Source organism: Haemaphysalis longicornis, unplaced genomic scaffold, assembly GCF_048455015.1.
Source record: "Haemaphysalis longicornis isolate Haplotype H1 unplaced genomic scaffold, Haemaphysalis longicornis Haplotype H1 scaffold_5, whole genome shotgun sequence".
NCBI classification, from domain to species: domain Eukaryota; kingdom Metazoa; phylum Arthropoda; class Arachnida; order Ixodida; family Ixodidae; genus Haemaphysalis; species Haemaphysalis longicornis.
The window spans coordinates 150,958,953-151,031,041 of record NW_027526385.1 but is presented as its reverse complement, the minus strand read 5'-3'; the positions used below and the strand labels follow the sequence as shown (position 1 = coordinate 151,031,041).

Here is a 72,089-nt window from a genome sequence, read left to right as displayed (position 1 = left end):
TTCGTAACATCCATAAACTCTTACACTGACTGTCGCTAAGTCTGGACACGAATACGCAAACTAAAAGGACAACAGACACACAGCCTGCCCTTGGTTAGTACAACAGGGGACACACTGGAAGAACAGGCTAACACACTTGCACAACACTTCCAATACGTGTCCAGTTCAGCACACTACACAAGCACTTTCATGAAACACAAAACATCTGCGGAGAAGAAGTCACTGCGTGATAGCAACAAGTCGCACATTTCTTACAATTCTCCTTTTTCAATTCATGAGCTGAAGGCAGCCTTGACAACATGTAAGCCTTCAGCGCCAGGTGCAGACAAAATTACATACACCATGATACAACACCTACACTCAGACACCCTTGAAACACTTCTACATCTATACAATAACATATGGCTTTCGGGGCACATTCCTCGCTCTTGGAGGGAGGCCATAGTAGTGGCTTTCCTGAAAGAAGGGAAGGACCCTTCCTCTCCTTCCAGTTACTGGCCTATTGCTTTGACAAGCTTCCTGTGCAAGCTCCTCGAGAAGATGATAAACCGTAGGCTCGTGTACTTTCTTGAGTACAATGGTCTTCTCGAGAGCTGCCAGGCAGGCTTCCGGGCAGGGCGATCCACAAACGATCAATTAGTTGCACTGGAATCTTACATTAAGGATGCCTTTATACACAAACAGTACTGCATGACTGTATTTTTTGATATCGAGAAAGCTTATGATACGGCATGGCGTTATGGCATTCTTGCAGACCTAAAATCCTATGGTGTAACAGGTAACATGCTGAACACGCTTTCCAGTTACCTGTTTGAACGAACATTTCGTGTCAGAGTCGGTTCGGCACTTTCAAACGTTCATGTGCAGGAGAATGGCGTGCCTCAAGGTGGCGTATTGAGCTGCACCTTGTTTATAGTTAAGATGAACTCACTCCGAAAGGCACTGCCGCCAACCATATTCTGCTTGATGTATGTAGATGACGTTCAAATATCCTTCAAATCATGTAACATATCCATTTGTGAACGTCAGGTCCAGCTTGGGGTAAACAAACTTTCCCGCTGGGCAGATGAAAATGCATTCAAACTTAATCCTTCTAAAAGTACCTGCGTTGTGTTCTCAAAAAGGTGGGGCATCCTGCCCGATCCCGACGTAAAACTCTTTGGTGACTCGATTCCAGTAAAAAGAGAACACAAGTTTTTGGGTGTAATGTTTGACGAGAAACTCACATTCATCCCTCACATAAAACGACTCAAATAAAAATGCCTCAAAACAATGAATATTCTAAAAGTCTTATCTCACCAATCATACGGTGCAGACAAACAACTTTTCCTTCGACTTTATGCCGCGTTGGTGGGGTCACGGTTGGACTACGGAAGCGTTGTGTATGGGTCAGCCACAAAAACAGCACTTAAAATGCTAGACCCTGTTAAAACGCTAAAATGCTAGACCCAAAATGCTTCACTTGGGGCTTCGCCTGTCTTGTGGGGCATTCCGTACCAGTCCGGTCCACAGTCTTTATGCTTAGTGCGACAAATGGTGCTTAGCGTACCAGCGAACTTATGTTGATCTTCTATATGCTTCCAAAATCTGATCAATGAGTAACCATCCCTTTAAACCGGTTTTTAATGATACGTCCACAACTAAACTCTTTTCAAACCGCCCATCAATTTCTGTTCCCTTCTCGCAGAGAGTGAGGGACGAGGTGAGTATGCATGAGGTCTCCTTCTTAGACACATTCAAATCATCTCACACTGATCTTGTAGCACCATGGCATCTCCGTCCTGTGTCGTGTGATATGTCTTTCATACGATACAATAAGAACAACCCAAGCAGCAGAAATTGCCAAGCCCAAGCATGGCAAAACATCAGTGGCCAATGTATCCGAGCTTGGCAATACCTCGGCCGCCAATATTGGCTGGTGTTTGGGAAAGGTGACAAGCCAACAATTGGCCAAGCCCTGGAAGGCCAATATTGGACAACGCTTGGCAAAGTACCTTGCCATGATAATGCCAATGGGTGGACCCCACGCTGTTTTCATGCACATTTTTGGCTTTGTGGCCAGTCCTTATGACCAATGCTTATTTTACGAGTTGCCTCGCGGCCCGATTTCTGCTTTATACATGCCATTATACAGGAAATTATTAAACGGGTGCGCATTATTTATTTAATGCGCACTCGTTAAATAATTTCCTGTACAATGGCATGTATAAAACAGAAATGGGACCGCGAGGCACAATAAGCAAACTGCATCAACTTTGCGAAGCAATTATACATACGTGACTTGCCAAAAACAATGGATCAACACAACACACCGGGTCTCTCTGTGTAGCTTTTTTTATTATGCACATCAAATATACGAGAAACTTCGCTTAACAGTGGCAAGAATACGAACACAAACATAAAAGCAAACACAAATAACAGTCGAGAAAAAATTTTAAAAAGCGCTGCTCATGAAGCGCGAACCGATTATCATTCGTTTAACTGCTTGAGATGCCTACAAAACAGAAGCATTCAGGTAAATGAAAACAGGACCCTCATTCCCAGTAATTCGCCGACCTGCCAAGACCACAATATGTTTTTGAACAGCACTATTGTAGAATAGCCCAGCTTGGAAAGCTTGTCACTGCTGCATCCGCCACTTGTCCACGGGAAACACTTGTGCGTCGTAGCGCCTGTAATAAGTAAAAAAAATAGTTCACTATAATGCTAAATTCACGCTGCTTACTAAATACAGTACCTATACAAGCCTTACCACATATCCGTGTGAAAATATTCAGCCTAAAGTTCTAGCTTGTTAACACTCGCTATGAAACATAAAACGTACTGCACTATTCATTTTTCAATACTTCGTTTTACGGTAGCAGTTACTTGGCTTGTTCTTGAGAAAACAGTCCGGAATTTCACCGAAAATGGGCTTCACTCTTATTGCAGTAGCGCAAAGTAATATAAAAAGTCCAATGGACAAAGCGACACGCCAGCGGTTCCGTGAAATTTTGTTGTGCCTTCGCTCACTTCTGCCCCGTCAGACGCGGAATTCAGACGCGAACGGAACCGACGGAGAAGCCCAGCGGTAGTGTAATTACTTTGTCGCTCGACATTACCTTTACGTTGCTCAAGAAAATAATGAAACGAAAGCTTCATTAATAGGTAGAGTTTAATTGAGCCAGCTTAATACATCCGCAACTCTTATACTGCACACGAGTCTTGCTTCAACGCATGCTGAACGTCGTGAACCTGCAGTGGGAGCACGGCTGCTTGTTCGGAAAACACAAAGCCGGAAAAAGGATAGCTAGAACTGGCGTCACACAGTTGGAAGCACATGTATGTGACCACTTTTTTCTTCGCAAGAACCCACAACACTAAGCAGCACTCGCGAGCGCCAGTTATAAACGACAGCTGAAGTTTTGGCGGGAACGAGCGCGAGCACTCCCGCACCGCGAAAAAATGAAATGGTGACTTACGTTTTCAGCGGCGGCCGTAGCAGGCAAACGATGTTATTACACCAGTCAGGTATACTTCACACAGTCACCGACACCAAAACGCACCTCACAGACACGTACAGGAGTACTACCGCAGTTTCAATGCCACAAAAGAGACGGAGCCGTCGGTGCAACGCGCACGTCCACCGGCCCGGCGCGGGTTCAAAGAACGCGCAAAGGCACAACGCTGAAGTAGTTCGACGTTCAGCGTTGCGTTAGGACACACAAATGACCAATTCCTACTGAACGTTTAACACTCTCTCTCACGCTGTTTTGAATAAGCTGCACTTTAGTTTAAGTACACTTTGTTTCGTGGCACGGTGCTGTGGCTCTTTAGGTAACTACTTTTTGCTGCGTTTTGGCCTGTTCACCGCGCTCTAACCGTCGTAATCCGTCATGTTGGGGAACCGCCGCGGGCAACGACCGCAGTGCTGCCCTCGAGTGGTGCTGCTTGCGCGCCGGGTGCGCATGTACACACGCAAAATAACGCACACGAGTGCTCTACAGTGAGACGTCATGCAACAATATGCAACAACAGGCAAGGCTGTCGGCATTTACACCTGCCAATACTTTTTATTTAAATGTGCTACTTGACACAAGCTTGAAAATGATTTGGAACTACTTTTTTTGTTGTGCGCTGCGCGTGAAAACAAATTCAAAAACACGCAAACTTCAGTAATATTTTGAGTGAACTTGAGTGGTCATTCAACTAACAAGAACATGCCAAGACGTGCGTAAAGGCACTCATAAATACCTGCGTCACATATAGGCTACTACTCTTCATAACATTTTATGATCAAAAATTACGTCGGAATGAGCGCGCTGTCCAGTGTGATTTTTTGCGCACCGGCCAATGCGGGTCCTCAAGGCCGGTCGTATAGCGCTCGTTGTCCACGAATGGCTTTTGCGTACAGGCCAGCGTCTGGCCAAGCTATCGGCTGTCCAGTGTGATTTTTTGCCCACCGGCCAATGCGTGTCCTCAAGGCCGGTCGTATAGCGCTCGTTGTCCACGAATGGCTTTTGCGTACAGGCCGGCGTCTGGCCAAGCTATCGGAAGCCAAAGGGAAGCCAAGGGGCGTCCAATGATTGGCTATCGGCCAATGCTGCTTGGGAAGACACCAAGAAGTGGTATTTTGCAGCATTTCATGTATCTGCAGGATAAATACAGGGCTGCAGAGTTTTTCAGCGATGCTTCTAAAACGTCCACTGCGGTGTCTTGTGCTGCGCATGGGCCCAATTTTGAAGCATGTAGAACAATGAATGTTAATACAAGTATTTTTACGGCAGAAGGTTATGGCATATTTCTGGTTGTAAGTCACATAGTTGAACATCGTATTCCTACATCCATCATTAATACAGATTCGTTGAGCGTCGTCCGTGCATTATCATCCGGAAAGTCATCAAAAAACCATGTCATTAATCTTGTCTTCAAAACAATTATGGTAGCTTATTCCTCAAACGTTGGGGTGACTGTGTGTTGGGTGCCAGGCCACTCTGGCATTGGCGGTAATGAAGTGGCGGATGAAATGGCCGCCAATGCTGCACTCCGAAACACAGTAGACATGGCAACACTACCTTACACAGACCTCAAGCCACACATTAGACAACAACTCCGTAAAACGTGGCAAGCAGACTGGAGCGAACAGACAGACAACAAACTACACGCAATAAAACCACACTTGTGACAATATACTACTGACTCACACAACAGGCACATTGAAGTTACCTTAGCTAGATTATGGATAGGCCATACACATGTGACGCACCCGCACCTGCTCATGGGATCTCCAAGACCCCTGTGTAGCAGGTGTGGGGAGGGCCTATCCGTAGTCCACATACTCATACATTGCAAGGCACTTGACACAACACGACACAAACACTTCAAAGAACTCTACAGACAACATATTCCCCTACACCCATCCCTGTTTCTAGGTGACGATGCCATGGTTTCTGTGAAACGCGTTTTTAAATATTTGTCAGATGGTAAGTTTTTAAACCTCATTTCCTATCATGCATAATCAAATCTGGCCGTATACACCAGCCATCACCATTATCTTTATTGATCTTACTATGTCCAGTTTACACATTTTATACCTAATTTTTGTGGTAATCACTTCTTTTCATTAAATAACTTCTCTGGCGCTCTTTGCCCTCGTCGGCCTTGCGCCATTAAACACCAACTATCATCATAAAGCCACACTTGGGACGGTACACATCTGACTCACACAACAGACACACGGAAGTCGCCTTGTGTAGGCTGCGGATAGGGCACACCCATGCAACGCACTCGTATCTGCTGACGGGATCTTCTAGACCCCAGTGCAGCAGGTGCGGAGAGGCCCTATCCGTGGTGCACATACTAATCACATGTAAGGCAGTTCACACGACACGACACAAACACTTCCGAGAACTCTACAGACAACATATCCCACTACATCCATCGCTGTTTCTAGGTGACGGTGCCATAGTTCCCATGAAACGTGTGTTTGAGTATTTGTCAGACATTAAGTTTTTAAACCTCATTTCCTATCATGCATAATCAAATCTAGCCCTATACACCAGCCATCACCATTGCCGTTAATTGATTTTATTGTTGTTCTGGCTTTAGTAGCCACTATTTTCTTTTAGATACTTTTGTTTGGCGCTCTTTGCCCCAGCTGGCATTGCGCCAAAAAACTCCAATCATCCTCATCATTATCATGTCCGTGTATGCACAAAAGCATGAGCTGGTCCTCTGCTGGGTCCCAGGACACGCAGGGATCGTTTGGAACGAGTTGGCAGACGAGAGGGCCGCTGCTGCTGCACTCAAGAACACTGTAGACATTATAACAATACCCTACACAGACCTCAAGCCACACACAAGACAACACCTGCGCAGAGCATGGCAAACACACTGGGACGAACAGACAGAAACAAAACTACATGTAATAAAGCCACACTTGGGACGGTACACAGCTGACTCACACAACAGACACACGGAAGTCGCCTTGGGTAGGCTGCGGATAGGGCACACCCATGCGACGCACTCGTATCTGCTGACGGGATCTTCTAGACCCCAGTGCAGCAGGTGCGGAGAGGCCCTATCCGTAGTGCACATACTAATCACATGCAAGGCACTTCACACAACACGACACAAACACTTCATAGAACTCTACAGACAACATATCCCACTACATCCATCGCTGTTTCTAGGTGACGATGCCATAGTTCCCATGAAACGTGTGTTTGAGTATTTGTCAGACATTTATTTTTTAAACCTCATTTCCTACCACGCATAATCAAATCTGGCCCTATACACCAGCCATCACCATTATCTTTAACTGATTTTACTATGTTCGGTTGACACTTTTTTTTGGTAACCACTTCACTTCATTAAATAAACTTTTCTCTGGCGCTCTTTGCCCTTAGTCGGCCTTGCGCCATAAAAACCCAACCATCCTCATCATCATCATTCAAGATGCAAGATTGATAAAGCCACACTCCCACACATAATCTGGGCTTGCCCGAAGACACCACCGACATTCATTAAGAGTCATCACGACTGGGAGACAGCTCTGCGCAGTAACGACCCGGAGATCGAACTGCGGCTGGTCCGCCTGGCTCTGAACGCGCCGGCACCGGTGGCCCGCCCTCACGAGGGCACCGGGGTGTTGGGGCGTGCGGGACCCGGGGGTCTTGGCCGTTCTCACACGGGTCGCTGAGGTGAGGGAGCTTGAAAACATAGGCACCGGCTGAGGCCCACCGCTGAGACTCCAACGCCTTGGCTGCTGGGCCTCCCGCAAGGGGCTCAACAGAATAAAAGTTTTTTTCTCTCTCTCTCTCTGTACGTTTCACTTGTCACTTAGGAATCGGCTTTCATATGAAAGAAAAAAAATGGCGCGTGTCCGTGTGGTTATGTCTCTGGCCTCAGAAGTAAAACAGCGCGGGTTACAACGTGGAAACTTCCATTAAGGCAAAAGCAATGTGTTTTTCAAATTCGTTCGTCGCGGCACAGCTGCTGACACGTGGCCGTGAACCCACGTAACCCACACAGGGCGATCGACACGTGCTAAAGAGGGACGCAGCCAAAAAGAAAAAAACAAACAATTGGAGGCCCAATCGTACCGCCAGCAACACAAATGTTCCAATTACTGTGCGTGTGCTGTGTGCGGGATCCTGCTTCTGTCAGTTTCTGTGTGCGTACTTGCGATTGTAATGTCTTTGTGAGCTATTGTGTGTTAGCTTCCTTTCACTTTCGCACCGGTCGGCTTCATGGGGAGTAGCAAACCAAGCTCGCTGCGAGGCTGACTTCTCATCATTAAAGGCATTTCTGTATCTCCTGCACCCCGCACGGGGCACCTTGAGTATTCATGGTGACGGTGAGCAGCGACACCGCGGACCCTGAGCTCCCAACATAAGCCGTGTCCAACCGTGGCGAGGTGTTTAAAGGTGAAGGGTAGAAGCCGTAAACGGTGGCCGTCGGAGCCTTGGTCAAGCTCCGGCCAATGGGCTCCCTGCCTGTCTACCATGCAGGGAGCTCCGGGACCTCTTTGACTACCAGGGTAAGGTCAAAGGAGAAAGTACCCCCGTCTCCCTGCTTTCCAATGTATCACATGGCATTTTCCAAACCCCCCTCCAAACGTGATCGGCCCCCGAAAAGGGGCCGCACCGAAGCTACATTCCCACCCTTGCCAACACTTGCACACCAAAAGCCAGATAACTATCCGCGATTTTTGATTGTTGAATCTCTTAACAAGTCGAAACCTATCTCCTCCCAGTCAGTGTTCCTTACCACCAAATTCCTTGAAGGCATCCTGGGCAAGTCTTTCAAAGTCAAGAAACTGAGAACCGGCGAAGTCCTGGTCGAGGTGAACACTCACCAGCAAGCCACAAGCCTCCTTACCCAGAATCGCATGGCAGATCTGGACATCAGAGTCACATCCCACCGTAGCCTCAATAGCTCTCAGGGTGTGATCTCTGAGCCAGATCTGATAAATGAGACAGAAGCCGATCTGCTCGAAGGTCTGAAAGGCGAGGGCGTGACGGCAGTGAGGCGCATCACCATGCGGCGAGATGATAAGCAAGTCATGACAAAGCATATAATCTTAACATTTGACCGTTCCTCACTCCCCGAATCCATCAAATCAGGTTTCATTCATTGTTCTGTCCGGCCGTACATCCCGAACCCGCGGCGCTGTTTCAAGTGCCAACGGTTCGGGCATGGCACCACCTCCTGTCGTGGAAAAACAACGTGTGCGAAATGTTCATCGCAAGATCATGAGACAGATAACTGCCAGGCTGAACAATTAATGTGCAGCAACTGTCATGGACCTCATGCTGCGTACTCCCGCACGTGTGAAATGTTCCAGAGAGAAAAAAAGATAATCAACATCAAGGTAACGAAAAACATCACTTTCCCAGAGGCGCGGAAGAGGTTCGCCTCTTTCCCTGAGGGGAGGTACGCCGACGCAGCTCGCCGGGGGGCGGAGCGGCGTCTGGTTTCTGCGGGGACCCAGTACCGCGAGTCGGACTTGGTCCCGCCCCCGCCCCCCCCTGGGTTGCCTCAGGCAGCCCAACCCGCCTCCGCACCGCTCGCTGAGCCAGCAGCGGCTGTGGGGGCAACCACGTCTGGTGGAAGCGATGCTGCATCCTCCACTTCCACTCCAGCGTCCCAAGCCACAGGTGAGGGCGCAGAGGAGATGGACTTGGGGGAGCCAGCGGCAGCTCCCACCCCCACCGCACCGCCTGCGCCATCCGAGGCGTTCCTGAATCCCTCGGTGGTTGCGGGCAAGGAAAAGCGCGCCCCAAAGGGTTCGCGGTCCAAGGAGCCTTATCCCTCAGGCGCTCCGAGGACATCCGAGGGTGAAATGGACGTCGGTCCGTTCTTGTCTGCGGTGCACCGCAAGGAACGCGTCCCGACGCCAAAGCCTCCCGACAAGCCAAAAAAGACGAGAGTCAGAGCCCCGAAAGACGACACATAAACAACACAGTCCAGTAGCTCCGAACACTTCATAATGGGAAGAGAGATTAGTACAATGGAACTGCAGAGGCCTTGTGAATAATCTTGACGACGTGTATGAGATTCTGCATAGCAATCAGCCAAGTGTAATGTGTGTTCAGGAAACACATTTGAATTCCAAGCACACAAATTTCTTGAATAGTTACCTGGTCTTCAGAAAGGACAGGGATGGCTGCACACACTGTTCTGGCGGTGTGGCCATAATTGCCCGGAAATCCTTAGCCTGCCACCCTGTCACTCTGAACACTATCCTTGAGGCTGTAGCAATACGCTTGATAATATTTAATAGGTTGATAACGGTATGCTCCATATACATTCCTCCTGATGTTTCACTTTTAAGCTCTGACTTCGAGGCGCTGGTTGACCAGCTGCTGGAACCATACATCCTGACAGGCGACCTTAATGCTCACAACACTCTTTGGGGCGCTTCTCGCACGGATGCCCGAGGTCGCCTTATAGCGAAATTCCTTACATCTTCAGGAGCATGCCTTTTCAACAATAAACAGCCTACATACCATAGCATAGGACACAACACATACTCATGTCTTGACTTGGCGATTGGCTCCGCAGTTCTCTTTCCTCTCCTCGAGTGGGCTGTGGGCACTGACCCATACGGTAGTGACCACTTCCCCACATCACTCACATACATAGGTAAAGGCCTATGCAGTCCATCTTCCCATAATAGGTTCAATAAAGCACGAGCTAACTGGAATACATTTACAGAGACATCCAAACTACACCACACATCCATAGGACACCTACACGTCGAAGAAGCTACCCAACTCCTCACGGCGCACATCCTCGACGAAGCCGAAAAGTCTATTCCCCACGCCTCTGGTGCTCCGCGCAACCAGAGGAGGCCGTGGTGGAAAGAGGACTGTAGGCTGGCGCGAGAGGCCCAGAACAAGGCGTGGGGTATCCTGCGCCGGTACCCCACGTCGGGAAACCTTTTATTGTTCAAAAGGGCTAAGGCGATGGGAAAACGTGTGCGCCGTGATGCAAAACGAGAGAGTTGGTGCTCATTCGTAACATCTATAAACTCTTACACTGACTCTCGCAAAGTCTGGACACGAATACGCAAACTAAAAGGACAACAGACACACAGCCTGCCCCTGGTTAGTACAACAGGGGACAAACTGGAAGACCAGGCTAACACACTCGCACAACACTTCCAACACGTGTCCAGTTCAGCACACTACACTAGCACTTTCATTAAACACAAACAATTGGCTGAAAAGAAGTCTTTACTTGATAATGATAAGTCAACCTCCTCTTATAACTCGGAGGTTTCACTTCATGAGCTGAGGACCGCTTTGAGCACTTGTAAACCCTCAGCTCCAGGCCCAGACAACATCACATATACAATGATACAGCACCTACACTCAGACACTCTTCTAACACTCCTCCACCTATATAACAAGATTTGGCTTTCGGGGCACATTCCTCGCTCTTGGAGGGAGGCCATAGTAGTGGCTTTCCTAAAAGAAGGGAAGCACTCTTCCTCTCCTTCCAGTTACCGGCCCATTGCTTTGACAAGCTGCCTGTGCAAGCTCCTCGAGAAGATGATAAACCGTAGGCTCGTGTACTTTCTTGAGTACAATGGTCTTCTCGAGAGCTGCCAGGCAGGCTTCCGGGCGGGGCGATGCACAAATGATCAACTGGTTTCTCTAGAGGCCTACATAAAGGATGCATTCATTCATAAGCAATACTGTATGACAGTATTATTTGACATTGAAAAGGCATATGATACAGCATGGCGCTACGGCATTCTTAGAGACCTAAAAGCTTTTGGTATCTCGGGTAACATGCTGAACAATCTTTGTAGTTACATGTCTTCACAAACATTTCGTGTCAGGGTCGGTTCGGCACTTTCAAATGTTCACGTTCAGGAGAATGGCGTGCCTCAAGGTGGCGTATTGAGCTGCACCTTGTTTATAGCTAAGATGAACTCTCTCCGAAAGGCACTGCCGCCAACCATATCCTGCTTGATGTATGTAGATGACGTTCAAATATCTTTCAAATCATCCCCGCACGGGGCACCTTGAGTAATCTTGGTGACGGTACTGGCGATACCGCGGACCCCGAGCGCCCAAACATAAGCTGGATCCAACCGTGGCGATGTGTTTATAGGTGGAGGGTTAGAAACCACGAACGGTGGCCGTCGGAGCCCAGGTCAAGCTGCGGCGGATGGGCTCCCTGTCTGTTCACCAGGCAGGGAGCTCCGGGACCTCTTTGGCTACCAGGGTAAGGTCAAAGAAGAAAGTACCCCCGTCTCCCTGCTTTTATACTATGCTTTATGGTATTGTCTAAAACCCCCCCCAACCGTGATCGGTCCCTGAAAAGGGGTCGCACTGAAGTATCCTTTCCTCCGTTGCCGTCGTTAACCTTTCCTGAACCGTACCATTTTTCTCGGTTTCTTGTGATGGAATCCCTCAATCCAACCCACCCTCTTGCATCTCAGTCAGTCTTCTTGATCGCCAAGTATCTTGAAGCCATAATAGGAAAATCATATAAGTGCAAAAAACAAAGGTCTGGTGAACTACTAATCGAGGTAAATGACAAGCAGCAGTCTGCAAAGCTTCTAGCTCAGACTAGACTGGCTGATCTTGACATCCGGGTCACACCCCATCGGAGCCTCAACAGCTCGCAGGGTGTGATATCCGAGACAGACCTCCTGAACGAAACTGATGCGGATCTCCTTGCCGGCTTGAAGGATCAGGGCGTCACTGCCGTGAGACGCATCACTATCCGTAGAGACGACAAGGAGATTCCCACCAAGCACATCATCTTAACCTTTGACCGTGCAGTTCTCCCACAACACATCATTGCAGGTTTTATCCGGTGCTCAATACGTCCGTACATCCCGAACCCGCGGCGCTGTTTTAAGTGCCAGCGGTTCGGGCATGGTACGAACTCTTGCCGTGGCCGAACGACGTGTGCAAAGTGCGCGGCGCACGATCATCCGAGCGAGAACTGCTCAGCCGAAACTCTCACTTGTGTAAACTGCGGGGGGCCGCATGCGGCATACTCCCGCAAGTGCGAAAAATTTCAACTAGAAAAGAAAATCATCAACATCAAAGTCACTGAAAACATCACCTTCCCAGAGGCGCGAAAGAGGTTCGCCTCTTTCCCCCTGGGGAGGTACGCCGACGCGGCTCGCCGGGGGGCGGAGCGGCGTCTCGTTTCCACAGGGACCCAGTTCAGCGAGTCTGACCTGGTCCCTCGCCCGCCCCCCCCTGGGTTGCCTCTGGCAGCCCAAACCGCCACCACGCCGCTTGCTGAGGCAGCAGCGGTTGTGGTGGCAACCTCTTCCGTCGGGACCGGTGCCGCTCCCGCCTCTGTCTCCCCGCCCTCCAGTGCGTTGGAGGGTACAGAGGTGATGGACACCACGGGCCCCGCACCGGTTCCCACCGCCACCGCACCGCCTGTGGCACCTCTGGCGCCCCGGACGCCCTCGGCGGTGGCGGCTCAAACGAAGGGCTCCCGAGGGGGGGCCAAGTCCAGGGGGCCCGGTCCGTCGGGCACTCCTCGGACATCCGACGACGAGATGGATGTCGGGCCGTTCCTGCCGGCAACGCAGCGCAAGGAACGCGTCCCAACGCCAAAGCCTCCCGACAAGCCAAAAAAGGCGAGAGTCACAGCCCCGAAAGACGACACATAAACAAACACACACACTCCAGTAGCTCTCACACTAAATAATGGGAAGAGAAAACATAATTCAATGGAACTGTAGAGGCCTTCTTAAAAATCTTGACGATGTATACGATATACTGCATGCTAATCAGCCAAGTGTGATGTGTCTTCAGGAGACGCATTTGAATTCCAAGCACACAAATTTCTTAAATAGGTACATGGTCTTCAGAAAGGACAGGGATGGCTGCACACACTCTTCGGGCGGTGTAGCCATAATAGCCCGGAAATCCCTAGCATGCCACCCTGTCGCTCTCAACACCGTCCTTGAGGCTGTAGCAATACGCACAATAATTTTTAATAGGTTGATAACGGTATGCTCCATATACATTCCTCCTGATGTCACACTTTTGAGCTCAGACTTCGAGGCGCTGGTCGACCAGCTGCCCGAACCGTACATCCTAACAGGCGACCTTATTGCACACAACTCTCTTTGGGGCTCCTGCAGAACGGATGCCCGAGGTCGCCTGATAGAGAAATTTCTTACATCTTCAGGAGCATGCCTTTTCAACCAAAAACAGCCTACATACCATAACTTAGGACATAATACGTACTCACATCTCGACTTGGCTATTGGTTCTGCAATTCTCTTTCCATGTCTTGAGTGGGGCGTGGGCACGGACCCATATGGTAGTGACCACTTCCCCACATCCCTAACATACATAGGTAAAGGCCCATGCAGTCCATCTTCCCATAACAGGTTTAATGAATCAAAAGCAAACTGGAGTACATTCACAGAAACATCTAAACTACACCACACAACCATAAAACACCTACACGTTGAGGAAGCAGCCCAAATCGTCACGGCGCACATAGTCGACGCCGCCGAAAAGTCCATGCCCCAGGCCTCCAGTGCGTCCCGCAACCCAAGGAGGCCCTGGTGGAACGAGGACTGCAGGCGGGCGCGAGAGTCCCAGAACAAGGCGTGGGGTGTCCTTCGCCGGTACCCCACGTCAGATAACCTCATTTCGTTTAAACGGGCAAAGGCTCTTGGGAAGCGAGTGCGTCGTGAGGCGAAAAGGGAGAGTTGGCGCACCTTCCTCACTTCCATCAACTCATACACCGACACACACAAAGTCTGGACACGAATACGAAAACTAAAAGGACAACAGACACACAGCCTGCCCCTTGTTAGTACAACAGGGGACACACTGGAAGACCAGGCTAACACACTTGCACAACACTTCGAACACGTGTCCAGTTCAGCACACTACACAAAAACGTTCATGAAACACAAGACATCTGTAGAAAAGAAGTCCCTGCGTGATAACAACAAGTCGCACACTTCTTACAATTCTCCTTTTTCAATTCATGAGCTGAAGGTTGCTCTGAACGCATGTAAGCCTTCAGCTCCAGGTGCAGACAAAATCACATACACCATGATACAACACCTACACCCAGACACTCTTGAAACACTCCTACATCTATACAACAACATATGGCTTTCGGGGCACATTCCTCGCTCTTGGAGAGAGGCCATAGTAGTGGCTTTCCTGAAGGAAGGAAAGGACCCTTCCTCTCCCGCTAGCTATCGGCCCATCGCCCTCACAAGCTGCCTGTGCAAGCTCCTCGAGAAGATGATAAACAGGAGACTCATGTACTTTCTTGAGTACAATGGTCTTCTCGAGAGCTGCCAGGCAGGCTTCAGGGCGGGGCGGTCCACCAACGACCAACTCGTCGCGCTCGAGTCCTATATAAAGGACGCCTTCATTCACAAGCAGTTTTGCACAACGTTATTTTTTGACCTTGAGAAGGCCTATGACACCGCTTGGCGTTACGGGATCCTCTGTGACCTAAAGTCTTTCGGTGTTTCGGGCCATATGCTCAACACCCTTGCTAGTTATTTGTCCGAAAGAACGTTTCGCGTGAGAGTAGGTAGCACACTCTCAAGAGTTCATGTGCAAGAAAACGGCGTTCCGCAAGGTGGAGTGCTAAGCTGCACTCTGTTCATAGTTAAGATGAACTCCCTTGGGAAGGCACTGCCACCTACAATTTCTTATTCAATGTATGTAGACGACATCCAGGTATCTTTTAAATCATGTAATATGTCCATCTGTGAGCGTCAAGTCCAGCTCGGTGTCAAAAAACTTGCCAGCTGGGCAGACAAGAACGGTTTTAAACTTAACCCAGAAAAAAGCACCTGTGTTGTCTTCTCCAGGAGGCGTGGGATCCATCCGGACCCAGACATTATCCTTAATGGCGTATCGATTCCTGTGAGGAAGGAACACAAGTTTTTAGGTGTGGTGTTGGATGAAAGGCTTACGTTCATTCCTCACATTAAACAATTGAAACATAAATGTGTAAAGGCTCTCAACATTCTTAAAATCTTGTCCCACCAGTCGTATGGAACGGATAAGCAACTCCTGTTACGTATTTTCAGAAGCCTAGTGGGGTCTAGATTGGACTATGGGAGTGTTGTGTATGGGTCAGCCACTAAAACAGCACTTAAAATGCTCGACCCAGTGCTTCACTTGGGGCTTCGCCTCTCTTGTGGCGCATTCCGTACGAGCCCTGTACAGAGTCTTTACGCAGAGTGTGACAAATGGTGCTTATCACACCAGCGAACCTATGTTGACTTGTTATATGCCTCTAAAATTTCATCAATGGACAACCATCCTTTTAAACCGGTTTTTAATGATACATCCACATCAAAGCTCTTTTTAAATCGCCCATCCATTCCTGTTCCCTTCTCGCTCAGAGTAAGGGACGAGGTCACTATTCATGAGGTCTCCTTTGTAGACACATTCAAGTCATCTATCAGCGATCTTGTAGCACCATGGCATCTTCGTCCTGTTGCATGTGACTTGTCTTTCTTAAAATACAATAAGAACAGGACACCAAAAAGTGGGATTTTGCAGCATTTCATGTATATACAGGATAAATACAAGGCTGCAGAGTTTTTTAGCGATGCATCTAAAACGTCCACTGCGGTGTCTTGTGCTGCGCATGGGCCCAATTTTGAAGCATGTAGAACAATGAATGTTAATACAAGTATTTTTACGGCAGAAGGATATGGCATATTTCTGGTTGTAAGTCACATAGTTGAACATCGTATTCCTACATCCGTCATTTATACAGATTCGTTGAGCGTCGTCCGTGCATTATCATCCGGAAAGTCATCAAAAAACCATGTCATTAATCTTGTCTTCAAAACAATTATGGTAGCTTATTCCTCAAACCTTGGGGTGACTGTGTGTTGGGTGCCAGGCCATTCTGGCATTGGCGGTAATGAAGTGGCGGATGAAATGGCTGCCAATGCTGCACTCCGAAACACAGTAGACATGGCAACACTACCGTACACAGACCTCAAGCCACACATTAGACAACAACTCCGTAAAACTTGGCAAGCAGACTGGAGCGAACAGACAGACAACAAACTACACGTAATAAAACCACACTTGGGACAATACACAACTGACTCACACAACAGGCACATTGAAGTTACCTTAGCTAGATTACGGATAGGCCATACACATGTGACGCACTCGCACCTGCTCACGGGATCTCCAAGACCCCTGTGTAGCAGGTGTGGGGAGGGCCTATCCGTAGTCCACATACTCATACAATGCAAGGCACTTGACACAACACGACACAAACACTTCAGACAACTGTACAGACAACATATTCCCCTACACCCATCCCTGTTTCTAGGTGACGATGCCATGGTTTCTGTGAAACGCGTTTTTAAATATTTGTCAGACGTCAAGTTTTTAAACCTCATTTCCTATCACGCATCATGAAATCTGGCCCTATACACCAGCCATCACCATCATCCTTATTGATCTTACTATGTCCAGTTTACACGTTTTATACCTACCTTTTGTGGTAATCACTTCTTTTCATTAAATAACTTCTCTGGCGCTCTTTGCCCTCGTCGGCCTTGCGCCATTAAACAAAAAACCATCATCATCATCATCTTTCAAATCATGTAACATATCCATTTGTGAACGTCAGGTCCAGCTTGGGGTAAATAAACTTTCTCGTTGGGCAGTTGAAAATGGATTTAAACTTAATCCTTCTAAAAGTACCTGCGTTGTATTCTCAAAAAGGCGGGGCATCCTGCCCGATCCCGACGTAAAACTCTTTGGTGACTCGATTCCAGTAAAAAGAGAACACAAGTTTTTAGGTGTGGTGTTTGACGAGAAACCCTCATTCATACCCCACATAAAACGACTTAAACAAAAATGCCTAAAAACAATGAATATTCTAAAAGTCTTGTCTCACCAATCGTACGGTGCAGACAAACAACTCCTGCTTCGACTTTATGCCGCGTTGGTAGGGTCACGGTTGGACTACGGAAGCGTTGTGTATGGTTCAGCCACAAAAACAGCACTTAAAATGCTCGACCCAGTGCTTCACTTAGGGCTTCGCCTGTCTTGTGGGGCGTTCCGTACCAGTCCTGTCCACAGTCTTTATGCAGAGTGCGACAAATGGTGCTTAGCGTACCAGCGAACTTATGTTGACCTCCTATATGCCTCCAAAATCTCATCAATGAATAACCATCCCTTTAAACCGGTTTTTAATGATACGTTCACAACTAAACTCTTTTTAAACCGCCCATCCATTGCTGTTCCTTTCTCGCAGAGAGTGAGGGACGAGGTGACTTTTCATGACGTCTCCATCTTAGACACATTCAAATCATCTCACACTGATCTTGTAGCACCGTGGCATCTTCGTCCTGTGGCATGTGACTTGTCTTTCGTACAATACAATAAGAACAGGACACCAAGAAGTGGGATTTTGCAGCATTTCATGCATCAGCAGAATAAATACAGGGCTGCAGAGTTTTTCAGCGATGCATCTAAAACGTCCACTGCGGTGTCTTGTGCTGCGCATGGGCCCAATTTTGAAGCATGTAGAACAATGAATGTTAATACAAGTATTTTTACGGCAGAGGCATATGGCATATTTCTGGTTGTGAGTCACATAGTTGAACATCATATTCCTACATCCGTCATTTATACAGATTCGTTGAGCGTCGTCCGTGCATTATCATCCGGAAAGTCATCAAAAAATCATGTCAATAATCTTGTCTTCAAAACGATTATGGTAGCTTATTCTTCAAACCTTGGGGTGACTGTGTGTTGGGTGCCAGGCCACTCTGGCATCGGCGGAAATGAACTGGCGGATGAAATGGCCGCCAATACTGCACTCCGAAACACAGTCGACATGGCAACACTACCTTACACAGACCTCAAGCCACACATTAGACAACAACTCCGTAAAACTTGGCAAGCAGACTGGAGCGAACAGACAGACAACAAACTACACGTAATAAAACCACACTTGGGACAATACACTACTGACTCACACAACAGGCACATTGAAGTTACCTTAGCTAGGTTACGGATAGGCCATACGCATGTAACGCACTCGCACCTGCTCACGGATCTCCAAGACCCCTGTGTAGCAGGTGTGGGGAGGGCCTATCCGTAGTCCACATACTCATACAATGCAAGGCACTTGACACAACACGACACAAACACTTCAGAGAACTCTACAGACAACATATTCCCCTACACCCATCGCTGTTTCTTTCTAGGTGACGATGCCATGGTTTCTGTGAAACGCGTTTTTAAATATTTGTCAGACGTTAAGTTTTTAAACCTCATTTCCTATCATGCGTAATCACATCTGGCCCTATACACCAGCCATCACCATTATCTTTTTTTTGATCTTACAATGTCCAGTTTACATGTTTGATACCTACCTTTTGTGGTAATCACTTCTTTTCATTAAATGACTTCTATGGCGCTCTTTGCCCTCGTCGGCCTTGCGCCATTAAACACAAACCATCATCATCATTCTGTATCTCCTGCACAAATTGGAACCATTTGCATTTCCAAATGATTCCTGGAACCAATTGTGTTTTCGCAGGTCCAAATGGACTTACAGTTGTTTTTTTTTCTGCTGGGAACGCACACACACGCTTTTATATTCGAAGTGTAGCAGATTATTTCAGTTCTATTGAACATTTAACACGCTGTTTATTTCTGTCGTTGTGTTCACGGATCACGCGTTACATACAGTGCTTTACACTCGTTTTTGTTCGTATACGCCGCACGAAGGCAATAAATTGGGGGCACGTCAAAAGAAAAGAGCATAATTTAGTCAGATAAAGGTAGCCTCGCAGATACATTGCTGGCACATAGAAACAGCCAGAAATGATATAGCCGTCGCTTTACATAAACGTGCAGTGGGCAATATTATAGTGCGGAAGGTTGCACGACACATTAAAGATTTCTACATATCGGAAGTGGAAAATTTCGCTGCATTTGCATGCCTTTTACTGCGCGTATGGGGTTTGGGTGATGAACTGGGCCATCCCTATCCTTTATGAATACCATAGAACTATTTAAGAACTTTGTGTGATTTTATATTCAAATGTGTTTCTTGAACACACATTACACTTGGCTAATTACCATACAGGATCTCATACACATCGCCAAGATTATTAGGAAGGCCTCTGTAGCTCCATTGAACAATATTTTCTCTACCCCTTGTGACTATTGTGACTATTTATGTAAGGTCTTTCGGGGCTTGGACTGTTCTGTTAGAAGAGTTTTTTTTTACCTTCTCTGGAGGTATGGATGAAGGGACGCGCTCGTTCGGGTGCGAAGCAGAGAGAAAGATTGCACGTCCATCTCGTCATCAGATTTGTGGGGAGTACCCGGCGGACTGGACCCCCTGGACTTGGCACGCTTTCAGGTGCCCTTCTTTCAAGCCGCGACGGCCGAAAACGTCAGCAGCGCACCTGATTGCACAGGCGGTGCGGCGGGGGTGGGAACGGCCGTGGGGTCTTCTGTCTCCATCTCCTCCATGCCCTCGCGTGTGCCCTCCGTGCCCTCGGGGAATGTTGGAGTCCTAGGAAACACTGTATGCAGTGGCATGCCCAACGAACGTGGTTGCCACCACAGCCGCTGCTGGCTGAGGAGGCCGTGTGGTGACGGGTGGGGTTGCCTCAGGCCAACCCGAGGGGGGGGGGGTGCTGGTGGAACCATATCCGACTCGCGGTACTGGGTCCCGGCTGAAACCAGATGCCACTAAGCCCCCGGGCGAGCTGCGTCGGTGTACTTCCCCAGAGGGAAAGAAGTGATCCTCTTCCGCGCCTCTGGGAAGGCGATGTTCACAGTGATCTTAGCATTGATTATCTGCTTCTCCTGCATAAACCTTTCACATTTTCACGAGTAGAGGGCATGGGGTACCTGGAGGTTGGCACAGGTGAAGGTTTCGAATTCGCAGTTTTTAGGAGGACGGTCATGCTGGCCGCACTTAGCGCAGGTAAGTCGGTGACGGCAAGAGTTTATACCATGCCCAAACCATTGGCACTTGATGCAGGGCCGCAGGTTCGGGATGTACGGGCGGACAGAACATTGTATGAAGCTTGCATTGATTAGTTCTGGCATGGTGTATTCGGTCTAAAGTCAGGATAATGTGTTCAGTTGCTGTTTGTTTTCATCGCGGCGTATTAATGACATTTACAGCCATGGCACCCTGACCCCTTTGGCCTTCCAAAAGGTGGGCATTGGTTTCGTGAATCAGACCTGCCTCTGAGTTCACACCGTGAGAGGTGTTGATGCTGCGCTAGGGTGTGACCCTTATCTCCAGATCTTCCATGCGGGTTTATTTTTACTTCAACTAGAACTTCACGAGTTCTGAGCTTTTTGGCATTGTATGTTCTGCCGATAATACCTGCAAGGAATTTAGAAACAACAAATTCGGATTGAGACGTCACCAGCATAAGAAAAAAGCAGGGGATTGGGTTATTTTCTTCGTCAGTTTTACCCTGATACCTAAAGAGGTCCCGGAGCTCCTTGCCGGGAAACAGGCAGGGAGCCCATCCGCCCGAGCTTCGCCTGGGCTCTAACGGCCACCGTTAGTGGTTTCTAACCCTTCACCTATAAACACATCGCCACGGTTGGCTACATCTTATGTTTGGGGGCTCGGGGTTCGCGGTGTCGCCAATACGTTCACCAAGATAACACAAGGTGCCCAGTGCGTGGTGCAGCTCAGAGTATACAATACCTTCACCAAGATAACACAAGGTGCCCAGTGCGTGGTGCAGCTCAGAGTGATACACCAGATTGGCTGCATCTTTTGGACGCACGCGTAATATTTTAATAATAGTGCCTGTTTGAATAATGCCGATGTTTGTTAGACTGATGTGATTACTCTTCTCGGTCGGTTAGTTTGTACATTGTGTATTGGGTTAATTGTCATATCAAAATATGACGATATTATCGGTGAATTAAAAAAAAATTGCAATTCTCGCTAAATCAGATAGAAACCGGTTTCAGAACGTGAGGTGCCCAATTTTGATTCCGACCATGGGAAGAGTTCTTTTTAACAGCGGCACGTTTGTTACTGACGGTAAGTTTGCCGTTGCTTGATATAATGCGGACTGCTCGTAAGCGCGGGCCTCGCGAAGACCACCGAGTCTCCAGCTGGTGCAGTGGCTTTTGCAAAACAAAATCTGCGCTTTTATCAAGCGCTATCACGCATGCAAAAAATAAAACGAACTCCACCGCTTTTGCTAAGGTCCAAAGGACACTCTGCTGGGGAAAGGTAACCTAGGTCGCCGCAGGCTCTAGAAGCCATGATGGATAATTGGTGGCATGGCTACGAGCCGGCCAATCCTTTCCCAGACAACTTGCAGATCCCGGCGCCGCTACCTCGAGTCGATGACAAAGAGCTGGCGGAAGTCTGCAATGCTGCGGACGAATTTGCATCTACCACTCCCCTCGAAGAAGATGTCGACCTTTTCGATGCATATGACGACGATTATTAGCACCGTAACTATGCAAAATAACAATGACAGTGAAACTGGACTATGTGTCCCGCAGTGCTCATACCTACAACAGCTGCCCCACGCAAGTCTTGCACGTGAGTGCAAGCTTCCCTGCATTTTTTCCCAGTTGGCCGCCCATGTTATTGCTCCCCCCGCTGATAACACGTACCCCTCGCGCCGTTGTTGTGGCCCAGAGGGAAATCGCCCGGCCCTGACGGACTGACCGCGGCCTTCTACAAGCTTTTTAAAGGGGAGGATTTACCGGTTCTGACGGCAATGTTCAGTGAGGAATTCGGCTTAAAAACGTTTCCACCGTCGTATTCAGCGTCGCACAAGCTTTCGATACCAAAAACAGAGGAAACCGAAAGATTAGTCTATCACGTCGTTAAGACGAATAGCGTTGACGAACGTAGACTATGAAGGCGATCACGCAAAGGCTTGAAACAGTTATTACACTCCTTGTTGGACCGCATCAGACGTGCTGCGTCAAATGTCGGGCCATCATCACGAACATTCAGCGAAGTGTGTACTTGAATTTTGTGACGCCTCTGGAGAGGCCGTCGCAACCCCAGCTGGACCTGCAAAAGGCATTACGATATTTTGTCCGCTATATTGGCCTATGTCAATGTGGGATCCGTAATTAAAAAGTGAGTGGCCTCGGCGTACCAAAGGTGTACCACGTGGGTAATCATAAACAAGTCACTGGGAGTGCCTATTAACGTACAACGTTCGGTGCGCCAGGGTTGCCCCCTACGCCCTCTGCTTTTCGGCATGTACATCGAAACGCTGTGTTTCACCATTTATAAGCAAAGACGACTCGAGGTTTTCGTTTGAGTACGTCTGAAGGGAAACTTCTTCCGTATCCAGACGATGTTTCCGTGTTTTGTCACGACAAGGAAAGTGTCGTGAACTTTGTTAAAACCGTAAAACAATTTGGCGTTGCCACAGGAGGCCCGGTAAATTGGGGAAAGTGCGTGGGGTTCTGGCACAGTGGCTGGCCAAGAAGTCTAGAGACGTTCGCTAGAATCAATTGGGTCAGTCATTCTGTGAAGTAGCTAGGCACTCCACTGGAGTATTAAAGAGATAGTGAGCCCTACTGGCGAGCGCAAGCTGCGCAAAGGGAGGTGACAAATGGAGAGGGTTTGGTTGGCCTATTTTCGCAGGGCAAACGCATGCAACCTTTTCAGCGGCAGACAATTGTGGCACGCGATGGAAGTTCTACATTGTTCTATTGTGAACGTGCAGAAACTGCAGTGCGTATTGGTAGTATTTGTATGGACCTGAATCTGGAAAGGAGTAGGCGAACAAATCTTTTCATGTGAGTCCAGGAGGGCGGGATAGGGCTAACCCACTTGTTTGTGCGACAACTTGTTAGTCGTCATTTTATTTTTCCCGATGTATGCGATCCTGTTTTGAGGACTGTATGTCAAGTCCGACTGCGTGGAGCTTTGCCAGATTTTGCTGTTGCAAAGTGGCGGCATGAGTGGCGGTCTTCACTGCTACCTAAACGAAGTGGCCGACGCGGTGAAGTTTTTGAGTGTGCGGGTTTCAACGGAGTATTTGAATTCTGCTTCACTGGGAAAACTGGATAAGAATGTATGTAGCGTTATCCTACCTGTCACATCGTACCGAGCCTTATACGCCGGACGCCCTGATGAAAATGTTCTTAAAGGCGTTAATAAAATGCCAGTACCACCAGGGGTGAAGTCATTCTTTTTTAAACTCCATGCTAAATACATTAAACACAAACACATGCATGAATGTCAGAAAAGGATTTGTTTGTTCATGGGGTACGCACTCTAGACTGTGTAAAGCACCCGAAAAAGCAGACCATGTTTTCCTACGCTGTTGGAAAGGTGTTTTTTTTCTGGGACGTTCTTCAGAGGACAATGCGTAAAGAGCTCCCTTTGAGCCCGCACGGAATTTCTTACCTAGCAGTGGATGACGATGAAGCTTTGCCACTGGACATGATAATGTTGTTGGGCCTCCAGAGTATTTAGCGTGCACGCTCACCTTATGTGTAAAGCGGTGCTCGGCCGAACGGGGTGTATTTCCGTGAATTTATATCATGGTATATAGAAGAACAGATACTGGCTGAATGCGTGCCGGATTGCCTTCCAAGTGTCGAGCGATTGACAGTGTTAAAAACATTTTGAAATGGCAACGCTATTCCTGGTCGGGTTGGTGTCTGGTTTCACAGACCGGCTTCTTGCATGTGTTGAACTCTGTACTGTATTCCTTTTGGATAACGTGAAAGACAGGAAATAAAAAAAAAGTTGGAGTGGCCCACTGGTAAGGTGGCCGGTTTGAACGCATGAAGGTCCCGGGTTCACTTCCCGGGACCTCCCTAGCCAAATTTTTTTCTTGAGGCTTCGGCTTTTTTTGGTGACGGACGGATTTGTGTCGATCTAAGCTGCTCTGTTGCTAAGAAATACGTGATAAATTCAGCGTGAGGCTAATGAGTGCCATGCCGGAACAGCGTCCACAATTTCCCAGGGCGCTTTGTGTTTCCTAGGTTTAGCACCTCTTCGTTAAGGCATGCTGTCGCTCTTGTGCAGATAGGAACTTACCAATTTGTAAGTAACGTTTTCTGAGAGAGGGAAGAAAGTCCAACCTACCTTTCTCGAGTTGACACATTATTGCTTTTCAAAGTGCCATCTTTATTTTTGCTCTATTATTTTCTTTGATACGTTTTGGGAAGCGTTGTAGAAAGAACGTGAGCTGTGTGCATTTTGCCATAAACAAGCTCTCATTTTTGCAGTTCAACGAAACGAAACCTTGCAGGTTTAGCAGGCTTCCCAGAGAACTCGGTGAGAAACCCGATGTCGCCGTGGTGGTTTTCAACCCTGAATTTGCGCAGCACCTGCGCCCAAAAAGATAATTGAACGGTACAGTCGAGGATAGTTTCACACGTAAATTAGTTAAAGGAGTACCGACACAGAATTTTCGTGATATATTTTTTATCGTTGTTATGGGTACCTACGAGCCAACAAATCATGTAATGGCACACTAGACGGTAGGCCGTAGCGTAAATAATTATTTACAGCTTCGTTTATTCTTTTATTTCTTGATTCATCGTTTGGAAAAGTGCAGCACTACTGTCCTCTCACAAGTTATTTAGCAAATGCGTCATCTACGGTTCCCAGACGAAGCGTTTTTGCGGCAGCGCGCTCGTTTGCAGCAGGTACACGTTGTTGCTCGGGGGTGCTATCGTGCCTTTTTGACAACGTAACGTACACAGAACAACGGCGGACGGCAGACCGCCATCCTGTGTTGGCGCTGATCACCGTCAGTTGGCCCTCAAGGCCGTCAGGCAGAGTTCGGCAGCCGCGCGAGTGCCGTTCGTTTCCAACGGCTCTCGTGTGGCTGCCTAACTCTGCCTAACGGCATTTAGGGTTAACTGCCGTTCTCGTTAACGGCCACTGAAGTGCTCGTATAACAGGGTCTAAAAGTTGTGCGCAATAACAAAGCTGCAGATGAAAACACTGTAGAAGCGAACGCAGCGCTGACAGCCTACCTATCGCAAGCCCATAATGCACAGAAAACAAGGAAATCCAGTGCTACAATATGTTGAGTAGAAAAAAATGCTCAAAGCCCATAGACATTTGTGTGGTTGGGTAGGATAAAAATGCTGCATGAGGTAGAGCGCTATAGCATGAGATAGAGACACAGCACAAGATGCAGCATGAGATAAAAGCCTACACAGCGCCGACTGTAGGCTTCGTACACGGTCGTCGACTATAGGTTGTATTCAGTGGCGTGGCATACATGCCGGCAACCATGCATGTGTGTCGCCTTAGCAACAGCGACGTGCGGCCGCCATCATGGCGGCACACGCATCAGGCCGTCCCACCGAAATCAAAAGCGTTACCTTGCCGAGAAACTTCAGTTGATTCCTGTTACGCTAAGCGCCGTGCCGCGAGTGGACCTGTCCGCCACGGAATACGCCCTCAGGTCCCACAGGGTTCCGCCGCGCCTGTTCTATTACGGAGCCAACGGGTATTGCGTAGCGTTGTTTTCGCCACCGGTGCTCTCGGAGGAACTTCGTTTCGGCGGCCCGTTGTCTAGGGCCGCCGCCCTGGATTGGATGTCGCCCGGCTTTCGCCCTCCTGGTGCAGGTTGTCGAGTGGCACCTCCCGCTCCCCAGTACACCTCTATTGGCCACACTCCATTCTAGCGAACTCCAAAGAGGTTGGAACCGCCATATACCTCGTTCCTCCTCACAACAAGCTGGCCTCTACGCTTCACCGTTCCCTTCGAAGCTTCTCATCTACCGGAAGGGCATGACGCCAGCCAGTAATGTTCGAGGCTTGTTGGGTGCGACCAGATCTACCCCAGAGGAACTACTCGTCTCTACTCTTTCCTCGCCTTTCTAATCTTTAGTTTTCTCTATTCTATCCTTGAATCAATTCAAAATGTTGCTGCTACTATTCATATCTGTTAACGCCCCTGCCGAGACGACGTATGCGAAGTGCTAGAGGCCACGTAGAGCGCCACCTCATAACGTGAGTGCAATTAATAATAAATTTGCTGACGCCACCGCCCAAAATCGGGTTGAAACGTGGCAGGCGATGCACGCTGCTGTTTTTGTGCCGGCGAGATGCGCGCGCAAATCGCATGCACAAGCACAGTGCCCACGGACACGGCGGCTTTCAATGCTGCTAAGCGAATAACTCGCCCGCTCAACATTTCAGTGTATATATCCTACATCTATTGTCAAACAAGATGCACGGGCAATGTTTCAGTGGCATCCTGGTTTTAAAACATCACTGAGGTGGGTTTTTCTGGTTTATGTTTTAATGGGCTTGTAATACAAGAACGCGTGTGCATGATCAGAGATTGATTTTTACGTTCCACGCCCATGCTTCAGTTAAGCCATCTCCCTTCAACTAAACAAGCGATGCGCGTATTTGCCTCGACGGTATGTTGAGCACAGTCGCTATGTCCTAGGCAAGTACCTGCACAACAAGTCGCTTTCAAGTTGCGTTTAAGGAATCCCCACCCTCCGTCAGCCATTAAGCTATGTGTATCTGTAATCACAAATAGTTGGCCAACCTGCAATAAGTCAAAACGATAAGTGCCCGCGTGTAGGGTCTGGTAGTTTGTGTACCTTTGCTACGAGAGTGCACAACTCCATCTCGGCGATCCTCCGTCCGATGCACATTCGCGGCCCGATGCTGAAGGGCAGCGAGGCGAACGGGTGCAGTGTCCACGCTTTCGAGCTGCCACCATTGCCACCTTCGCCCTGGTCCTGCTCGCTCCGTCGGAGCCAGCGCTCGGGAAGAAACTCCGAAGCCCGCGTGAAGTTCTCCTCCAGCCGGCCGGCCACGAACGGCTCCGTCTTCATCAGAGTCTGCGCAAGAATGGCAGAAGGCTGTGCATAGCTGGTTGTCTATTCCTGCGTTTCGCGCTTCTTTGAAAGAAACGGTGTATTAGATAAGGGCACTCAAGGTACTTCTTCCTGGGGTAACTGAGAAAACACTCCTTACACGATAATAGTGCAGTAAGTGACGCGAAATTCATGAGGCATACCCTTCATCCTGGCCACATCCAAATCCACTTACAAAGTTGATGCACTTGGGGCGGGCGGAAAACTCAACGGTAACCACCGTCTGCACTTTACGAAACGTACACCACCACAAAAGCAAAGTGTCAGTGCAGAAACTCGAAAACTCTCGTAGAGGTCTTTGGAGAACAGGAAGATCTTCCAGGAAAAAAGCAGTAGCAACTTACATTGGCTGGTATCTTGTACCCAGACATGACCACGTCGTGGCTCACTTTCCGTGTGGTTCCTGGTACGATGGGATGGAACCTAAACGCAATGCGTAAATTTGTTGGGACAGAAGACCCGCAAGTACACTGACAATATTCGTCATTGAAATAGATTTATTGTTGGGCTTATACCATCTGACGCAACGCAGGCGACGAGGCGTGCCCTTGTGGAAGGCTTCGGAATAAGTTTGACTACAGGGGCGTTTTTGCTTTTCGCCACCACCAGAAAAGCTACCGCCGCGGCCGGGATTCGAATTCGCGTCGTTGTCATAGAAATATATTTCTTTATACTGACACCACATTTTAGGGCATGTGCAACAAGTATTTTACATTTGTCTATCATCGAGTACAATAGGTTGGGCGTCAATTTGAATTGGAAAGAGGGGACTTCAACGCCGCCCATCGAGCGTGGGGTTACATAAAGGACACGGCTAAGGGACGGGACCTGTTACAGGATGCCCTGGGCCACAACTGTGCCTTGATAACGGACCTTGCTCATCCCACCCGCATAGGAAACTCCGCATCACGAGACACCACAGCAGACCTTACATTTATCAAGAACGACCACACGGGCAAATCAACATGGCACAACACCGGCGTCGACCTGGGCAGTGATCACTACATCCTCGAAATTACGGTACCCAACCTATTCCGGGGCCACACCATTGCACACAAGTGGACGGACTGGGACAGTTTCCGTAAGGGACGTCCCACGACAGCACAAGACATCACAGACATAGAAACCTGGACGGCAGAGCTCCGCGATGCAGTGCCGTCGGCCACCAAGACCATCGAAACGGACGAGGACGTCGTTACCATGGACAGCCGCCTGGCCCATCTTATCGAGGCCAAACGTTCGATACAGGCTCCTTGGAAGCGGCAACGGCTGAACCGCAAATTGAGAAAGAAGGTGGCTGACTTAAACAGGGCCATTGAACACCACTGGAAGGTCCTGTGCCGTCAGCAGTGGAACGAAATCTGCAGCCGAGCTGATGGGCAAATGCACCGCGGATGCACCTGAAATCTAATTTGGCACCTTCTAGATGAAACCAAAACAAGGTCACACCAGCGCGACCGTCTGGCCCGCCTCATGCACACCGCCACACATCAAGAAAAAGACGCTGTTATGAAGATTCTAGAAACCAAGTGTCTGCCGGACACGCCGACGGAAACCCACCCGCCGTACAGTGAGCTGCCCAACACGGGGCTCGACCGAGATATTACCGTGTCAGAGGTACGGGTAGCGCTGCACGAGCTCAATACTTGCTCGGCAGCCGGCCCTGACCTCGTTACCAACAAGATGCTGCGCAACCTCGATGATGCATCGATCGACGCCCTACCCCGTTACTTTACCGAATGCTGGCGGTCGGGCACACTCCCTAGACAGTGGAAAACGGCAAGAACAATCCTGATCCCGAAACCGGGCAAACCACCGGGCATTAGCAACCTGCGTCCCATCTCGCTCACGTCCTGCGTGGGCAAGGTGCTGGAGCACGTGTTAGCCACCCGATGGCAAAAATACTTGGAGAAGGAAGGCCTCTATCCAGACACGATGATCGGCTTTAGGCACAGACTCAGCACACAAGACGCTATGTTGCAACTGAAACAAGAAATCATCGAGAACAAGACACAAGACACCAAAGTAATTCTGGGGCTGGATTTACAAAGCGCATTCGACAAAATCAAACACTCAGCCGTATTAGCCGAAGTATCCAGGCTCAACATGGGGGTAACGAGCTACAATTACATCGAAGACTTCTTGACCAACCGCACGGTGGAACTGCACGCCGGAGACCTCAAGCTACCTGAACGCAAGCTCGGCAGCATGGGTACACTGCAGGGTTCGGTCATCTCGCCGTTGCTGTTCAACCTCGTCATGATCGGGGTAGCGAGGGCAGTGGCGGCGACCGGCGTCCGGCATACGATCTACGCCGACGACATTACCCTGTGGGTGGCCGGCGGCACCGACGCCAGCATCGAGCAACAGCTGCAAGCGGCGGTTACCACCATCGAGCAGCACCTTGAAGGCACCGGCCTAGTGTGCTCGCCCGCCAAATCCGAGCTGTTCGTCTTCACACCGCTACGAGCGGGACGGAAACGCGCTCCCCCTCGAGAGTGCGATCACGTCAAGATCGTGACGGCATCGGGGCAACGAATTTCCGAAGTTTCCAAAATCAGGGTCCTGGGGCTGCTGCTAAACAAGAGCGGCCGCAACGACGAGACCATCAACAAGCTTACCACCAAGGCAATGGAAGCCATCCGGCTCATACACCGAGCCTCGACGCGACGGGCTGGCATGCGTGAAGACAGCCTCGAGCGCCTCGTCCAGTCCTTTGTAATCAGTCACATCGCATACGTTGCGGCCTACCTCAACTGGCACGTCACCGACAGGACCAAGATCAACACGCTGATCCGACGGGCTTACAAGACGGCTCTGGGCTTAACGGAGACCACGAGTACGGCTCGGCTACTGCAGCTCGGCGTCCATAACACCCTAGAGGAAATAGCCGAGGCGCAGCTCACCGCGCAAATAAAATGGAGCGCCTCTCTGCCACCAAGACGGGCCGCAGTATCCTGGCGTCCCTAGGTTACAACCCGCGGGCTCCCAGCCGGCAACCGTGCGAGAACGGCGAGGAGGCGCGGGCCCACATCCACGTGGACCCCAATCCGAAGAACGTGCACCCCGAGTACAACCAAGAACGACGGGAGGCGCGGGCCAAGGCACTCACCAAGCAACACGCCCAAGACCCGCACGCCCGGTACGTAGACGCTTCGGAATACGAACGAGAAGGCTTTGCGGCAGTGGTCGTTGCTGCGGCTACAGGCACCAAGACAACGGCAGCGAGCGTGCGGTGCACAGACGCCACACAGGCCGAGGAGGTTGCCATCCCTCTGGTGATCTCCGAGGCCGAGTGTCGCACCGTGCTCAGCGACTCGAGGAACGCCGTGCGCAACTTTGCCAAGGGGGGAGTGTGCGCGCCGGCGGCCGCCATCATCGGCAAGCTCAAGCTCCAAGACCGCGGCAGGACTATCCGTATCAAGTGGTTCACGGCTCACGCGGCGAGTGTACATCCTCACCGAACCACAACGAGACGGCCCATTCGGCGGCGCGAGCGCTTACCCTCCACTCCCCCGAGAGTGACCGTTCCGTGTGGTGGTTTGAAACCAAGGACCGAATGACCAGTTATAGCGAAGTTACCAAGTGTTATCGCCTAGCTCGACGGACAATGCCGCCTCCCCACCCGGCACTCAGTCGGGAGGAGGCCGTCATCTTAAGGCAGATACAGACCGGGTCACTCCCCGCCCCAGCAGTGCTACACGTGCTTCACCCAGAACTCTATCCGAGTGGTATGTGCAGTGTTTGTGCAGTGGGTTTGGCGGATCAATGGCACGTCATGTGGGACTGCGCCAGGTTCCCGGCTGAAGCTACCTCCAGGAGATACCCGCCCAAACTTCAAAGTGCAGTGGAGTCTAAAGACAAGGACACTCAACTATGGGCCGTCTAGCAGGCCCGGGGTGCGCTGGAAAAGCACAAGCCTCACGACTCGCCACAAACGGGCCGAACTGGGGTGTTACAGAGTAGGGCATAACCCCGGGTCGACGCTTGGCCAACGTCACGACGAGTTAAACCGTCGGTTGCCGGCATCAATAAAGTTATTCCTACCTACCTATCTACCTACCTACAGTAGACTCCCTTTAAGACGATCTCGAAGGGACCGTAAAAATTTGTTAGTATTAGAAATTATTCTTAGGCGGACGTTTTCTGAATTTTTGAAGGTAGCTGGAGAGGAAAAATGATGTTCGTCTTAACCTTAGTGTTTGTCTTAACCTAGTTCGTCTTAACGGGAGTCCATTGTTATCACAGAAAGGTCTTTGCAGCACGTCTTTACAACGAGTTTGCTTACTCGTCACCTGCTCGTCACCTCCCATCCCATGGCTGAATGGCCTTGACTTTATTTTTTTTAAAGCATTGGTTACTCGGTAGAATAAAAATCTAGTGTGTCCTACGAAATGGCCCAAGGCTGGAAGAATAAAACGACCAGCGAAAAATATTTGCATAGACACCATAGCTTTCAATATTTTAGTTAGTTGCACTCCACTCGTTTTGCTAACAGCTGTGATTCATTGTACCAATCGCAACGTTTTTTGTGTCAAGTGTATACATTGAAAGCAACTGGTTTTAAACAATATAAATAACATTTTAAACAATTCAAGCAAGAATAAAAAGAATGGCTTGGATGCAAAGGCAATGCTCTCAGTGGAAGAAAAGCCGCGATTCTTATCTGTATTATGACTCCGGACGATTCAATATTACAAGACTATGCTCCGCCCTGCGAGGGTAAGCGACGAGAGGATATAGCTTTAAACGTCGTGATAAGAAAACGTCTAGAAAAACCCTTATTTCATAAATCATCATCACCTAGCAAGGAGGGTCACAACATCTCTATTGTAGCTGTGATATTTGCTGATCGGCATACTCGCAACAGCATACATTTTAGATAATGGCAAATCGATGCATCCATGCCTCCTGGTGGTTGCTGGGGCGGGATAGCAAATGAAATAAACTGAACACGTAAAAAGTGCTTCGTCACATGCATATTGAAATAACCGACTGCGTCCGCAGCTATAATGTCATGCCAACTAACCCATGGTCGAAGGATCCCTAAGCACTTCCTAAAGGCTCCGAAAGTGGAAGAATTAATGTCCCGTTGAACACGTGACAAGCCTTTATTCCTCCCTGCGTTCTCGAAGGACGTCGTCTTCTCACAACTTGAGGCGATTTGCTTCGCTATTTGCTCCCCCCTTACGCATTCGAGTAGCTTTGATCTGTCTTCCGCGTCTTGAGCACCTGTTCATTCGTTCAGTTATGTGTTGAAATAATTGATCACGATTGGGACGTAGCTGCGTGCCCGCTCACTCGCTAGACTGCGTTCTTCCGCTCCCCTCCTTCATCGGAGGTGCAGAGGTTGGAGGGCCAGCCTTTCCTCCTTCGCGCGGTTCGCGCGGAGCGTCCGGAATTTCATTGTGGCTTTATTTTTCACACGGAGGCAACACAATAGATGGAAAGGTAGTCATGTTCAGGTCGGATAAAAAAGACTGCAGCCAATACAATGTGAATTATGTCGGGCGTGCTGAAAAGAAGCTCGAAAGTATGTGCACGACTGTGGACCAAAGCGTTAAAAAAGGTAGGTGGCAGCGCTAAAAGTGCTCTACAAAGCATCGTGCTCGTTTCAACGACTGTGCCGGCAGCGTTGTGTACTACACCCCTTTCTCATGTGGAGATGCGTGCATTGGGGGGACGGCATGGTGTCTCAACTGCTATACCTTTTCGGGATGCACCGCCATCACAGCTGTACCTCCCTTGCCTCATTGCGGGTGTGCAACTCGGCACAATAAAAATTCGCGGCGATGAGACACACAAGTCAGTGCACCCGGGAAGTGATCTAAGCCTCTATATTTATAAATAAAAAGGTACGCGAATAACGTTGTATTCAATACCACTCCCTGGACCATTTCTGACATTTATTAATATGTTTTTGCGGCATTTTGTGTCGCTTTTAACGACTGGTGTGCTTGACTTGAATATTGCCGCAATTTCTACTTAAGAATTATATATTTTGTAAATTACTTTCATTTCGTAGACGACGCCTGTTTGGTTCCTATTTTTCTTGTTTCTTGATTAGCTCTCCTTGGCCACCGTTAAGTGTTCGTTTCCTGCAATGCCTTCTTTGCAGTGTGCGCCCAAAGGAAAGACTCTTTACTGAACATTGTAGCACTGACATAATTACTCTTTGATCGCTGTCACGAAGTAAATGGTAATGTTTCGTGCCTTCAGATTGTCTGCCCAGTCAACCAGCCCTGATTTTCCGAAGCTCTTGCATGTTTGAAAGTGTCAACTCCATTTCAGTTCAACCTCGCGTCTCTAGACATGTAAAGATCATCATTTAACTGTTCCAACCCGTCAGTTACACTCCCACACTTTGGCGTAAATGTCGTGAATGTACTTGTTTGTCGTTTCCGTTGGCATAAGTCGCGCTTTTCAGCAGCCCCACCGAGAAACATAGATTACCACGAGCCCTTTAAATCAAGATACAGCCCCATGGGGTACACCTGTACCACGGGTAGCGCAACATACTCGAGCGGCCTCTGCAACAGGAGTGACGCTACACAACCTACAACATAAAATTATCGGCCCATGTAGCGCCAATAATCAGGCTTCTCCGGCGAAATGTGGCGCGATGACATTGCCCTAAAGAAAAGATCAGCTAAAAGGTATCAAACCATTCCTGATAAGGAGGATCACTCTTGTGCTTAAGCACTGCGGAATCATCCCCTCAGACGAGTGGAGGGCGAAAATGAAGTGGAAGAGGGACTCATAATCCGGCCCGTAATATCATTCTGAAGGAAGGTCGCAGCGAGCCCATGCATTAACGATAAAATGCCCCCGACTACCACTGATACTGAGGCACGCTGCGTGTTGATGTAGACACCTTTACCTTAGCTGTCATTCATGCACTTGATTTTCCTCCCCTCACGGCCCTCTCGATTCAAACCCGTTACCCTCAAGCGGCGGCAGAGGCGGTGACAGCACTTGCAATCACAGCTAATTCCCCCATTCATATTCTCATATTCGGAAAAGGCTTAGATCTCGCCTCAGGCCCATCAAATTATTAATAAAAATCTGCCTATTGACTCTGTGGTATTGATGTGGTTCCCACCTTCCAAACAAAAGTTGGTAAAAATCCCGGGCCATCTCCACTAACGTTGAAGCTAGGGATGAGCAAAGCATGCGGAGTACAAGTGTATTCTTGGCAACTTAACGTGTTTGTCTACGGTGACGAAATCGTTGGGTTGTAGAGGTATGCAGCTTTGCTTAAAATTCTCGTGTCTTCGAACGACGAAGCGTTCTCGCACGAGGCGTTGGAAAACGAGGGTCCCGGGGTGTTCCTTTATTACGCGTTTTTGCCCACGGACATTAAAAATGCTAGCGCGAGCCGTTGTAAAACAAGTGTCCGGGTGTTTTAGTACAGGGACTACATGAAACGACAATAAAAACAAGAGACAGCGAGAGCCCGAGCCCACACGGGCTTACAAACATTACTACCCCGAATAACGGTTACCAACGTGCGACGTGGACGGTTCTGCGGAGTACTATGGTTTATAAGGAGTTATTACATACAGCCAGTTACTACGTTTTTACTAGCCTTTTTGTTAAGTGTTGCATCCAGGCCACCGAAGCTTTGAATGGTGGCACAATTATCCTTTTCACTTTTTCCTTCCATACCAATCAGTCAATGCCCACAGTATGGTGGGTAGGTCCTGCCACTCAGTACGGATCCTAAATTCTATCATCCCTAGTCTAGACCATGCACTTGGTAACTTCTGCTTTTTTCATACTAATCGTCATTGATACTAACGAAATTCTAACTTATTGAACCTAATAACTACAGAACTTCTCCGTCGCCGCCTCATGGTTAAAAAGATTTTGCAAATCCACATGCTGACTCGTATATACTGACAGTGAAATGCATAATTCTGAGCTTATTCCTAAAATATATGATTTTTGTGAGAACCCCACCGATTCTATCAGGACGTTCCGCTGCCAAATATACAAGGAAGGCCAGTAGCTGTATTTCTAAGGTAACTAAGTTATTCTCCCTATCTCCGTGAAACACGTCACTGTGTCATGATCTGTGAGTCAAAATAAATTTTGTTTTCCCAGTTGGTTTTCTTGCTCAATTCATTTGTGGTCTAAGTGTGATGTGTGCGTGTTGAATGCGTCTCTATGTCGTACTGTGCGCTCCTCCGAGCCACATTGTCACGCCTAGCAGCGCTGCCCACACCCTGTTTTTAGTTAAAACACATTTTAGAGGTGTGTGCAATGAGTCGAGATTGTTACACATTTTTCGGCAAAAAGTGTGTAAAAACGTTTAGTGCGCCAACGCTAAATTAAGCTCAGTCTTTTTACTAGGCTATGCAAGGTCAGTTAGTAAAGGAAGTAGCTAAGGGGAGTGTTGGTCACTAGGACATTCCTGCTGAACGTAGTGGTGCGCACTGCCTGCTCCAGTTAGTAAGCTTACTAATGTTACATTTCCTACCTTTAGTTACTAAGTACCTAGTCGAGGCTCTGAGGAGTAACTGGTTAGTGTTCTGTTAGTAAATTCCACCACCTTGTTTAAGAGTGCAGCCCAGACTGGTATTGGAGTAAGTGAAGTGGCGTACACCGCAGCCCGAGCTCAAGTCTCCCGGGTCTCTGAACCAGCACTGCCTTCCACGGAGCGAGATCAACCTGTGATAGTCTACACACGTACAGACATCAAGAATCATTCCCGCCTCTCCCACCGCAAATACCCTCCCGCCCACCCATCCATATCAGTGGAAGAGGAGCGCGATCGGCTCCCCGGAGCACGGCAACCAGCTCAGGCCCGTCCAGCGGCTCGAGGCAGCTCTGGCGCTGCAACGGCGAAAGGAAAGCCAGCGCCCCTCGCCTCCCGGCCCCCGCGGGGGTCGAGCGGACGGCGACGGTGCGGGCGATCCGAGTAACCCGCGCGGCCGGCCGGGCACGACGCCTCGGACTCCGCCCGCTACCTAGCGCAGGTAGTTAGACGAGGTGCGGCGAAGCCCTGCGTGGCCCGACCCGCACCTTTCTCGCAGGACGAATCAATAAAGATCATTTCTCTCTATCTCTCTCTCTCTCGGCGCCAGCTTCAAACTAAATCCCTCCCCTGCTTTGCCATACTTCGTCACATTCACCCCTCACTGTGTACCACAACAGTCTGCCAGCACTGCGAAGAAGGGGCCACATTACATCATCATATGTGGGCCTGTAGATCTGACTCCGTCCCTCTCATCGCCTCCCTCGAATAGTTAGAAGCGGCGCGGGATTGCTCAAACCTGCATCTCCACATGTAGCTCGCGGGCTAGGCAGCCATAGTCGCCGAAGCACACCGGTCTTCGGTTACCAAGCTGCACTAATTCTTTGTTGAATAGACTTGCATGTGTTTCACTCTCTCACCCACTCTCCCTCTCTCTCTCGTCTTACCTAAGCGCTTCCTTGATGCACGCCTTCACGTACGGCAGATGATTGTGGTTTTCCGACTCCGCGCTGTCGGAGTCCTTGCATGAAGAGGACAGAACCTCTTGGCGCGCTTTTTCTTGGCAATCGGGGTGGAGTGCCAGCCTATACAGCGTGAAGGCTGCTGCTCCTGCTGTCTGTGGAGAAAAAAATATTTACTTCAGAATTGACGGCGCAGTTAGGCCAATAAAACAGGAAATCTCTGGTTGAACTACGTAACTTCTGGCGAAGTAGGGATAAGGTTTTTGTCCTCATAATTCGTATCCTTAAAATACGAGCCCAGCCAATGAGGCTGATGTGTTGCGAATGCGCAAGCTTGAGTATCCAGCTGAACGCCCGAATCGCTTTGTTCCTCATCGTTTTGTAGACGTGCTGCGCAATTTTGCCGCTGGTGACACTTTGCATTGCATCCCGTTAGGGTGCCTTGTTTCATGCGTCCACCGTAGGGAAATGTTCGCGGCCATGTTGGCTCACTCACTCGGCACCGCTGGAAGTCATTGTATCAAAATCGCGCCAAACGTACCGCCGCAACACTGTTCGCTCGTGAAGTTTGAATCATCTTATCTGTTTCGCGTTATTGGGTCTTGTGGGAAACGAAAAGAACAACGCATTGAGCGCTTTCATTCAATAGCGACGGCACGGTACCGTTCAAAGGGTGCTGGCATCGAGGCACTCTACGTGACGCTCCGTAATGGCTTCCATCTCCTACGCGTTGCGCCGCTACTCGTTCTTGCCGCTGGGTTAACTACAACTTCGCTTTTGGTTGTTCGTCTGGCCGGGACCACTACCCCTCACTACTACGGAATTTGAGCTCATCTCGCGCCATGGAACCCCTTGTAATGTATCGTTTTCTGTTGCGGATGCTGCACGGCGCTTCTACGGCGAAATCTTTAGACAAGTATGCTCTATGGAACGCGTGAGACGCAAAATCGTCGTGAGGTACAGGAGTCGCACGAAAAATTGCAGTGCGGGATCATGCTCAAGCAAGAGCGCTGTTGCAGGAGGTGGAAAGCTCCTGAGAAAGCGCGACACAGCGGAGGAAGGTGGGCGGCTGCCGCAACGACGAAACGAGCTGCCTTGAGAGGTAAAGTACCCACAGGGAGAACAGGATGTTCTTTTCATGAGAAGTCAGCGGAACAAGCTGCAGATGGTGCCGTCCTGGCTGCTGGTCAACTGGTGACGGGCGCCGCCGCAAATTTCAGCAGAAAGCTCTCCAGCAGTTCAACGAGAAGTCGAGCTAGGCCTTCGCCTTTACGATCTCATGGCGTTTTAAGCATCCGCCGTAATTTATAACAGCAGAGCGATTTAAGGCTGAGCTTTTTCTGTTGGCGTTCGCATAAAATATAGAAGAACTCCTCTGGCGGACGCTTGTGCACAGGCGCGTAGGTGGCCCCAAGCCTTGCCGTGCGAAGAGAACAGCTTCCACCTTCGATAATAGCTTTCCAGCGTGCGTGCGGTGATTTCTCGCGTACTCTTCTTCTCGCCAGTTCACGTGTGTTCGCATTGTGGTGGGGAGCACACAACAGCTCGCGCCACAGACGCTACAGAGGCGCTACGGAGAGAGATGTAAAAGCGTGCGAACAAAGCGATCCGGACCTGCAAGTCATGGAGAACTTTCAGCGGCATGTTTGGAAATTCATGTGAGGTGACCCAGCCGGGTCTCGGACGAGGAAGCCGGGTGCCGACGAAGCGAATGGCTCTGCAGTGTCTCTGGCCTTGGACCACTAGAGCGAACTGGACCAGTTTTTTTTACCTCAGTTGGCAATTTGACGCACTCCCCTTAATATGCGCTGACGTTTCATCACCACGCGCAGCCTGTATGGTGTCCAGGGGGGTATGTTTTGGCGCCGTGGCTACTCTGATTAGTTCTGATTAGATCTGATCGGAGCACAAGCAGTAGTTTGGGCGTTCGCAACATTCTTCGAGGATGATACTTCGCGGAAGCATTAGGCTCACTATCGCAGATAGTGTGAGCACCGTGGGACGCGCCTCCCAACCTCTTATACCCGTGCCGCATCCCCATTATCATCGGTGGATACTCACCCTCATCATCGTTGCACTCGCGCGCTTCGGAACATTTGACCTGGCGAGGCTACTAAACGCCGTCTCCAATGCCTAGTCTGTCGCTCTCTCAGTAGTAGGAACAGCAGCAGTAGCAGTAGTAGTTTTACGCTTTTCTTTTGTGTCGCAAAGACAACGAAGGTCAAATAGCGGCAGCGCATGGCGTGTACCTTTTTAGTGAGGTTTTGTGTGAGATAAATACGTACATGTGATGATTTTAAAAGTGCTTAGTATATGGAGGCATAGGACCTTTAATTTAAATCACGAAGGTGGGATATTCAACAGGTGATCATGGAGTAGGTTACAGTGTGTGAAGAAGGAGAACACGCTCGAAGCTGTCCTTCTTTTAAGTAGTGCAGCTTTGAGAACCGCGTTTAGATTAGTAGAGTAGCTCTCGCCAAATCGAAGGTGAGACGTCTCTAGGCGGTTCGTATACGACTGCTTTATCCGCCTCCTAACTATCGTGTCACTCGGAATTACGCTTCTCGCGCCCAGCAGCGGAATGGAGACGTGGGCAACGAATATTAAAAAAATAGCGTACGTAGTAAGGAAGTAAAGTTGTAACACCTGCGCTTCAAAACTGTTCTCACAGTAAGGGGCATTGGAAGAATAATTTGAAGAATTGTTCGTGGATCTTTACAAACGTAATCTCTTCTCTATACAGGGAAAACGTAAGGTGCGCATTGTTCCAGTTTTCTGTTTTGCGCACTGCACTGGGTTCACACTCCGTTCCACAGCGAACCCTACTGATGGCTGGAGTCGCGAGACCGATTAGGGACGCAGAAGCAGGTGACGCGCTACACTTTGACTCGGCGTGACCGTGACAACGTCGACAACTCTTGCCCTGTCGAAGGCAGATCTCTCTGCGCACTGTCCCCATACCGTTGTTCTGTGCAGTTCTATTACTCGCTCCGTTGACAGATCGACTTGGCTTTTCCGCATGCCCGAGTCCCAAAGATCGTCATCTATTTATCACGCAAAGAAGGCGATCTACATGCCCAAAGAGACGCTAAAGCGTAAAAGCAACTGTCGGTGTGAACAAACCACTCGCGGCAACAGCAGTTGCGGAATTATGCAGAATATGCCAAAAGTGTGAAAACATCTACCACCGCCTCGCTTTCCACCGTTGCGATTTATGACGTTGCGAATCATGAGTGGTGATGCGGGATTGATGAATCTGGAGTAAACAGCTTCTTGGAACAAACACGACAGCAGCACATGTGTGAGTAACATTAGTGCATGCGGAACGCCTCTGACCGGCGTGAACCGCAGCCGTTAAAGAGGACATGAAGACAACATGAAGCTTTGTTCAGTGTCAAAGAACTACCTCTCCGTAACAAAGTAATCATCATTCCAGCTAGGAAAGGCGCTTGTGTCATGCAAGTCACTCACGAGATGTTGAAAATTCTCGAATTTATAGCAGAGTATTCAAATATTACCTGGAGTGAGGTACTTTGGGCCAGCACTATAACTAAGTTATCGGTGTGTTAACTCCACGTTAGCGTTCCCTTTTCACATTAAAACGGAGTTTCAGACCAGTCTGCAATCGTCCAGTCACGCTTCTTGGAGAAAGCTACGGCCGCCATCCGCCTATTACACAATCAAGATTATGTGACGCGATAAAGAAATCGCCAGAAGTGGCTCGCCAGTCGGAACTGCTTCACCTGTGTTCGTTAATATCTAGATTTATTGTTTCACGTTCGCAAAGTCTGTTTGACGTTCGCAAGGTGAAAACAACTCTTTGACCTTTGGGGGAAGGGAAGCACCTCCAAGCGGCCACGAAAAAATTCTTTCTTTAATTCATATATTTCTTCTGGACAGATTGTGGGAACTCGCCCTGTGCCTAGCAAATTTTTCCTCACCGTTTCAGTGCCGGCGCCCACGAAGTCGTGAAGGAAGGTGAACATCTCTTTGAATTCCACCTTGTCCACGTTGTGCAGGTGGCTCAAGATGGTGCAGTTCTGGCCGTCTTTGTCCCGCGTGGCCTCCGCCGCTTCTTTTATTACGCTAAACATTCTCCTGTGGTGGTGAAAGGGAGTGCGGATTAGTTATATCAACAGGGACAACAACAACTCACATTGAGCTTGCTGACCTTCACGCCTGTTATTGTGGCTTCATTAAAGGCGATAAATCACTGTTAAAACTACAAATTATAAACCAACTCTAAACTTTCCAACCACTACCCGCTTCTTGGAGACAGGTCTTGTGCCAGGAGCGTGATCTCAAAGAAGCTATGATTGTTGCCGGGAAGAGAGGCATATGGTGGTTTAATCTTGTGTGGAGAAACTGCTCAATGAGTTCATTATGCTTTCTCAAGCAGCGATATTTGGGCCATAGCTTCACGTTTAAATTACAACTCCCCAGCAACAAACTCTCCTGAATTACAAAGGGAGCGTGTTGATGCTTTTAAACCGACCTTTTAAACGTCGTAAAATTCATGACTGAGTTGTATATTGGAAACAAATGTACCGTTTATGCAGTAACTGCGTTGAAGCTCTCTATGTCAACCGCAAGCAGCGGTTACATTAAAGAAATAAGAGGTACAGTTAGTGCTCACTAAACGTACCCCTTTCGGTATTATTACAAATGTAAATGATTCATTCATTTTCAGCCTAAGTTTTATTAAGGTTTTCAAGTATTGTAGTAACTCACAATTGCTAGATATTGCTCTGGGTGCAGGCATAATATTCGCAAAACTGGTCATCGACCACTCTTGGGACGGTTATTAAGGAGTGCAAAAGGCAGTGTTTCATGTGCTGCACTGGGATTCATTCCCGCTGTAGAATATCACTAAAACCATCAAGGCTCCTTTTAATAAAAGCGGAATGTTCTCGATGTAGTGACAACATTCAATGTAGTGACAATGTATTGAAAACTTTTACTCTATGTTTTCCGTGTTCAGTTGGAATGCTGACAATCCAGACCAGACAGACTTGTCCTCTTCCATCACCACGACAAAACATAAATACCATTCTTAGGGGCAAATGTACGCTGAGTGCGACAGAAAGTTCTAGCGACGGCCACCGTCTCTTCATAACCTGCTCCATGCAGTCGTAATTTCCACTCTCCAGCAGCTCTCTTGACTATGCACATTCCAGAGGCGTCACGTTTCTCCTTTTCAGAGAACGCAGCCCTCAGGCGTCTTCACTTCCCAGACAGTCGCAAAACATAGGAACTATGTTTCACGACATTACGATGTTATAACTTCATCATGACCGCCATCGTGACCCTGCTGCACTGACATCTCTCGTTTCTTTCAGTAGTCGCAGTCCCGTGAAGAAAGAAATGAGTAATGAACACAGAAAACGCATTAGGTGAGCAGACACACACTGAAGCAGATGTCAATTTTTGTAATGTAGCAACTAGCCAAAGTATGTATTCCCCGAATATTTCCTTAGAAAATAATGAGGACAATTAGGTAGAACTCTGCTTACGGCACAAGGTGATCCCCACTACGTTCGAATTTTCGAATGGTGGGTGTCGGGAAGTATCGGTAGTATGGAAATCTGGTCACCAACTTGTCCAAGCATTCGAACACGGAAAGGGCCCCGTGCATGAATCGCGGAGTCTCCGAGTCGGGTCGCAGTGGTTCTTCCAGCAGACCGAGCCTCTTGTCCAGGGACACGAACATTACGGCTGGCGACAACAAAACGAGCGTTTAGAGTTCCAGCCAACATGTAACGGCATTTCTTTCATTGCGATGCATTGAGAATGAATGTAATTTTTACCAGATCGCATTGCAACTACTGACTCCGCGCGCTGGTATGTCCAACGTGGATCTGGTTATTTTTCCAAACTACGCTGCAGTGTCATCCCTAAACATTGCTCACCTTGGTCAAAACTAATAGGCCAAGATTTCGAGTAAATGCGGTGTGGCGAGATAACAGCTTTGTCTCATGAAGCAAGTCGCGGAATTCGTTACGACCCGAAGACATCCAAAGAGTGTACCAGAAGCCAACTCCCGCTAGCCGCTACGTAGGCTCGGCGAACCTTAATGGACTAATCCACACGGTAAACTATACGCCCTGCATTCAGATTTTTCCTTGGGCTCTCAGACTTAATCGGGTTTAAACTACCACGGGTGTTGCCCCTTCCGTTCTGTTCATCGGAGCTGGCTGTTCCTCACCTTGGGGAAAAGAGTGCGTTACTGTGAACATTCGGAACGTGACACGAGTCGTTTTCGTTAATTATCGCACTTATTTTGCGTATATAAATTACTGCACGCACAACAAAAAAAAAAAAAAACTACGTGACAAAAAGAAGGCGATATCCGGCATTAATCACAATCATCTTTTAAAACGCGTGCGCGTCGACACCCGGGTCAGCCATTTTAGAAGAGCGATACACTACGCGAGCTATTGCCCTTCTTAACTAGGTCCGGAGTGTAGAAATGGCGAGAACTAGTGTGAAAATAGCGCGCATCGCTAATCAGTGTGAGATAGTGATCTTCCTTGTCATCATGGCTAGTTGTGCTTTTACATGCTCATCGCCAATCCCCACTAGACTCGTCTTCATGAGCGTGAATCTACTCATCATCTACTCTTGTTCTCTTTTCACTCATGTGGGAAGAGATGTGCGATACGCACCCTGCAATACATTATTGGGGACGACGCACATGTATAAGGCACATCAAGGCACAGATGCCGCACGCATACTTTAATTGTTTGGTAAATATCCTAAATATCCAGCAATCATACGAATAATAATACAAGGGCAATATCTGAAGAACAGCTGCGCAGGGCTGATATTGAAAATACGGAAAGCCTCTCGGCGCAAATAATAAAACGTCGCGCTTTTGTGGGCAAAGTATTGCGTAGTAGCCGCTGTGACTACAACTTTGGAGAATGCCCACAACAATTAACTTTCAGCTCTGTAAGATTTATTGTTAACGCTTACTACATTCCACAAAAGAAACTCTGAAATGACTCACACCGGTGCGCTTTGTGTGCCTGTGAAGTGGCCGCTACTTACCACCGTTCTATCACCAGTATTCAAGCGCACTTGAGTCCAGTTTTTATTCGTTATTATCGCACTCTAATGGTATAGCTCACATCACATAGAAAAGCTCTAATCTCTGCTAGTTATTACATTTATTAGCGAAAAGCAGCTCTAGCTTTGGCAGTGTTTATTTGGTCAGCTGCCTGTTGTTCTTGTCGCGCGTTTCTTCGTCATTGTGTAACCAACTGGAATAATATGTTTGCGAGTTTTCACTGTTTGTTACATAATGCCCTTAGTTCAGTCAAGAAGAGTTGAAAGCACAATTACTACCCACGGACCCCACAAAGGTGCAGATAATGTGATTGCAAATGCGAGTACTCACACTCGAGCGACCATCTCTTCATCATGGCATGGCAGTCAGGCACATCGCCGTTGCAATCGCGGGAATTGTTGATTAAGCTTACGGCGTCGTCGGCAATCCGCCCCATTGCCTCGGAGTACGCCTGGATGGTTCGAGGCCGAATAGTGCACGGCTGAGCCATGGTGCGGATACGGCGCCATTCTTCGCCCTGGCTGTACAGAACGGGGTCGAGTATGGTCACCAGACAAGGCAACTTGCAAAGGGCACCAAAAAGAGGCACGAGAACTAAAGAAGGCACACTGACGAGGACTGACACAGCACTGGAAACTGGTCGTCTAATGGGGTCTCCCCGAAATAAATTCCGGGAGGCACCTAAGTCGGCTCACCAGAGAAAATGTAAGAGCATGGATGTGTTGTTTCTTGTTTGGGAGACTCTTTCAGATGGTAACATGGGAAGTAAGTTTCAGGTAATATGTTGTCAAGTTACCTGGGCTGTGCGTTGGTGGGCATAACTTCTATATCGGCTTTACCACGAGAAAATGTGTGCGGACTGCGTGCTCCCGGAACAAGCATGTTTCCTTGTTTCTTGCACCTGCAATTTCGCCGACGACCATATTTTCCAAAGCTATCACAGCTACCAGTATCTGTTTAGTTCTGGTGATATCAGGGTAAGGTCTGCATGTCATTCTCGCCTATAAAGCTGCGAACCTTCCATTAATTTTTGTATAATACGGAATTTATTTTTCTGCTCAAGAATTCGGCCTGTTTTAAAGTTGCTCGGATCGTATGAGGTCCAAGGTATATTCGTTGTCTTTTTATTGGATCCTAAAGGAGGGCTGACACAAAATTGTAAGCTGAGAGAACTACGTAAAAAGCTTTTATTGTATATGGAGATATCTCCCAGTAAGTTCCCCGCACCAACCCTTGAACATATTTTTATTGCATAATTAATCTTTGCACGAAAGAGAAACCTCAGAACATATTCTGTTTCGACATCGGCATCTGTGTAATACGTTGAGTGCTTTGCCATGAGCCTCGCCTTAAACTGTCAATTCTGGTTGCTGCTGGCCTATGCTCTGCCTTGCGTATACCGTCACAGTTTTGGGACTTATGTCATACTGCCGGGCGGATGCGGCCACTGCCGGTCTGGAAGCACCCGCTCGCTCTAGCGCGCCGTCCAGACAAGCCATGGTGCGACAATAACAGTGTCGTCAAGAGTACTCTCTTGTCATAGCGGCCGATTCGGGGTTCGTTTTGTTGACATTGCAACCTAAACGAACAAACAATGCTGTAAATAGCTATTGACGCGGCGGTCGACCATCTAATTTGCCATTTTATGATAGCACGGGGGTGCAACACAAAAACGTTACACGAAAATGTTGTGACAGCACTCCTTTAAATAGTTCTCTATTCTCTTTCGACAAGTGTCTATTGTCAGTACGCCTGATCGATATTTGGACAATTTTGTTTTCTCTGATACCTCGACAATTTCTGCCGTGGTCATTCTATTGAGCATAGAAACAGTCCGTATTGAAATTGGTGTATGTAGGGTTTCCATTTTGTTACTCCTGCCCCGGTGGAAAGCAATCGGCTGCTCTCTAAGGACGTATATAAAACATTTGTCAATACCCATGTTTATAATTTTGACTGAGTGATCAGTCAATTGGTTAATTGATTGATTGGTCGATGGTGCATCGCCTGACAAAGTTTATTTCACGTGTCTTAAATAGCTCCCTGGAAAAGTATCTCAAATATGTTCATCATATGGAACATGCCTGGCAGATCGAAGCACACACCCGCTTGCAGCGACTTTCAGTGGCTGGGAACGAGGCGGTAGACGAGGATGAGTTTGTGGACAGTTTTGGTATCGCTTCTGGGCAGCAGCATGAAATAGAATGCGGGCGTGCCCAAATCAGGCAGTTGGTCTTCAGTCACTCTACGTTCTGGTTGCAGGGGTCACCGGGGAGGTGGGGGATCTTAAGAGACGTTCAAAAATCCCCTAGGCGTGCTCGGTGGCCATTCGTCTGCCTTCACGGCTCTGAATACTACATGATCGCTGACGCGGGAAACAGGCAGCGCAACAGCTCCAGCGACATCGCTGGATCGAGCGCCGCACCTCGCACGGCAGTACGAGCGACGTGGCGTGACAGGCTGCGCGGCCGCGCGAGTGCACGAGAACACGGGGTCTGGCTGAGTGCGCACAAAATGTAATCTGCTTTGCTTTGCGACGAAGGATGGTCCTGCCTCAGGGGCCTTCCCCCTGACGAATCGGGCTGCCATTGTCGCCGCAAGGCTAAGGCCGGCGGCCACCGCGTCCCCGTAACAGAGCTTGGCTCAATAAAGTTTACCTCGTCCTTCTGCTCCTCTCTCGCCCCGACATAGCGCTTTACAACTGGTGACCCGGATGTCATCACAACCCCCTCATCATCACAGCCCCCTCCCCGGTCCTACATGAGTAAGTGAGCTTCCCAGCAAGACCGTCCTGTGTGCGGATGCTCTTGCCGATATTTGTTTGAGAATGCTGTTCGGAAAGTATGTGCGCTTTGTCTAAGAGTATTCATACGCAGTGCGCACTACAATTCCTCTTTTTTATATATAAGCTGTGACAGACACAGCTAATTTCAAGTTGCAGAATTTTCGGGCTAAGCCTTCGGTAGCTAGGTTGTATGTGTTTTGGTCTGTGAGAGAGGGTAACTGCTGTCTGTAGCCTCGCGCGGACGTGTTACTTCTTTGGTGTGCTCCCAATGATGGCGGACTGAACGCAGGAAAAGTCTTGTTAAATGCCAATATTGTTGGTGGTTTTCATTTGATTTCATGGCGGTTCTGAAGACGATCAATAAACGTTTTGTTTTATTCAAAGCTGGCTCCGCCTAAACTCATGTTTACACTGCCTCTACGCAGGTGGACACCGCGCGGACCAACCGGCGTGGCAAATATAAATAACAGTTACGGCGCGTCTTGTCTGCGCAAGCGGGTATGGGTTGTGACAGCATCCTATTTCATATTTGCAAAGCCTCTGTATCTCTGGCGTCATGCTCCAGAGCCGTAATCCCCTTGAGCTCTTTCTATAGCACCGTCAATCAATAAGGCAAGTCGGCAAAATTTCGCGCCATCGTTCCGCAGACGCAGAGCGGCAAAAGAACAAAGACCGACAGAGCATGTGCGGAGAGGGGGACATGAAGCGAGCCGGCGGCGACAGCGGGTGCGGTAGCGCTCAGTTCGCACCGCTGCCTCCACTTTGACGAGCGCGTCGTCCGTCTTCTCAATGCGCACCGTCACCAATCGCACGTCTTAAAAAATGTAGTGCGACGCGAGTGCAAGGCCAAGTAAGCAGCCAAAGAGGATTGAATGAGAATGACGGCCACAAAATTCCGATCCTGGTGGACAACCAAAGGAGTGACAGGCAGCCCATGCCACTGCTCAATCGCGTTAGCTTGACCACCTAGGTGGTCGGAGCGCAAAGCACGGTTGACACTGCGTGCCAAGCGTTTGCGAGAAACGCCGTGTTTCGGAGTACTAGATGCTAAGGAATGCATGCGGATTGGGCTGATCTTGATGTTCGCTACGGGGAGACATACGATTCACGCATTGTTGAAAATACACGATCTTCCAATATTTCTTTACTAACCTCCAAGGTTAGTTTGTGCTTACGCGTTCAGGATTCCGGCATTAGCGAAGTAGGCCGGCCTGCCGGTGTGATAGAGCTTGAAGGGCAGTGCTCCAACGCGGTACGGCGTCCTCCCCTCTTCCTGGTACAGCGTCCGGATGTCGTCGGCGCTGAACAGGTGAAGGAGCACTGTTCTTCCCGGTAATTTCTCGGCCACGATGGGACCGTACCGGCGGTACATGTCGAGGGAGGCCTCGCTGAGGTTGCGAATGTTGTACCGCCCTGCGGAAAGATGAAGGGTTCTCTTTGTACTCGTATATGAATAGCGATCCAATCGGGGTAAGCAAATATTTTCAAACTGGTGATGGCCAGAGTTATTTCCTACCGCTGCGTTGGAGAGGTGAGGCAAAGGTGAGGCAGGAAACTGTCGTAATAGATACTAAAAATATAAATTTAAATAAATTCATTGTGTCTACCGGGGAGAGTGAAGGTGGCGTAGGCATACTGAATGACAACCTCACGACTGTAATCACAGTGTATCGGTGAAAGCTGTTGGAGAAGATGAATCAAACTGGTAAACTATCTCAGCAAATGAAATATATTTTCACGAAACGCAGGAATATTCAAGTGTCGCAAAGTCAGTGGAAGTCGCATTTGCAGGGCTGTCAAAGTTAAACGGAGCCGGCTTTGTTATATTTTTACTTCAAAACGGAAATTATCGAAGGAAAGTTAAAGAATGAAGGAAGCTTGAAGGCTTCTAAACACAGTTTTCTGTTGTCATAAGTAAAATGACCGCACGAACAGGCGAAAACGTTAAGATTACGCATTACCTGACGGGGACAATGCAAGTACCGGAATTATGTTATGCCTAGTTGCACGCTAACAGCCTTACGCCAGGAGCCCGTAACGAATAACTAGGCTGACGGAGTCCTAAAGTCCCTAAAGACGAAGTAAAAAATGTCCCAAAAATGTAGACAAAAATCTGCAGGAGACGACGGAATAATCGTGGATACATATACTAACGACTACAGAGGACATTACACTGAATCATCACGCAAACTAATCTTTGATTATCTCAGGAGAAGTGCCGTTAGTTTTAAGAAATGGCGGCATAATTGAGAACAAGACGAACGAAAATGTCAAAGAGCTAAAGAATTACATAACCATGAGTTTTTTCTCTCTTGTACAGAAGTTATTCACTTACAAAGGTAACATAGAACCGCATATGCGACACCGTAAATTTCCAAGAGAATCAATAAATTCTCGTCGAATAGTTTGGGTTTTAGAAACGCTACTCAACCATTAATCAATTTCATGTTGTCAATCAGATAGTGAACAAATGTCTGGAGTATAATAAACCCTTTTGGATTGCCTTCGCGGGTTAGGGAAAACCTTCGATTCTGTAGATCGAAAGCATAGGTAGACAAGGGAATAAATTGGACGTCAACAGGGCTCTTGGAGGTAATAAACAAGGGACGCACGGTCCAGTATCCCTTCACAAGAAGACTGAGAGGTTCCTAGTCTGGAAAGGACTGGGGCAAGAAGATAATATCTCTCCAAATTTGTTTAAAGCCTGTATCCATGGTTATTCAGGAAAAAAGGAGGAGATTTGGGAAGTCGGTACATTTTAAAAAGAATGAACCACGCAAAAACAAAAACACAAGAAAGGGATTACGAATTGGCACATCGCTGATTGACAGCTAAATTTCTTCAGCCGAACGCGAAGCCTTTAAAGGCACGCATCTTGCTTAAAAGAAATCAATAGCGATGGTTGATTTCAAGGCATTGGGAACAAAATCAAGTGTAAGCGTTGTCAGTCAAAGATAAAAAGATAGCAAAAATTGGAAGCGTGTCAAACGTAGACACACTCTTTTGAGGGGAAGATAGCAGCCAACTAAAACCGAGTACTTGTAAGCGCCAAAGCAACGCAAGAGCGATGGAGGGTGTCAGTCAAAGATAAAAAGATCGCAAAAATGGGAAGCATGTCAAGCGCAGACACACTGTTTTGAGGGCAAGATAGCAGCCATCTAGAACTGAGTAGTAGTAAGTACCAAAGCAACGCACGAGCGATGGGGGGAGCAAAACGCTTTTTGGCGCCTGACAGCGTCTTTTTATTGAAAAAGTAATATATGGTACTTTGATTGTTTTTCAATTGTGAAGGGTTTTCAAGCGAAGCTTTCTATGTCTTACTGATGTGTCCGTTAGAACCGAAAACCCACTGAAGGAACGCCAACTTTCTCCGACGTTGTTGATCGTGGAAGCGCCTGATGAACGAAATGAAGGAAGCTCACACCAATGCGCAAGACTTGAATGTTGCGAAGCTGTACGCAACAGTAGCGTTATTCTCTTTTTCGCATCACGGCATTGTTTAGGCCTCGCCGCTGTACAAGAGACTGCAGGTGGATATTGGTCCCTTTCTATCGCACACGGCTCTGCGCCGCACGTGCCCTCGTCGCCTTCTCTTCGCGGCGCGCGCTTGTCGCTGCTGGGGCGGCCTCCTCGCCTGTATCCGCCACGTCCCTCGCACGTCTCCTTGCCCTCCTCGCCTATCTCTCCCTGCCATCGGGCCCTGCATTGTGTCGGGCGCCTGTGGAAAGGGGTGTGGTTTGACCTATAGCGCTCAATGGCAAAACTGGTAACCCGGCCAAGACTGCCCCAGGAAACGTAGTGTAGCTTGCGCTAAAAAAATCTTCCCGTGGTCGCAATAAAATTTAGGTCCTTCGCGATATGAAGCCGACGTATGTCCTATTGCCGATTTTGGCACAGTCGAAGCAGTTTGTATTTGAAATTTGTAGAGGGGTACATAGACGTGTGAAATTAGGCAGGAAAAACATGCATCCTTCCGTCTAACGACTACGATTGTTGAACTCGGAGCGTTTTTCGTGAGAAATCAAATGGTGAAGATTAAAAGTCAAAGCCGATTCGCTGAAAAGTCCAAACTGCGTGCGAGTCAAACTTAACGCTTAATGAGTCGATGTCCAAAGTCAGACGATCACCAAGGAACCCTCCGGTAAAAGCTTCGCGTTCAACCATGGTCGCCATTACATAGAAGGGTGAATGACTTTCTTATTATTCCCTGTACTATGACTGATTGGCCTGTTGTATAAAGGACAGCATTGCTCCGTATGACGTGATTGTCTTTCATTTAGGGTCCACGTTTCCGAACAGCGAATTGAGCCTGTACTTGCAGTGGACCGGCGTGTGTACTTGCAGCGGACTGGCATGACTTGGTTGTGCCTTCACTCAGCGATTTGTTGCTTGTCTGCATGGTAGCAAATGTTTTTGGGTATGTAGTCGACTACCGTATAGTGCTCAGTATAAGGGGCTAGGACTTGAAATAGATCAGACAGAGGAGCTTCAGGTGTTTCGGGAGTGTTCGGCCCTACTGGTTAAAACGTGTGAGGTGCCACAAGAGTCGTCCATCGGGTACTTGCTGTTGAAGCTGACTTTGGTGCCGAGACATGTGTGCTGGTCGCATGACCCACGTGCCGTTGCTGCCTTTTGACTCAGTGCACTCAAGACTTGTAAAGACGGCACTGGTGAGGGCTTGCTTCACAAACTTTGTGCAAGTGGTGCACCAGTGCATCATCAGCGTGTGTTACTCCACTCCTCCAGCGCCAGAACAAAATTGCCGCAACTATTGCCTCTGAGCCTATTCGCATGAACACATGTATGTGTGTGCGTATGTATGTATGTATGTATGTATGTATGTATGTATGTATGTATGTATGTATGTATGTATGTATGTATGTATGTATGTATGTATGTATGTATGTATGTATGTATGTATGTATGTATGTATGTATGTATGTATGTATGTATGTATGTATGTATGTATGTATGTATGTATGTATGTATGTATGTATGTATGTAGAACTTTGAAGATTGTAGAGAACACAAGAGAAGAAAAACTTCGAACAAGGTAAAAGCACGATTGTGGCCTACGTTTCAGCAAAGAGAACTTGCTTTCCTCAGGGCCCTACAGTACATGCTGCATTTTGCGAGGGAAGTTGGTCACGCTGAAACTTAACCGCTTGCGTATTGCTAAGATCATTTTCCTTACGATTTATGAAAATATTGAGATCTAGTTTCTCCTGCTCGGTTAGTGGAAGAGCTTCAATCTGGTCGTTAAAGAGGCTGAGTTGGCTAGTACAGTGCTCTCTAAGAATTTCTAGGAGGGAAAGAGAAGCATTATTCAGAATATCTTGCCACCTGGCAGCTAGTTCAGGAGGGAGCTCACCAAGGGCACATCTAACTTTTAGGCGGAGGCCTTTGGGGATCTTTTTACTTTGGAGATACGAGGAGTACGTTTTTAGATGAAATCTGTAGTTGGTTTGTTTGCCGGCTAGTTTTCTAGCTTTGAGGAAAGAGCGGGATTTAGGGGTTGGAGCATACGGCCTACTCTGTGGTAGTCATTTGTGTTTGTTCCGAGCAGACCTCCGGGGAGACACTTTTTTGCTTGGAGTCAGTAGTTTAGGGGGGCTGCTAGGGGTGAGGTCCACATCGATGCCTGTTTGGGTGCCTGTTTGCGTTATACTGCGTGTTGGGGTCTGCGTGAACCATGAGCGTGTTGTGTTTGGTGGGTCGGGTTGTTGTTCGCTCACGTGCTGTACAGCTGGTGGTGCGGCCACGTCCACGGTTTGTGTGCTGGCGTCACATGTGCTGTTCTTAGGTGGACATGGCATTTCGCTACCGTTGGGGGTGTTGGATTGGTTCTGTTCTTCTGTACTGGGCGGAGACGGGAGGTGGATACATGAAGTTGGGAGCGTCACCTTAAAATATGTTCCTCAGCCTGAGGAATGCAAGTTTCCTCAGCCCTGAGGAAAGCAAGTTGTATTTGCTGAAACGTAGGCCAGAATCGTGCTTTTACCTTGTTCGAAGTTTTTCTTCTCTTGTGTGTGTATGTATGTATGTATGTATGTATGTATGTGTCTAGGTATGCATGTATGTATGTATGTATGTATGTATGTATGTATGTATGCATGTATGCATGTATGTATGTATGTATGTATGTATGTATGTATGTATGTATGTATGTATGTATGTATGTATGTATGTATGTATGTATGTATGTATGTATGTATGTATGTATGTAGGTACGCACGTGCGTATGTATTTATAAATGCATACATTGATTTAAGTAGCAATTTCCTGTTTACGTGTGTACGGCATTCCTTCAGAAAAGGAAATGTTTTGACACGAAAACGTTTTTGAGACGATTTCAAGAAAGTTCCGGCTAATACGACTTACAGAACCAGTTCTTGACTGCAGCTATGCGAGCAGAAAAATTCAACCTCGGAATATATTTTTGTGAGAAGTGTAGTGACTAACAACTAGGTGGGCATGTTTGTTGCACATGACAACCGTTTACAGAAGCAGAACAACAAGTACGAAAGGAAGAGCGAAACAATACAGCGCTCATGCTGTCTCGTTATTCCTTTTGCCCGTACTTGTTGTAGTACGCCCTGAGGTTGTAGCTTCAAAACGGGGAAAAAACGTCAGTACTGAAACGTGGAGTTCGCTCATGTGTGAGTAAATGACCCGGCAGACGACCTTCTCCATTAACGACTGAACACGGGCGCTCCGTGCACACGCGTGCGGCCAATGCTCGCCGCTGTCATGTCACACATGTGCTGGTCTTCCTCCTGACACATGTGATTTCTATAATCGGACCAGGAGGAAGTGACGCGAGTTTCCATTATGCAACCCCTTCTCCGTGTCTAAGCGGCCTTTCAACGGAATACGATGGTGTATTTTTTGTTTGCCGACGCATGGCGCCTCTCAGTTCATTCACATTGCCCGGGAGATATAATCATACTATGAAATGCCTGTTTACAAAGCGCTCACCGCACCGTTCGTCGTTAGAAAAAAAGCAAACACAGGAAACGTTTTTTGCGCGACTTCTGGTTTACGGGCTCGGTGAGGCGCCGCAGACAGAGGCGCTCTGGCCATGCTGATTGCGCAAAACTGTGATTTCTCGCATTTTCATAGATTAGAGACCGTACATAATACCACATGATATAGCAACCGTAGCGTGCGCTTGTTTCTTTACCTTTACGTTTCTTTACGTTTCCTTCTCTGATGCTCAATGGTAAGCAGCAGCGAAATCTGTGATTGGCCAGTAGACTAGGCGTGACAGGCTAACCCAGTGCTGGTCTCGCCTCCTTCCGATTTGTCTTGTTTGGGTTCTAACGCTACCTAGCTATTCTTCACGTGTATTAACTGCTCTACCTTTGTTCCTTAAAACGCTCATGTAATTTGAATTTTCGGATAACAGATTTCAACGTAACAAGGTAATCATATTAGCGATGATTTGTTTCTGAATCGAGGACTAAATTTTTCCATCATACACAGCACTCTTTTTAATACTTTCGTGTCGGGAGCCCTCTTGCCCTTCTATCTTCCACTGTAAAGAAATAAAATGACACTGTTTTCAGAATTCAGCCTCACGCGACCTAATTGTATATGTTTCACCTGCATTGACGAGGTATATTCAATTACCTGAAAATTTTTACATGTCAGGTATACTATTCACAGATTCCGGCATTGCGATGGTTTTTACTTGTACCCACATGCGCACGCTTCCTAATTCGGCCTCAATTAATTTGAATATTCAGTTAATTTGTCATTCCCACACCGTCCCTTCAAAACTGTGCATTATGCTACGGCAACAAATATTTACAGATTGCACGGAAAATTTCACGCACGCAACTGTTATTTCTGACTGGAGCCAAGTCGGAGACAGCGCAACTGAAGCCTGTTTTCGAAGTACGGATCGTTACCGTCTCAACTACATTTATGCGATTTTAGAGCGCCAACGACTAGCTTCCGGTTTTACTCTCGCGGAGGGCCATCCGCCCCTATCGCTAGGCATCTGTCAACAGCAACGGTGTGCTGTCGAAGTTGATCGCGGAGGGCAAGGAAAACCGCTTTTCTTTCGAACACGTACTCTATGAAAGCTAGTGTAATCAAGGCAACGCCTCCTCTAGAAACACTTGCGCCATCATCAGTGCTGTACTCGGTGTGGCGGATGAGGCATCCGACGAAGAAGACCAGCGTGCGGTGCTACGCCCGGTGCGTCGCACCGCAAAGAAGCCGGGGACTATCTTGTCGTTCTAGAGAAGTTTTGCTTCAATGTTCCAGGCATAACCCTTGCGCGAGATGAATTGTCGCATGCCCGCAAACTAACCCTTTCCGCTCACCTTTCCGCAAAAAAACAAACAAAAAAACAAAACAAATAGACATCACCGACTTCTTCTCCAAGTAAACGTATTGAATAAAAGAACTGAAAGTGTGCATTGCTGTTATTCTTTCGAGAAGTCGTCATTCGGACATTTTTGCATGCTCTTGAGACCCGAATAAACGAGTTTTTACTGTATGATACTCACGTTGTACGCACCTGCAAAGCTGTTTTTTTTTGGTTAGGATAACCCCTGTGCGCCGATTATTTCTTGAATTAACGAGCAGCAGCCGACGTCATTCACAGTGGTTGTGGATTGAAATTCGTTTTAATGCAGACCCACATCACCAAAAACAAGCTGTACCTCAGCTAGTTTTGTGGCTTATCCGTGCTAAACAGCCAATTGTGATATTTTGTTAGCATATTCGACAATAAATTCAACAAACAGCTTTTCAGCCAAACATACGAAATCTCTCGGGCCCTTACTTCTGCATACGGGAGTTGAAGGCGAAAGTCCGGTGACCTACAGTAAAAAGAGACAGGTTCGCTTACCTATAAGAGGAAGATATATCCAAGAGCTCCCAATCATCGGCAAAGCTGGGATCTTGGGAACTTCAGTAAAGGGTTTTGCGCGAGACAGTCTATCGGCATGGCTGGAAGCGCTGACGCTGGTTCGCGCTCCATGGAAGACTGCCGGCTTTAGGGGGATACGCCCTGTTACTGTTGCTGTAATCATGACGCCTTGAGTTCACCTAAGCACCGTTACCGACTGGGGGCCACTCGGCACAAACTAGCGTCAATCCGAGGAGATAAAAAAAAAAACATGAAGTCCAGTTGCGATTTACAGCAGTAATCTATAAATAAGAAATAAAAGCGTCGTAATTTTCTAGTCGTTATATCGGATCATTCCAATAAACGGATGTGCACGAACAAAATGATCGCAGTAACAAAAGTATGTTTTTTGGTTTGCTTCTGTCTCCCTGTGCTTCCCGTGCCCCCCTGCGCGTGACTTTCTGTCTGATTGAATCAGTAATTCAAGGCTCCAATTTCCCGCGGTTTTCGTAAAGATGCTCTGCGGCATGGCGGCATCATTCCTAGTTTCTTTAGCTGCCGAAAACTAAGAAAAAAACACACGGTTTGCCTTTTTACTGAAATACGTATGGCCACTAGCTGTCGCGCAGGCTAAATAGAGCGAAGAAGAACGCTGGACGAGAGCCGGTGTGTTGTTTGGAGTCAGCGGACACTGAAGAACCCTCCTTTGGCTAACTTTAAATGAAGTATAACCGGGTGATTTCATAAGTAAAGTGACATGCCAGGCCGACATGTGGGACTGTGAGGTGAAGATAGTTGGTCCCTTTAATCCTCCCCAACCCAAAAGGCGTTTAAATGGGCTGCACCGAACAGAAAACGTATTGGTTATGTAGAAACACTGAATATTTGACTGGAATAATTATTATAATGACTGTGTTAAATTTGTTGGGTTGCTCCCTGCCTTTGTAACTCAGGTTTTTTGTTTGTTTATTTAGTATTCATTCATTTGCTTGCTTGTCTCTCTGTCTGTTAGTCAGTCCGTACATTCGTTCGTTTGTCTCTGTTTTTAGCGTATCAATTCGGTTGGCAAGGGTTTAGAGGATAATGAGAGGAAAGACTTGTTCGCCGCCAAGCATAACGCCATGAAATTGCGGCTCAGTATTTTAATCAGTTCGTAATTTCCGGCCATTTACCCATTCGGCAACCGCTAAAAGAGCTCGTCGTCGCGGCTTCACGCATAGATTAGTGCTTTAACAAGTTTTTCGAGCGAAGCTTGTATTGGCTGGCTTGTAGAACTGTCGGTGTTGCTGTTGGCATCGTGAGCCAGAACTCCCTCCTAGCTCTCTTCCTCTTCCTTCTAACCCGCAGATGGCGGCCGAAACACGCCATACTCCCAGCCAATCAAGACTCTCCCTCATACCGGAGAAGCGAATATGGTTATCTAGATAGCGCGCACCGTTTTTGACAGAAAAATGAGATCAATGAAAATGGCAAAATCGATTAAAGTATAGAAAAACCAGATAGCACCGTGCCTCACTAAGACGGCGCTAATTCAGAGAGAAACTAAGAAATATTACGCGTAAAACATGGCATATTTCACAAAAAACATAACTGAAAATTCGAAACACCCGCCTTCAGGCCGCCGTGGCATGCCTCCCCATTAAGACTGTAGACGGTGCCACGCAAAGGTGTAAATAGATAAACACGTGCCAACGCACTCGTCCGCGGCATACCACCCACAAAACAAGGGTTGGGGTGGGATCGATCTAGGGTGTGATCGTGGTTGATCAAGGGTTTGGCATTTGGTTTGACAGGAATTTTACAAGGAGTTGGTATATTGTTTCGCAGGGTTGGACAATGTATACGTGCACCCTGTTCCAGGTAGAAGAAGAGTTAGGTTTTTTTGTCTCTTATTATGGCAGGAGCCCTTACATTATCCGATTTCTCCATATCAAGACAGGGTTCACCAGTTAATCCATATCATTGGAGTGACTATATCCGTTTCGCGCGCAACTTTAACAGAAACAGGTGGTTTCTACCTGGCGCGATGGTAGGACTGCGTTTGGCGATGGCAGTTCCCTTTCAAACCAACCGCAGCCGTTGTAACGTATTCATGCATTCGCTATCACATGTCAAGTTGTTATATATTTATTGCAAAGGTGTATTCCATAGATGCAGTCATTATCACCAGCCTGGGTCTTCCCAGGGCAGGACGGATGCCTTTACAAACGATACAAAGCCAGTTCTAACACTAGTTCCTGGAATTCATCCTGTGCCCCCGAATTCTTTCAGTTAATTCGTCCATCATCTCTTAATTTGTCTACCGTCCCTTAATAGCCACTCTTTTAAAGAGGTGGTCGACCTGTAGTCATTTCTCTGATTTACATCACTTGACGAATTCCACTTTGTCTTGCTCAAATTGAACTAGAATGTCTTCAAATCGAGTTTGTTCCCTACACCGCACTGCTCATTCCCCTTGTATTTTCCTCTCCTTGGCTCGCTGAGCCGATCTAAGTCTTGCTTTGGGGTGCTCAGTTTTACACAGAGACACCAAGCTTCGGCCAGCTATGCCATTATACCCGAAGCACGCTGTAGTTGTATACGAGTCGTTTGCATGACAAACGCAGCGCACTGTCGAAAATTTCTGTATATCTACCGGATATACAGGGCCATCAATTCTGCGCTCAAACTCCCTCGCATAATTTTGATCACCACTGACTATTGGCCCAATATAGCTAGAAGTTGTATTTGCCAATCTGAGAAGGGTTATGAACAAATGGCACCAACTGAGCTCTATCGTCAGCTCATTCTTCGCGGACAGTATTGTTTTGACCGAAACAGGGCTGTCGACTAAAGTGCGCAGCAGCGAAATATTACACAAAAGCTAGGGTTACAAATTTTATAGCTGTGACAGGGAAAGACGACAGGGCGGTGCCACACTTATGCTATAGCGCATGGCATCCCGTCTATCCCCATATATGTGCAAACAAATGTGAGACAGTATGGGCCTGTACTAATTTCTCTAACACAAGAGTTATAATTGGTGTGTGTTACCTCCCTTCAAACGCGTCAGAAGGCTTTGTTGGCAAACTGCACGAACTTCTCAATATTCTCGCCTGTCGGTTCCCTTCTTTACTGTTAGTTGTATTGGGTGATTTCAGTTTGGCAAATATAATATGGTCCGGGCCGTGTCCAATTCTTAAACCTTTTTTCTACAGAATCTCAGAATTTTTAAATCTTTTTTCGTGTTTTCAACTAACTCAAGTGATCACAAAACCGACTAGGTTCTTCCGGGATTCTTCTAGCACACCTAGTGTAATTTTGACGACCCACCGAGATGTGTTGTCAAAAATAACCTACCTAACTGGCCACAGTGATCACTGCCTATTGCAGTTTGCCCACACGCAGAATAAACACAATGAAAGTAATTGTCGACTATAGTACGGCAAATATTGCTGCTGTCTATGCTGAACTGGCCATGTATCTTGATACGTATCTTGCAGAATTTGATCAGCGGAGCGTGCAAGAAAACTGGGATTTATTTTGTGCCAACGTGAATGAACTAATATTTGCACACGTACCAACCAATGTAATTAAATGTAATTCCAGTGCAGCGTGGTCTACCAAATCTCTGTCCAGACTTAATAACAAAAGAAACGTCAATTTTGTGTGGAAAAAATGAGGAACACAAGTGATCGATGGGAATTATATCGTAAGGTAGACGCAGAATATTACGCAGCTATCAGCGATGCAAGAGAACATTGTATTTGTAGCACTTTGCCAAGTGTGTTGGCCACCAACTCGAAGAAAGTATGGAATAGCATAAATAAAATAGACCAAAAGAGTATTATCACTCGAACTGATTTTTGCGGCGAAATTCATAGCGCCTTCCGAATGCTCTACGGGGTTTAATGATGCTTTTCCGCGGGTGTAAAATGTTGCCTCCATCAGACCCCCTTACGGTGATTTCTAGCGATGCTGCTTCTCCACAATGTCCCCGGGTATTTTCGAGCCATCAGAAATCAGGAAGATCATTGATTCCTTTAAATTATCATACTCTTGTGGTACCGACAAGATAAACTCAGTTCCCTAAACAGAGCAAAACCTACTCATCAACATTCTTTAGACCACGGCATTTAGCCATTGGAATGGACAATCGGAAAGTTTCTTCCCCTTCACAAATCTGGCAGCACACTCAGTCCTTCTAACTACCACCCTATATCGCTTACAAGCATACCATGTAAGATAATGGAGCATATTCTGCACAGCAACATCTTTTCATTTACAGAATCCAATTCTTTTTTCACGGCATCCCAACATGGCTTCGGACGCTCATATCTGTGTGAAATTCAGCTGCTGATATTTACTCATTAATTACACTGTATTTTAGACAACTCTACCATTGCTGACTGTATTTCTTGTGGACGTCTCAAAAGCTTTCGATAAGGTGAGCCACAAACTATTAATGCTCAAGCTGTCCACGCTCAATTTAACTCACGGGGATTAATTTGTTAACTTGGCGCTATCAATCTGTTACTGTAAATGGCCATAATTCTCCCTTAACAGACGTCAGTTCAGGTGTCCCTCAGGGATCCGTTCTCAAGCCGTTGTTATCCCTTATCTTTATCAAGGATTTACGGGCTTCCGTTTCCTCCGGTATTTACTTATACGCAGAGGACTGTGTTGTGTACCGCGTGATTACCGATCGGCAACACGAACAATTACTTCAGTACGGCCGCGACGTCATTTCAGAGTTGTATGCAAAATGGAGGATGTTAATGAATGTGTCAAAATGCAAGTCAATTCGCGTTTCGCGACGGGATTCATCCCCCCAGTGTATACACTAAATGGCTCTAATATGGAAAATGTTAACAGTTATAATACCTAGGTGTATTTATAACCGCAACATTATTTTGGCAGCAGCAAACCGGCACAATTACAAATAAAGGCAATAAGATGATGGAATTTTTGCGTCGTAATTTTAGCAATGCCCCATGGTCACTAAAACTACTGCTATATAAACCTCTTGTCCGCACAAAACTCGAGTCTGCTGCTGCTATTTTGGAATCTTCGTATGCCACTCGTGAACAGAATATCGAGCTTGTGCAAAATAACGCTGCCCGCTTTATACTGTCGAGTTACACCGTACCGCCAGTGCTACAACAATGAAATCTTTTTTCACCCTTCCCCTGTGGTCCTTACGCAAAAATCTGTTTCGTGTGTGCTTTTTTCACATTTTGAAATGCAGAGGTGCGCTGGCTGACACGAAAACGTAGAAGCGGGGATTTACACAGGAACAGACGAGGTGAATGATGTGTAATTCCCCTGTTCTAGCTTTTTGTGTCAGGCAGCGCACCTCGGCACTTCAAGTGTATTACCACCTTCCTTCCTTCCTTGAGAGAGCGACTAATTTCATTGCCCACTTATCGTTCTTTGCGCGTAGACCATCATAACAAATTTGGATATACATTTTCTCGGACCAATAGATTTTATCATTTATTCACATCTAATACCTCTAGAGAATGAAATTACCTTCCATCAGAGATCGTAACCATTTCCAGTCATTCTCTTTTTCGTCAGACCTTGTCAGCTTTTATGCAATGTGATAATCCTGCGTGATTGTGTGAAACGCGGTTACCGCTTACTTTTACGTGTGATTCGCTGTCTGTTGCTCCATTTCATTCATGATTGCTGTGTTTTTTCACATTGTTGTGTATATCTGCGTACAGTGCGTTGTTAAAATTTTCATAATTTGCTTTGTTTTATATTTCGCAGCCACAAATGTTGGTTTCTTTTGCCGTAACTTTTCAACTAACTATGGATTGTTTTGCCCAGTTCCCTCTGGAATGCCTTGGCACATGAGGGTATGTGAAATAAATAAATAAATGAATAAATAAATAAATAAATAAATAAATAAATAAATAAATAAATAAATAAATAAATAAATAAATAAATAAATAAATAAATAAATAAATAAATAAATAAATAAATAAAAAATAAATAAATAAATAAATAAATAAATAAATAAATAAATAAATAAATAAAAAATAAATAGCTAAATAAATATGCTGTTCAGTGCAGTAGTGCCCAACTCATTCACAACTGGCATTCACATTTACATGTTCGCTTTCACAAGAGATAAAAAAGTGGTTAGGTGTCCTCCGAGGTTTTTGTTTTATTTTGTTCGTATGTTTTTTTTTACCCAAGTAAGTTAGGAATACAACTCCAAACGTGCCAATCTACCGTTAGGCTCAGTTGTAAAGCGTTTATAATTGGAATGTAAAACAGTCCTAACCTGAAAGTCTATTCAAAACTATTCATCCTTTTTCATAGGCTGGCGAATATACGGCAGAGCATGGTAGAAATACAAGCACTGTTACGCTGGCGACGGCTTCAGAAAAGTTGTCATTGTTTGGAAACAGCAAATAGCGTTGAGAGAAAGTTCATCCCCATTTGCTTTAAATGTGCGGAAATTGACTATCGCTGCGATGTGGCATCAAACAACTGGTCGTGTACCGAGAACGCTTCTCTCGGTTCATCCTCCTTTTTATTTCAAATGGAGGATTTCGGCATTTTAGGTGGCTGAAAATAGGACGAGCCATTCCACTCTGTGAAAGTGAGTGACCACGCAAGCTGTATAAAATAACTTTGTATTTATGCCCTGCAGGAAAGGCAATCTTTCTATGACGACGATGATGAGTGATGGTGGGTGCAGTGAAAGCCGCCTCCAGTGGCCGGAACCGAAGCCGGCGTCTGTAGGATTTATCCTTTCGACATTTTTTTTGTAACAATAATTTTATTAAATCTTTACTATACACCCTGTACAAATTCGAGCCGTAACGCTAAACACAAACGTTAGGACTACGGAGTGCACACCCGAGAGTTGCTGTGGGTATTCTAAAAAAGTGATGTGGACCTCCAAAGTAGCACTTGAAGCAGTGTGTGATTGGCCAACAAAAGAATCCCTCACGATAAACCTTCGCGTTCTATAATCGTCGTACTCAGAGGGCTGGGTGCATGATTTTTTCTGTCGCACCTAGGGGTGTACACCCGAACCCCAGCTGTTGTGATCGGGGGACAGGGCCGAAGGCATGTAAAGACTGATAGTGAGGTGGGATAAAGGAGGTGGAATAAAAATAGGATGAAAAAGATGTGAAAAGACACACACACACATAAGGGGTGAAAAATTTTCAAGTTTTTGAATATTTAGCCAGCTTCTGTGGCCGCCACCCAGTGGCCACAGTGGTCCCAGTGGGCGGTGTGGTGCAGTATGGGTCGCCTCTCTTGCTTCCCGGGTGGTGCAATGTGCAGCGGGTTCCGGTCAGAGCCCGGCGTACCGTGTGCCTGCCGACGGGAACTTCGGATGACAGGAGGCCCAGGTCTATGGCTGTGGCAGTGTTTTTGCACAACCTAAACGTAAACGTGCGCTCACCAGTGTTCAGAGCATCAGGTTGGGGCGCGGCATGGTTTCCCCCCGGTGTTCACCGCGTGTGCCCGTCCAGCCATCTCCCCGCATACTGCGGTGTGCGTTGGAGTCACCACAGAGGCCATGCCGGGCATCAGCTCCAGAACGACACCATCTGATCCAGGAGATTCTAGTTCCACTGTCGGCTCGGGCGCGCGCGCAAGCTGCATGCAATCACGTTACCACCCTCACCGAGCGGCACCGTCAGATTCCCACACTCATGGACTGCTATCATCACCACCTTGGCATCCAACATGGCATGCTGCACGTTATTGCGCACCTACAATGTGGCACGCGAGGTTCCTAGGGAATGGGAGGGGTCGCCGCGCATTACCGCTGAGCACTGCACGATGTCACACGCCATGGGGCTGCGGTAACCCGTGTAGCCGGGAAGCATGAACCAGGAGCCATCACCCGCACGCACATAGCTCTCCTGCAGCAACCGCAGCAGGCAGAGCGCGTTGACGTTTCACTGCTGCACAGTGGGAGCCGAGGGCTCTTGGCCGGGGCTCCTAGACATGCTGGGGCTAAGAGTGTGGCCGTCCCTGCACAGCCTGGGCACACAGGGGACGTAGAGGCTTGTCGGCTGACCCGCGCGGCGAAGGGCAAGCGCTAGGTGTTCCTGCTGTTGTCGTAGGCTCCAGTCCCCTCGTATCCGCGCGCTGTGGTTACTGGACGCTCTGCTGCTGCTGCTGGGCTGGAGCTACGTGGCTACCGGGCTGTCGCTGCTCCCTTCCACCACCCTGGCTGCTGCCCTGGGTGTTGCATCGTCGTCGCTGCTGCGACATAGGAGCGACTTGAGCTGCGCCGCAACTGCACGGCTGCTCGAGTGTCCAGACAAGAGGTACAGGTGCCCGTCTCCATGCCAAGGCAGCACACATGCGGTGCTCTGCCTGCCAGCGGATACTGGAGTGGTCAGGCACGGCATTGTGCCCTTGCAGTTGGTGTTGCAGAAAGGCTTCAGTGCATTCCACGCTGCCTTAGTGTGGCAGTCGCGGCATTGCCAGCACCTCCTCTTGCGGTTCCAGCTCGCTGTGGCGGGGTAAAGCCTGCTGCTCCTGCGCACTGCAGCGGTCGCTGTCGACATGGCCTAGTAGGCCTTCTCACCTTGTGCAGATCAACCTCCGCAGGAGCATGGACGCCGAGAAGTGCAGATACATAGGTAAGCTATTCATGTTTCTCTGTACAGTACAAAATACAATACTAGAGGGAACGGAACAAAAAAAGCTGCCCTACGCCTTAGATAAGACACATGCAGAGGTGTAGCACGCATAGACCCAACGACTACATTGATTCAACATTTCTACAGAATATGAGCGGTAATATCAACACTGTACATTACTATAAAAAAAGCAGTTTCACAAAACGGGAAACCTATACGAAGCAAAAATGCTAAGCCGACAAATCGGTAATCAAAATACATGTAAATAAATCGGCAGTAATTATAAATATGAGTACAATAAAGGCTCAAGAATGTACATCAGCTTCGTAAACATTTTATTTGAGATTTTTCTTATAGGAAGACCATTTTCTTTTAGTGTGTTTAAACGTATCGGTAAGGTGTACAAAACTGATTGGTATTAAGGGTTGGTGCGACAGAAAGTCATGACCACAAGGCACGATGGCGTACAGGGTACGCTAGTTCAGGACTAATTAGCTGAAACAATAACGACATGGCAGTGTTATTGGCGACTACAGCAGTTTTGTACAGTGAAAGTAGTCTGAAGAGTACAGTGAAGTCACCTTAATAATATTAGACTCAGCAAACTTATTATTCGGCATACACATTCCACTCTAAATTATCAGTAAGCTTTATTGCTCGTTTTCGCACTACAAAAAGTTTCAATTTATTCTGCTTAGCTGTTGTTCCCCAAAGTGTATGGCAGTAGCTAATAACTGGGAGAATAAATGCACCGTAAATTACTCATGTAACCTTTCGAAAAAGGGTGTATCCGTGTCGATATATCACGCCATTTATCGGGTTCATTTTTGTTCGTACGCGGTCAATTAGCTTGTCCAAATGTAGTGTTTCTGAGAATATAATATCCAAGCGTTTTACGGTACGCACGATCTCAATCCTGTCGTTACCGTGCACAAGTGGCATATTCCAACCCGGAATTTTAATTTGTGGTCGAATTATCACAGCCTTCGTTTTCTCGTTATTTGTAAACAATGTTTGCACCATTGACGAAAATATTCAAACAAATTGTTGCCGTACATCAATAATTCAGCCGCAGTAGCTTCTGTTACTAGCACTGCAATGTCATCAGCATAAGCACAAAGCTAAACAGGAAGAGGGTTTTAAAATATATCGTTTACAAATATTAAGAACAAGAGGGGCCCATAATGCTACCGTGTTGTACTGCAGCCAAAATTGACTTTGCATTTGACTATGAGTTATTGTTGTTTATAACCTGTATTCTGTGTTTTAAATAAGACTCTATGAAAAAGGCCACTTCCGCTAATCCCACAGTGAACACGTTTACTCAGCAACAACGCTACCCACACTGCTCACATTCGGGAGGGTCTTCTCCTAGCAATAGGAAGTTGCGGGTCAAGTGCATGTGTCCAGTTCTTAGCCGACGTAACGCCAGTTCTATTAATATTTCTTTGTGTCTGCAATTCTGTCACTACCCGCCGCGGTGGCTCAGTGGCTAAGGCGTTGCGCTGCTGAGCACGAGGTCGCGGGTTCGATTCCCGGCCGCGGCGGCCGCTTTTCTGATGGAGGCGAAAAGCAAAAACGCCCGTGTGTACGAGATTTCGGCGCACGATAAAGATCCCCAGGTGGTCAAAATTAATCCGGAGCCCTCCACTACGGCGCGCCTCATCGCCTGCGTTGCGTCGGCGCGTTAAACCCCACAATCAATCAATCAATCAGTTCTGTCACTAAGTTGCGCGTTCACAAGGTGGCACTTGTTTTCATTTAGTTCTGTCTGTTCGGACTGACACTTCTTCGTTGTTGAGAATTTTAGTCTCCTTCTGTAATCCCGATAGGTTAATCGAGTTTCCATCCCCAGGAGCTCTTTTGTCTCGGCTACAGCGGCGTCTGGCTGAGATGAAACCTGGACGATGCGGCCCTCAGCCCTATCCTCCATTCCATCAATGGGGTGGGTGTCTCTGGCCAAATACCAGAGGCATGGCTCCGGGCAGATATCGTTCCGATACTGAAGCCAGGCAAACCACCTGGCCATCTCATTAATTTCCGCCCAATCGCATTGACTTGCACCCTGTGTAAACTGTTGGAGAGAATACTAGCGACGCGACTTCAGGGGCGGTTGGACACTTTCCGATGGTACCTCACCCTCTATTTCTTCTTTTTCTTCATTTACGCTATTATAACGAATAAGTGTGTTCTTCCCGATAGTTTCGTATTTTTATGCGAATGCAGGACGTTACGCTGTCTTGGCGGTGGGTGTAAGCCACTTGATGTTGGTATGCGTGGGTGCCTGGGTAGATATTTCGCTCACCATAGATGCGTCTGCTATGAGGTTTCGCGTGAGGTTTCGCAGAAGTCTGCTCGTTTGCTTATTCATTGGGATCGCGAGCAGTGGATTTCAATGAATGAAGGGTAGGCATGACCGGTAATGCGTACAATGCGTATGCCTTGGCGCAAAGTTCCTACAGCCCACTGCCGAAATTTTTGAATTGTGTGCACTTTTGGCCGAGCGTATGGTGGTTTCAAAAATAACAAAATAAAGTTGTGTTTAACCACCGGCTCAAAATATTTTACGACGTGCCCTACACCCGTTTCTATGTTTGCATTTGCGCGGGCGGGCAGCTCCTAACTTCTCAGAAATATCGCTTTAATATATCGCATCTGCCTCTCACCTTAACCTCAATCTTTTACAGCTTGCATGATGGGACGAATTATGTTCCGACAAGGGATATTATGGTAGAGTTTGTGTTGCACTTGAGGCTCTTTTGGCTATTCCCAATTTGGCCTTGTGGAACAGTTCACCGCTTGTGTGTGGGGCATTTTGGCCACACGGGTATTTCTGGTAATGCAGTTCTTTTGAAATCCATTCTTTGATCGTGTTTTTGGACAAAGTGCCCGTGGCTGGATACAATGGTATTGTTTCCAAAAAAAAAACGGGGTCACAAGATTTGTGTTGTTATTTAAATGCGCCTATACAAGACATATTCACGCCTTATTCTCATAGCAACGGCCAATTCCAGGAATTGTTTACCATTTGACGCCGCTATAGAGGCGGGCTAGAACAAAGAATCCTAAAAAAGCACACAGAACTTGGGATAGCCAAGGTCAAGTAAAGCCGTGGGGTTTTTCCACGAACAAGAGGCAATGTATGGCCGGTCTGTTTTAAAACAAGTGTAGTCAAGCTATGCGTAACTTCCCAAATGCATACAAAGTACAAGCTTCGTGTTATATCTATTTAAAGTTTAGGTCAGAACTATTGTTTTCTTTGTTCTGGTGACTATACAACGAGTATTTATGAATAGAGGTTTCTTCGCCGGAATACGTTATAGTAACAATGTGCACTTTTCTCTCAAAAGAGCCGCTTGTGCTTTTTGATGAGCTTTAATTTTTTGTTCAACACTGCTGACATGTTTCATAACCCCTAGCCTACGTTTTGTGTGATTTAAGTCACCACATGTAAAGTGATATGTTTCGGGTAGATATCAAACATCAACATCACGCACTGTTACTGGCGTACCTGGGTAAAACAGTAAACAATAAACATAATCGTCTACTGTACGCATACGCTGTATTCTGGAGTATTTTGCTGTATACTGAACAGGCCAAATATCTGAATCAGTTTTTTTGGTATTTGTAATTGATCTACAAAGTTCGGTTAGGAATTACTCAAGGAAAAAAACCATCCTCTTCGCAGGCGTCATAACCTCCTTATGTCGACCGTTCTCTTTTATTCTGCGCCATAACATGTAATTTCATTCACACACTTTCTTCCACTCCTTTAATTACTCTCCTCTCCATGATAATGTTGGGATATTCCCGTAGCCGCTAGAATTTTGAAATTGAGAAATTACATTCGTCAAGTCCAGCGCCCCGGCGTCATTGTAAAGGATGCGTGCTCCCAGCGGATTCACCAATTGAGGCTCCTTAGTGGTTTAACCGAAAAGCAGCTAACGTTGGGTCGAAGGACGGGACCGGCTCTAATGGCATGGGTGACATGATGTCACAAAAGTTTGAAGCCACATTTCGTCAGCATAGCCGCCACGAGTAATAATTTTATCTCGTAAACTCAATGAATGTGTCTGTATTGATGATACATATGTTACGCTAACCCGTAAAAAACTCACACACAAATTTTAAAGACGGATAATATAAACTGCGCACGTCATAGTGTGAGCAAAATAGTTTGTGCAAAGGAGGTCAACATTCTGGATGCGTCCTTTCTTGCAAGCCCCAATAAAACGTTGTACCCTCATAGAAGTCACAGGAACAACTGAAGAGGGGGAATTGCTTAGGTGGAAGTAGGAATAGAAGCGATCTCGCCAGTAGCAGAGGGAACAAAAAGGTGGGAGTACCTTTCTTCGTTTCCTCACATCATTGGCGTATTTGTTCTTTCTGCCTTACTTTACGTAGTAATAACAAAGTTTAAACACTGAGGTACTCTTCACTTCGTCTCTTCGCTTATTCTGGAGATATACAAAGTACCCTAGAAGACAATGATGCGCAGTGGATTGCGCAGTTTTTGTCCAGTTATACGCTTTTTCATCCTTGCTTCAAATGCTCAATGCACGTTTTCGAGGCGCTAATCATCTGGTGACGCTATAAATAAAGGCTGACTAGCCTCGACGTGTTGCGAAGTTTTGGTTGTAATAATCAATTCTCACTAAACTTAACCTTGAGACAGTTTTCAGCAATCGACTTAGGAGCAAAATGGTTTCCATAAAGAATGATGTTTTCAAGCATAAAAAAATGGCATTTTTTCTGGGTACTGCTTTGGGTGAGCTTATTTCCCTCCTGGTGAGTTCCGTTCGATCATATTGGCCTGAACCAAACAAGCTAAGCAATATAAAGATATACGGAAGAAGTATAATAATTTTTGAGCCGTGTAACTGCCTACTTCAGTCAAGTACTTAAGAGTACCGGCCTACAGGGTCGACCGCGAAATTTCGCACCTATTCTACGGAAGTGCCATTACGTTTAGGCCCACACGGCACGCATTATTGTATAAATATTTGTTTCCAATTCATAGTTTTGCGAATCGGCCACAACATCCCCCCAGGGCTCCCGAGTCTTGGGTGGCCCCAAGTGGTCATGCGCCAAACACAGGGGATAGCATGTGTGGCAACGGACTCGTCTTTTATCCTCTAAGCGAGATCACATTTCTTTGTGGCTGCAAGCTAGTCCTTGCCTGGGCTGTGGCTTTATGGTACTGCACTGCAAAGCCTATGTAGACGATTTACTGTGTTACAGCCTCTTTGTCCTTCAGAAGCTTCCGCCCACAAGCAGACAGCAGCTAGATGCGGCCAGAAACAACTGCCTCCGCATTAGCGTCAGCCTTCCAAAAGGGTCGTCGTGCTTAGGTACGATCGCTGAAGTTGGATGTCTGCCTTTGGACGGGATTAAACTCCAGAAAACTTTGTGAATTCATCTGCGCCATCGGCTGCACGCCAAAAGCCATACGCTAACACGCATGGTTGAAAATGGTAATTAGAGTTCTTGGCAAGCACTCAGGACATTATATCTTCCCATTCCCTCCAGGGCACCCAAAAAATGCCATCTAATTTTTCACCCTGGACCCTTTCGCCCCTGCATATCAGATGCAGCATCGCCGGAATTGATTCCAAAAAGAACGTGCCTCAATGTGGACTCCTAGAATTAGCACTTCATCATATCAGCCAGCTACACCCTGACGGAAACTATATCATCGCAGATGGCGCCTGCACATCTGAGCGCAGTTCCTCCGGAATATGCATCTTGCAAAAGACACTGGACACCGTATAACGTTCCAGTGGCTACCCGGTCACTGTAGTGTTCTAGGAAATGAGAAGGCGGACGACGCTGCTCGCTGGGGCCTGGAAATGCGCAATGTGAGGAAAATGTTTTTCACTAAGCGTGATGCCACAACTATGGCGAATGCGATCGTTTTAATGAAACGGAACCGTCTCTGGTCCCTACCAGAGCACCACCATGCCTTCCTGCGCTACATAGACCCGGAGCTCAAGATGAGGCTGCCAGAGGTGCTTCCGCGCCTATTAAAGACGCTATACGACCGACTTCGTCTTAAGGGTGCGCTTATAAAATCATACCTTTTTCGGCTTGGTGCCACAAAAAACCTTTACAGCGACAACTGCGGATCGCTGAAAAGAAACTCCCACCTCCCGTCGCGGGAACCCCTGTGTAGATGCAACGCATAGGCGGAGCGGCGAAGGGACCGCGTTTTATAGCGCGCATAACGTTGAGGGCACTGCGTAAGCCGGTCCCAGTCGATGACGACGTTGGCGTACTGGTAAAGCGGCGTGGACTCTAGGTGTTTGAGCCAAGCGTGGATGTTGCTTCGCCGGAGAACGGCACACCGGTTATATGCGCAGCGCGCCCGAAGGAGAGGAAACCGCGGAAGAGAGAGTACGGAACATGCGCCTGCCCCAGCGCGTCTGCCGCGGCTATGACGCAACGTGCCGCGGCTATGACGCAACACAATCCAACACAATCCACTTTAATCCAATCCAAGCCAAGTCAATCCAATCCAAGCCAATCCAATCGAATCCAATCCAATGCCCCTCGCGAGAGAGTGTTCGCTATCGGAGAGGAGGGGTGAGCGGCTGAGAGCGCAGCTGGCGCGGCGAGGAGAATTGGGGACGGGTGGACAACGCGGACGACGACGACAGCGACGACGACGACGCCGGAGGGACAAGGCGAGTGAATCAGATGCTCTGCATCTAAAAAACGTGGAGCATCTGCTGTTGGACTGCTCCGCATATATCAACGCAAGGTGCATTCTTGTGCAGGAACTAGAGCGCCTCTGCCCAGAACCAATTACCTTGAAAGCACTCCTTGGTCCATGGTCATCCCCACCAGTTCAACGCAAAGTACTGGTGGAGTTGTTCGCCTATCTGGAAAGGATTGGCGTGATTCCAGGGATTTAGAGTAAAAAAACAAACCTTTTATTCACACCACGGACACGAACTGAACGCCATCTTTTTGTTATTTTTCTCTCTTTTATTTCTTCTCTATCTTCCTCTTTTTTTCTGCCCTGTAATCTGTCGGGCATTTTCTTTCTCGCTTTCCTCTCCCCCCCCCCCCGAGTAGTATGTCGGTGTTGAAATTCCAGCAAACATCTGGGCTTTCTCATGTGATAAAGAGCCTTCTCTCTCCCTTCTCTCCAATCGCGAGCGCCGGAACCGGCCCTAGAACTGCATGGCACCCATCTCACGTACACAAGGCGTCGCCTAGCATTGAGAACGAAGAAAAATTATGCAGCTTGCACTAGTGTGCAAGGCTGGAGAAATAGCAGAGCAAGGGGTCCATCAGCTTGTCCGCACACAGACAGGAGATCGCAGGAGAGAGGGAGGAGAAAGAAGAAGTCTATGCACGTTCCTCGTACGTCGAGCGGCAACCCAATACTGTCACTCTCGACATTAGTGGCTGCCAAGACATCGCCGTCGCCGACCGAGTCAAGCTGCCTTACGCCGCCTCCCTCCAACCCACCCAAACCCAGGACTTCTTCGTCTCAACAACCCCGTCCCGGAATTCCCAAGCTCAACCGACGCAAAGCGTCACGTGGGGAACACAACGCCCTCCGGGTCTGTGGGGGGAGGGCGAGGAGAAAGCTTTAACAGTGTGATCGAGCTGGTTTGTGGGCGGGGTGTTCCGTACAGGACTGCGTTGGTGCGTCCTGTCGTATTCGCCCCTTCAGCGACCCAAAGGTGCTTACTTAGGTCTGAGCTAGCAAGTTAATTACCCCTCTGCTCGTAGTAGGATTAGAAATTTGTGTGAGGTATGGGATGAAGCTCGTGCCCAAACCATAGGGTAGAGCGTTGCCCGATTGTCAGTGTCGTCATAGGGGGTCGTATATTGTGGGGTGAATGGGCGTGTAGCCTTGTGCAGTGGCAGCCCTGCAGCGACCGGCTTTCCACGGCTCCCGTACGCCCGAAGACGACGACGACGTAGGCTGGAGCCCCTCACTTGGCGGAAGCCCACGCGCAAGCCTGGA

The 72,089-nt window shown here is 47.7% G+C and overlaps 1 protein-coding gene across 1 annotated transcript; it reads right to left on the bottom strand.

Annotated features, from left to right (window-relative positions):
- Positions 1-24,704: 24,704 nt before the first annotated feature.
- Positions 24,705-64,033, bottom strand: LOC144139935 (putative cytochrome P450 12a5, mitochondrial). The gene is made up of 12 exons (XM_077672159.1): positions 63,662-64,033; positions 63,281-63,379; positions 63,139-63,226; positions 55,503-55,640; positions 47,815-48,052; positions 44,185-44,375; positions 42,299-42,500; positions 40,727-40,883; positions 36,771-36,940; positions 27,689-27,767; positions 27,066-27,308; positions 24,705-24,818 (listed from the first exon to the last, which is right to left on the bottom strand). The coding sequence occupies exons 1-12, from the start codon at positions 64,031-64,033 to the stop codon at positions 24,705-24,707; spliced, it is 2,091 nt and encodes a 696-aa protein (XP_077528285.1).
- Positions 64,034-72,089: the final 8,056 nt, after the last annotated feature.

Coding starts and splice junctions, on each gene's coding strand:
- LOC144139935 (XM_077672159.1), bottom strand. CDS start 64,033: ATGTCGACAGCGACCGCTGCAGTGCGCAGGAGCAGCAGGCTTTACCCC. Junction 55,641..63,138: donor GAATCTGACGGTGCCGCTCG/GTGAGGGTGGTA, acceptor TAAAGCCGGCAG/TCTTCCATGGAGCGCGAACC. Junction 27,768..36,770: donor TGCATCAAGGAAGCGCTTAG/GTAAGACGAGAG, acceptor CATTGCGTTTAG/GTTCCATCCCATCGTACCAG.